This window comes from Pyrus communis, chromosome 4 (assembly GCF_963583255.1).
Source record: "Pyrus communis chromosome 4, drPyrComm1.1, whole genome shotgun sequence".
Lineage (NCBI taxonomy): Eukaryota > Viridiplantae > Streptophyta > Magnoliopsida > Rosales > Rosaceae > Pyrus > Pyrus communis.
In genome coordinates this window covers 16,777,370-16,849,458 of record NC_084806.1, presented here as the reverse complement: position 1 = coordinate 16,849,458, position 72,089 = coordinate 16,777,370, and the positions used below count along the sequence as shown (strand labels likewise).

The 72,089-nt window shown below is 37.4% G+C and overlaps 2 protein-coding genes and 2 pseudogenes across 2 annotated transcripts; 2 read left to right on the top strand and 2 right to left on the bottom strand.

The window, feature by feature from the left end:
• Positions 1-13,807: 13,807 nt before the first annotated feature.
• On the bottom strand, positions 13,808-48,438 carry LOC137732781 (hydroxyethylthiazole kinase-like; annotated as a pseudogene).
• A 2,541-nt stretch (positions 48,439-50,979) lies between these two features.
• LOC137732159 (beta-glucuronosyltransferase GlcAT14A) lies at positions 50,980-54,482 on the top strand. The gene is made up of 4 exons (XM_068471459.1): positions 50,980-51,759; positions 51,866-51,941; positions 52,060-52,175; positions 53,720-54,482. The coding sequence occupies exons 1-4, from the start codon at positions 51,099-51,101 to the stop codon at positions 54,232-54,234; spliced, it is 1,368 nt and encodes a 455-aa protein (XP_068327560.1). The 5' UTR covers positions 50,980-51,098; the 3' UTR covers positions 54,235-54,482.
• Positions 54,483-54,637: 155 nt separating this feature from the next.
• On the bottom strand, positions 54,638-59,326 carry LOC137732160 (protein PAM71-homolog, chloroplastic-like). Its single transcript, XM_068471460.1, has 10 exons — positions 58,990-59,326; positions 58,134-58,287; positions 57,856-58,039; positions 57,334-57,381; positions 56,527-56,623; positions 55,828-55,991; positions 55,677-55,742; positions 55,373-55,423; positions 55,175-55,279; positions 54,638-55,077 (listed from the first exon to the last, which is right to left on the bottom strand). The coding sequence occupies exons 1-10, from the start codon at positions 59,105-59,107 to the stop codon at positions 55,012-55,014; spliced, it is 1,053 nt and encodes a 350-aa protein (XP_068327561.1). The 5' UTR covers positions 59,108-59,326; the 3' UTR covers positions 54,638-55,011.
• Positions 59,327-60,233: 907 nt separating this feature from the next.
• On the top strand, positions 60,234-61,430 carry LOC137732780 (uncharacterized; annotated as a pseudogene).
• The last annotated feature ends 10,659 nt before the right edge of the window (positions 61,431-72,089 follow it).

Sequence of the window (72,089 nt, the reverse complement as noted above, 5' to 3'; positions counted from 1 at the left end):
TTTTAACCAACTGAGTATCCAAAAAATACAAATTCATCACTTCTAGCTTGCAACTTATTAGCAATATAAGGTCTTAAGTAAGGATAGACAGTGGTACCAAAAACCTTCATATTTGCTAAAGAAGGAGACTATCCAAACAACCTAGCATAAGGAGATGACATTTGCAAATTTTGGCATGACATTCTATTGATCAGAAACATAGCATGACTACAAGCATGGTACCAAATTTGTTGAGGTAAAGAAGCAGCACTGAGCAAAGTCACAATGGTCTCAATAATAAGCTTATTCTTCCTTTTTGATAACCTATTTTGTTAGGGTGTATATGGACATGAAACAAGGTGCAAAATACCATGTAAATCCAAAAATTTCTTACATAAACCACTCATATATTCACATCCCCTATATCTAATTATAAAGACTTAATGGTTGTCTTAAATTAATTCTCAGTAAGAGCATGACATTTAAGAAACACATCATATACGTCATATTTATCACAAGTGGGAAAGTCCAAGTAAACCTTATGCATTCATCAACAAAGATTACATAGTATTTGTAACCTTCAACAAAGATAGTGGGTAAAGGTCCCCATACATCAATATGCATTTTTTTAAATGGAATAGTTGACTTAGTACTATTAGAAATAAATGGAAGTCTAAACATTTTGCCCCTAATACATGTTGAGCATATCTGTGGATGTACATCTAAACAAGCAAAAATAGTAGAATACTTAAGCATTTTGGATTGAACCTCATTAGTTGGATGACCAAACCTATGATGCCAAATAGAAGTCTTCACAAGCTGTGACACGCCTGACGCTAAGAGTAGCTCCAGCGTATGCTGGAGCCCGAGGGACAGGTGAGTGAATAGGGCCAGAGAGCCCGAGCAATTAAGTCCAGCGTGTGCTGGCAAGGGAGCCCGAGTAGGCTCGAGTGAAAGGCCGGTGGAGAGTTGGTAGCCCGAGAGCCCGGAGTGGGTTTGATGCAAGGCTGACATCGCCCTGGCGTCAGCCACGTTTTTTCTTCTGTTTTGCCTTGGTGTCCGTTGGATCTCAACCCACAAACTTGTCGGAGTTTGCTCTGAGGACATGACCAAAAACTGGGCATTGTTTCAGAGAAATTGCAGGGGATTAAACCTCTGGTTTTGAACTAGAAAAACACCACAAATCTTGTCCCAAGCAACATTAAGACATAATGAAACAAGATTTGCATAGAGAACCTCACATATGTTCGAGTTTCAGATCTTGAAGCTCTCGGCTTCAATGGTGGTTTACACCGTGATGATCTGATGACGCATGAAACGGTATAGCAAAGATCCTTTAGTCCCAGAGATTAAGGTTTCATGGTTTTGGAGTCTGATTTGTTTAATTTTCGAAGAGGAAATTGGGTGAAAGCTCTCAAAGCTCTAGAGAGAGAGAGGAACTTCAGAGAAAAATGGAGATAAGTGAGAAATAAGAGTGGAAATAGAGAGAGTGACGTGAGGGAATGGAGAGGTGCATGGGAAATTCCAAACAATTGCAAAAAATCTTATTATTTTATTTACCTGTTGTCGGGGCTATTCAAGTGTAGGGGTGGAGATGCAAAAGGCAATTACTGTTCATTAAAGGCAATTACTGTTCACTAGGTGGATTAAATAGTGGATAGCCTGGGGGGGCCTTTCCCACAGTGGAACTATTCTAATATCCTCCAAATACCAGGGTAGGCATGTGCTGGCCAACACCTGAAGATGACGAAGCCATATTAGAATGCATGAGAACTAGAAAGAAATAACTAACATGAATAAAACTTGTAAATTTAATTATAATGAATATGCAATTGTGGAACGTGTTTATAGCATACAACTAATCCGAGACACTAAATAGGAATAATATAAAATTGAATGAACAAAGAGATGGGTCTTACACCGAGAGGATTCAAAGATGCCAATGCAGGAGTGCCTTGATGCCAGGATTGTACGCCTCGATTCTAAGTCCTGAAAGGGCGCAAAACAAAACATGAGTGGACCAAGTTGATATATAAGTAATACTGAAACAATTATTCATCAACGTATTAACCCCCAAAGTTTATGAAAAATCAATAGTATAATATGTAATAGGTTTTCCGAAAACTCTAGCATGCCATAAAACCTTCGTAAAACGTATATAATAAATAGCATGCTAAATAGTGGTATCAGTATCGCTTGAAGGCATATACAACTCTTCATTCGCCCGAAGCCCTTCATTCGATCCGTAGGCCCCTACATCACCCGACCGAAGCCATATATAGATATCATTCAACCCATAGGCATTACCTGACCGAAGCCATATATAGATAACATTTGCTCGTAGGCATATAGTGACCACTAGATAAGCACAAAACTCATTAAACATAATCTTTCCAAAATATATCTCATCGGAGCTCAATAGCTTAAATAACATATCATAAATCATGTTCATAAATATCTCAATGAAAGAAAATCCAGTAAAGCATGAAATATCAATAAGCGTAAATCCAATTTACTTATAAACGTTTCATAAAACATAACCATTAAATCAAGCTTTTTGTGTATGCATTTCTAGCAATTAAAACATGCATTTTGGAAGGGATCCACTTACAGATACCTTGCCGTCGAAGAGTCGTGCAAACTAGAGAGGACGGAAATGCCATAAACAATTGCACCTAAGCACATAAGGGTCCAATTAATAAAATTCTATCATAACAATTGAATTTCAGGAAGCGGACGGCATAAACGGATTTAGGACATCGAAAAACATAGGGGGGATCTCGGGTAACCCCATTCGCCGCCGTACGTGCCATTTTAGGTCGCTAGTGCCGCCATTACAATACCTCCGATGAAGGCGAATGTCTGGCCAAGACATACGTTCATGCACGCCCATGCGCAGGCCCACTTGCAGACCCACGCGCGGCCTAGGTTCTGGGTTCTGGGTTGGGTCGAGGGTTTTAGGCTGCAAGGTTGGGCCTAAGATTATTGGGTCGGGCTTGGGATTCAAATATGGGTTTAGGCCAAAACTTGGGTTGGGTTTGGGTTAACATTGCCCAACGAGTTGGGCCGACCTAGGTATATGGATTCGATTTGGCCCAAATCTAGGCCGGGTTGGCCGATCTCATCGGAGAAGAAGGCCGGAGCTCTCCCAGCTCCGTTCAACCTTAAAACCTAACTAAAACCTATCATGTAACATACTAAAATGAAGCCCAAGGAACAAGGAAGAGATTCGTACCAATTTCAAGACGTGTGGTGGCTAGAGTTGGCCGAAAAATCGCCTAGTAGCCACGGGTACTCGTCGGAATCTGGGTTTAGCTCATCCAAGGTGTTTCTTAATTGCTTGACGTCCAAAACACACCAACATGGTCAGAAATGAACTACAGGGATGAAAAGAGAAGTATTTGGAGTGTTTTGAGGCTTACCCAAGTCGAAAAAGTTACAAAATCATTCGAAGTAACGTCGGGGAAGTTGTTTTCATCGGAGTTTCGAGTTAGAGCCTCTAAGCTTGATTATCATACGTAATAGAGCTCGGGTTCGAGCTCGTGCGGTCTAAAGGGTGAATGTGGTGGTTTTTCAGGTGGGGTTTTCCCTTATGGCACCTTTCAGTGCTTACCGAGAGAGAAATGAGAGAAGTGAGAGTGGGAGTCCACAGGAGAGAAAGAAGAGGGAAGAAAGAGAGAGAAAGTGGAGTTGGGCCCGGGGACAAAATCAGATGGTAGGCCCCCCTTAAGCTCACCAATTAAGACCTAATAGTAACATTTCAAACAAATATCCCACAACCAAAGTAAGATTATCAATTTACCCTTTCGATTTGCCAAAAACCAAACGGGTTGTCACAATCTACCCCTGTTAAGAAAATTTGGTCCCGAAATTTGTAATAACTTGCTATACAAAAATACCCTAAGATAGGAAGAAGAATATACATATATGTAAAGAAGAAATCAAGTAAGAGTGGTTGCATGAAAGAGAATATGCCACACCATCGCAAGGGGGTTGCCAAATCCTATTTCATGCCTCCAAGCTCTTACTTTCTTCCCCCATCAGGGTAAAAGTAGAAACATTCTTTATAAAGATATAATGTCGAAATATATAATAACATAAGGTCAAATGTATGAACGTATAATATGATAACTTCAAAATATATATGAACTAACATAGAGGTCAAAAAACTCATACTGAATTTAACAATGAAAGCGGAAATGACTCGACCAAACATTTATAACGTCAAAATACAATATATATACATATATGTATATATAACTAATATAAGGTAAAACAAAATAGTTGTACTAAAAATCAAAATAAAAAATGGAAGTGGTTCTCGCCCAAGTATTCGCAACGTCACGTACTCCGAGAACATATGTGTCTTTGGGTTGAGCCCCATCAATAACTAAACAAGTAACAACCATCGTAGATGGGTTTACCTACTCACTTGCTTAACGAACCCAACGAATATGCCATCGATATTATAATCAGCCGCCTGCGATATCAACAACACATTGTTGTCTCAATAAGCAAGTCGTAATTTCCTAAGGGTGTAACATACCAATTTGTCCAATCCCATGTCAACAACAACACAAGCACACATTTTCTCAAATCGTAAATCAAACATCTGAAAACCAATTCAGAAAACTTTACTGTCTAACCAGTGCAGCCAATAAAATCTAACATACCAAGTATCAAATAGTGTCATACACAAGCTGAAAATAAAACTATCATCGTAACTACTCCAAAAAAGATCGATGCAAGATCTAATCATTCAGAAACCACAAATCAAAAGAACTCAACACGTCTTTCAAGATCTAGATAGTTCGTTCAAGACTGTCCAACAGTCTACAAATAAAAATGCGATACAGGACAAACACTTAGTACTCAAGACCTTCACGAAACCTTCACAAAACTTAGAAGTGAAACGTGCATCACGATGAGGTACAAAAGTGATGATACACTGAGAACCAGAACCATATGATTCACAATGCCTAAGCAAACTGATTAATTGAAAATTTCTCTCGGATTTAGCAAACAGTTATACCGAGAAGGCTAAGTGAACACCCACGAATTTAAGGGTCAAAACAAGTCCAACAAATATAAAGTATATGATAACTTGAGTGAATGCGTAGCTATGATGCAAGAATACATGTAAGTACTTAACTTGATTCTGTGGTGGCAAGTCGAGATTGTTGAGTATGGACTCGACTCGAATGGTAATCAAAAGTAATTTGATAGACGGGAACTCAAACTTTTTCCCCATTCCAACTTTCACAACATCATGTTACAACGATAACTCATGGACGATAATCTCAGGGATATTTAATCACTGGTGGTAATGATTCGCTCGATAAGATGTTAATGGGTGATTGAACGACTGATGGTTCCGGCTAAAACTTTTAGATCTGAGTGGTTTTCCTGAATAGTCTCTCTGTTTTGGAAATGATACGAAGTGTTTTAGGGTAAACACGAACCCAAAGTTGACTAGAATGTTTTCCAGTACCAGGAGATGAAACTGAGATCACGGTCAAAATCAATGGTAATCATGACGTCGATCTAACGAAGTCTAGAATGAAGAATATTGCCAAACGGTCGAAATATAGTCCTCTCGAACTGGTAGATAATACGACGAGTAAGTTGATCAACAAATACCGAAACGTTATCATAGTCTCCACGTCTACAAGATGGTTTGTATTGGAAATCCGTGGTGACATACGTTCGCTTCCATTCGCATCCCCAGTGGGTCCCCGACAACCCAAAAAGGATAACCATGGAAATTTCTTCGCACCTCCAAACAGGAATAGAAGAAGATTGAGATAAGCCTAATGGCTTCTATCTCACCACTTTCACTTATCAGTAAATTAGATATTCCCTCACATATTCAGTGATAAACCATTCATACAGTGCCAATAATAAAATAGATAAAAATAGTGGTACAATTTAATACTGCCAGCGTGCATGGCATACGCTGAAATGTGAGCCGACAATACTCACCATGGACTAAAGTAAAACTAATTCTTCGAAGAGAAAACGATAATGGGATGTGAATAGCTCGGATGAAGGTAAGCTGTCAATGGGATTTATGCTTAAGAGCATCAGCTCTGCATCAAGAATAGGATGGTTCACATCATGTGGTTCTAATCGTCAAGAGGCACACGCGTTACTCAATCATGCTGCATCAACGTGCAGCCAAACATTTAATAATACATCACCGCATAATTCAAAAGGTGTAAGAACTACGATCGGATGAGACAATACTCCGTTGTCAAAAACTTCGTTCACCGTTAGCATTGCAATAAGGTTGAATGGTTTCTTAGCCAAAAAGGAAGTAGGTCTAAGCTCAAAGAATAGTTAAGAATTGCAGATAAGATTTGACAAGACCAAAGACATTTCGTATTTCACAACATCTTGTGAGGATTTTCAATTTCCAACGGTCATAACCCCTTTTGGAAATTGATGAGAATATCGTCTGCTAACAAAGAACTCTTAAGAAAAGTATCTACTCTAAATATTAAAAAAAAAAAAAACAACATTCAAAGAAGTTGATGTACAGCTGACAATCAATGTTTAATGAACCTGACTTCGTGGTTGGAGTAAGCAAGAAGATTATCAATAGAACAATCACCAAGAATTGTTCTAAAGATCCACATGAATTTCCTCAGCGGGAGCAAGTCCGAGAGCATGGATTCGATCCCACCAAACTATCATTTACTAAACTTCGAAACAACTAGCGTTTACTCGCTTTCTCCAACACGAATTTCAAATCTTTCAAATAATTTCCATAAAGATATGACTCTACTCGCCTTTCCTAGGGAATGCATGTCCCAGAGTGACATCACCAATTCAGGTCTTCTAGTTGGTCTTAACCAACTCATACCATTAACAACTTTCTGTTTCCAAACACTCATATGAAGATCCAACTCTGCCCGCAATTCCTAAGGAATGCATGTTGAAAAGTGGCATCGCCTCTTCGGATCTGCAACTGGTCTTAACCAAACTTCCCCTTATTAAGATTTCTAATTTACATCACTTCCATGTAAAGCCAACTTTGCCCGCAATTCCTAGGGAACTCATGTTGTAAAGTATCGGTCTGATGTCGAAAGTAGTCCAACAATCCATCACGTCACCGCTGAGGCACAATCCCGACACGAAATTTCTTATTCTTTAATAAGATGTGATTGTTCATCCAAAATGAGAGTTGCACAACCGTAGCAAATGACAACAAATCTCGGAAGTTGTGATATCCAAATGATGTCATAACCGACACACCACTACATTAACAAAAGATCTTAACTATGCTCTAAACCAACCGCGCTCTGATACCAAATTGAAATGCCCGACCCTGATATCCTCCAAATACCAGGATAGACCCGTGCTTGCCGACATTCGAAGATGACGAAGTCATATTAGAATGCATGAAAACTAGAAAGAAATAACTAACATGAATAACACTTGTAAGTTTAATTATAATTAATGTATTTATGGAATGTGTCTAGAGCATACAATTAATCCAAGACACTAAATAGGAATAATATAAAATTGAATGAACAAAGAAATGGGTTCTACACCAAGAGGACTCGATGATGCCGATGTAGGAATACCTTAACGCCAGGATTGTACACCTCGGTTCTAAGTCCTGAGGGTGCATGATGCGAGAATTATACGCGCATAAATTAAACCCTCTTTTTGTCAATTGTAGTATAAGTATAAGTAGGGATCGTTCTTAACCGGGGATTAGGAGGGATTGTTAACCACTTGGATTTGACTCAAAAACGTAAAATAACAATATGAAACACTATACTAGACTCAAAGAATGCAAAACTAAACTTTAAAACACTAAGACAAACCAAAAGACTCAAAACAACACAAACACACTCAAATCTGCCTAAAAACCACTTTCTGGGCAGATTTGAGCACAAACACAAATTTGGACGAAATTAAGTAATAACTTGACTCAAGAACGTAAAAACACAATATAAAACACTAAACTAACTCAAAGAATGTAAAACTAAACACTTAAAACACTAAAACAAACCAAAAGACTCAAACAGCACCCAAAACACTCAAAACTGCCTTAAAAACACTTTCTGGGCAGTTTTGAGCACTTTGGTGAATTTGGATGAATTTGTGTAACAAATTGAATCAAAACACTTATAAACACAAACTAAGACACTTTCTAACTAAATTGGAAACTAAAGTAAAGGGGGATTGAGGTTTTGACGAAAAATGAAATAACAAAACAAGTTAATAAACTAGGCAGATTGTAAAACGAATTCCTTGAAAACAAGATAATGGATGGATTAGTTAGAGGTCCATTCTCCACACATGACACATTTATATATGAATCGATTCTCCAATTGCTTTTCATTAACTATGATGCTCAACACCCCAAGTTAACCGTGATGCACTAATTAACTCTCAAATTTTCCTTATGTTATTGAATTGGATGATGCATGCGACAATTCAAATCATTCTCCAATGGTTCTCAACATGAATGCATAGAAGAGATACAATGAGAGATCATTATGCTCTATGAAAATTATAAGTGTTGACGAGGCAATTGTAACTATGAATGCATGATACTCTTGCCAAGAATTCAATTAACGCGGTTGTGACTAGCAACCTTCACTACTCATGTTTATAAACTTGTGACGATTAGGTGAAACTCGTTTATAAACTAGCATCGAGTTTATGCATGAAGACTAAGTATGCATCCCTAATCAACATACAAAAACAAGTTTTTAATAAAGATGATAATTGAATTGCAATCACAACTTAACAAATCACAATTGGAAGAAATCAATTCATATTTCAAACATGTTCATGGCTTCAAACTTTCCCCTAACTAATTAGGGGTTTAGCCACTCATGATTACAACAAACATAGAGAGTAATAACAAAGTAAACATTGAAATCAAGGAAAGGAAGTACACCTAAAAATTCCAACAACTCAAACTTGAATTGTATGAACGTTTAGGCCTCTTCTCCTCCTCTTTGTTGTTGCGGCACAAGGGGTTTTGGTGAGTTTTGGGGGTTATGGATGATGTAGAATGATGTGTTTAGGGTAGGGATGGATGTAGGGGACGGCAAGGAGTGTTTTTGGGCAGAAAATATGAAGAATGGTGAAGTATGGCTGTGTTAGAGAGAGGGAATGAATTTCTGGCGTGAATGGTTGTGTATGAGAGATGGTGAAAATGGAAGGGGCGGTGTTTGGATTAGTAGGGAATGGTGCCTCAAGGCCACGGCACCAAGGGCAGTTTGTGATGTCTACATTCTGAAATGGAAGAGTTTGTGTTGTGGTATGTACAATGGAATGGAAGTGTGTGTTATGCATGGCATGATTGGGATTAGGAAAGGTTTAAATGTCCTAAAACTAAAGGGAACAAGGTTCCAACACTTTGGTCTTCAATTAGGTCTTCAATTTCGTCCAACACTTTGGCTCCAAGCATAAGCTATCCATCCTTAGCCCAAAAGTGCTCCAAAAGTCTCCAAAATGCATCTTTTTGCTCCTTTAGCCCTTTGGACCTACAAACACACGAAAATAGCTTAAAGTACTAAAATAACTAAAGAAACATACCGTAAATGCACGAGAACAAGCCATTTAAGTCGCATGAATATGCTCCTATCAGTGCACAAAACAAAACATGAGTAGACCAAGTTGATAAATAAGTAATACTGAAACAGTTATTCATCAACGTACTAACACCCAAAATTTATGAAAACTCAATAGTATAATATGTGATAGGTTTTTCGAAAACCCTAACATGCAATAAAACCTTCGTAAAACATATATCATAAATAGTGTGCTAAATAATGGTATTAGTATCGCTTGAAGGCATATAGAACTCTTTATTCACCTGAAGGCCTTCATTTAACCCTTAGGCCCCTACATCACCCGACCGAAGCCATAAAATATGCTTTTCATGTACCCATTTCGAGCAATTAAAACATGCATTTTGGAAGGGGTCCACTCATAGATACTTCGCCGTCAAAGAGCCATGCAAACGAGAGAGGACGAAAATGCCATAAACAATTGCACCTAAGTACATAAAAGGTCCAATTAATAAAACTCTATCATAACAATTGAATTTCGGGAAACGAACGTCATAAACGGATTCAGGATGTCAAAAAACATAAGGAGGGACCTCAGGTACCCCGACGACCACGCACCACCATGTGCCATTTTGGGTCACCAAAAAAGTCGTCGATGCCGCCGTGGATGGCGACGGAGCACAATACCTCTAGTAGAAGGGCATATGCTCCACGCGCCGGCCAAGACATGCTTTCACGCGCACCCACGTGTAGGCCCACGTGCAGACCCACTCGTGGCTTGGGTTCTGGGTTCTAGGTTTTAGGTTCTAGGTTGGGTCGAAGGTTTGGGCCACAAGGTTGGGCCTGAGATTATTGGGTCGGGCTTAGGATTCAAGTATGGGTTGGGCCAAAGCTTAGGTTGGGTTTGGGTTAACATGGCCCAACAAGTTGGGCCGGCCTAGGTATGTGGATCGGGTTTGGCCCAAATCCAGGCCGGGTTGCCCGATCTCGTCGAAGAAGAAAGTCGAAGCTCTCTTAGCTTCGTTCAACCTCAAAACCTAACTAAAAGCTATCATGTAATATACCAAAATGAAGCCCAAGGAACAAGGAAGAGATTCGTACTATTTTCAAGACTTATGGTGGTCGAAATTGGTCAGAAAATGGCCTGGAAGCCATGGGTACTCGTCGAAATCTTGGTTTAGCTCATCCGAGGTGTTTCTTCATAGTCTGACGTCCAAAACACACCAACATGGTCAGAAATGAACTACATGGATGAAAAAAGAAGTATTTGGAGTGTTTTGAGGCTTACCCAAGTCGAAAAAGTTACAAATCATTTGGAGTTACGTCGGGGAAGTTGTTCTCATCAGTGCTTCGAGTTAGAGCCTTTAGGCTCAGTTTTCCTACATAACAGAGCAAGGGTTTGAGCTTGTGGGGTCTAAAGGATGAATGTGGTGGCTTTTCAGGTGGGGTTTTCCCCTATCGCACCATTCGGTGCTTGCCGAGAAAGAAGGGAGAGAAGTGAGAGTAAGAGTCCACGAGAGAGAGAAGAGGGAAGAAAGGGAGAGAGAAAGCGGAGTTTGGCCCAAGAACAAAGTCAGAGGATGGGCCCCTTTTGGGCACACTAATTAAGACCTAATAGTACCATTTCAAACAAATATCCCACAACCAAAGTAAGATTACCAATTTACCCTTTTGATTCGCCAAAAACAAGGACGGGTTGTCACAAGCTAACCCAAGAAAACATATGGTGAAGTGTCCAAAAGCTGAGAATACTTGAAAAATTGTTGCTGAGGGATATAATACAAGCCACTACTACTACTTGTTCCTCTCAAGATGATTTTCTTTATTGCCTTGTCCTGCACTTAAAAACCAAACTCATCAAGAATAATATAACAATCGTTATCTTTACAAAGTCTATAAACAAATAATAAACTTGCAACCAATTGAGGAACATGTAAAACCATTTGCAAAGTTAATAGTTTTGAAGGAGTTAAAATGGAACCCAAACCAGTGTTAGCAATATGAAGCCCTTCACCATTGCGCAATATGATTCTTTCATTTCTTTCAAAAAGAGCCACCAGAGTCAAATTATCCAGATCAGCTATCATATGGGGTGTAGCACTTGTGTCCAGTACCCAGTTTGGTTGTGAAGAATAAGTAAAGCTTGGCTGAGTTTGTGCAATATGATCAATGAAAGAAGATAGTGGTTGTGCACCTTGATAGCCATAATTACTCATATGGTAATAGTTAAGAGCAATATGCCCTTTCTTCCCATAGATTTGACATTCTGGAACTGTAGGAGCATTGCTAGAGCTTGTAGAATACCTAGAGTAACAATTTAGTGCAGTATGACCACGTTTGTTACAAATTTGACAACCAGGAATTAGAGTAGGCTTGAACCATTGTTGCCATTCCAATTCTACCAATTAGATCCTCCATTTGAACCAAAATTAGAACCTTTATTGCTACCAAAATTGCCAGAATACATGGTTGAATTCCCAGAAAATCTATCATTATTACCACCATTATACCTTGGTCTATTATTAAATCTTCCATTGTTGCTACCATAGTTTTGAGAACTCCTCTAATTTTGAAAATTACCATTTCCCTGTTGATGAAATTGAGGCAATTGAGCTTGAGAAACTATCCCACCAATTGGTCTTAAACCATTATTCGAAGATTCAACACTATTTTCACTTACATAACCATAACCACCATTGAAATATTGAGAAGACCCTTAAGAATGTTGAGCAGCATTAGTAGATTCACCCTAGCAATACATTGCTGACATTGGAAAAGTTAATGTAGATTGAGATTCTTAAACATTTCTTTCAGCAGCCAACAATTGTGCTCAATATTCCTTTAAGGAAATTGGAGTTTCACGAGTTACAATCACAATTTGAATCATATTAAACTCAGCAGATAAGCAAGCCAAAGCAACTACAATTAGATCAATCTTAAATACGACTTCACCAACTGCAACTAATTGATCTTTAAGAGCCTTGAGTTTGAGCATATACTTCTCTACACTATCAGCACCTTTCTTGATAGTATGAAGCTCTGGCTTCAAATGATTAATTTGAGCCTTAAACACAGTAGCATATCTATCTTGTAGATTTGTCTAGGCTTCATGAGCAGTTTTGCAACCAACAACATACTCTACTGCTTCATCTCCAAATGTAGCAAGTAATAAGCTAATAAGAGCTCTATCTTATTTAAACAATTCCTTATAAGCTGTAGTGATCTTAGTAGTAATCCTAGTATCCTCATTAAACATAAACTTTGGTGGACATGCAGAGGAACCATCAAAATGATCAAATAGATCATAACCTTCAAGAATTGATCGAAATTGAAAAAACCACTTCACAAAATTCATCTTGTAGTCTCATAGTTAACATTGCCAATAAACTGTCCATCTTGATAGAATTCATCGCCACGCTTCAAAGAACATTCAACAATATATCTGAAAAACTACAAAAAAACCTTACTTCTACAGAGTTTCTTGCTAAAAAATTTGTTGAAAAAACCTAGCTTCGTGCCAACAATTAGCAACAACAGGCTCTGTGCCAACCATTAATAGCAATAGGCTTCGTGCCAAAACATTCAGAACAATCCACAAACCTTATCACAGAAGCTCATATTGCAATACTTCAACAAATGATCACCACAGAGATAAACTGCATACAAACTGTAAATAACAAGGAGCTTCATGCTCAAATTGCTCAGATCTATGAAAATCACAAACATTTATTCAGAGGTTTCGTGCCCTAGAAATTCACTAAATCAATTCTTCACAAAACACCGACTTCAACAGCTCAAACAAAGAATTCTAGAAATTTCACAAAGATATGATACATGTAGAAGTAACAATCAAAGAAATCGAAACCTGATTTGACGAAAAACACAGAATCGATTCTTCGACAAAAATTAAAATTCCCGCTAAACAACTATTAGATCCACCGCTCAAAGAAAACTTCCAATGCCTGATGAGCAAACCAGGATCCTCCTCTTAGATTCACCGAACCTAAGCTCTGGAAACCATGATAGCTAAAGAGAAATCATGATCTCAAGAACTCACAAATTCAACAAAGAAAGGTAGAAAACGAAGAACAAGAGAGAGAATGAGAATCTTAGAGAGAGAAAGAATCTTAGAGAGCAAGTTTTATTTCACTGTAATGAATGCTTACAAATGCAAGTGGTTATCCAACTATATATAGACTTAGAATTACAACTATTATATTTAGAAAACTTAACAACTAAGCTAACCAAATGCTGAGGTGTATATTCTATTAATAACATCACCGCATTTTTCATGACAAGTTGGCGATTTTAACATGAGAAAGCACACGCACTTCATCAAGCCCATAAAGTGAATCTATCAAGTGCATCCGCAACGAAGCTGCACCATTTGCCAGCTTCATTCCCACCTTGCCAACAATCCTAAATATCAATAATGTAGAAGCAGTAGCTTCCAAAACATGCAAGCAACAAAGGCAACAATGAGGGTAGTGACTGAACATCCGGTTGTTGTGATCTTTGTCAACATGGCAACCCCATTGTGAGGACCAACAACTCTCTTCCCATTCGTAACAATGTCAATAGCTCCAGAAACCGCAATTATAGCATCACTAGATTGACTAATGACTTTGCTAATTCCACTGCATCTGTTGATTCATGGGACCTATCTGCATTCTAAAAAAATAAATTTGAAAAATGGTATTCACAAAGGCTTAGTATTCAATACAAAATGATCCATGATTATTTTCGTAAGTAAAAATGTAACAACACGACCTTAATTTTACATTTTTTTTAAAAGAGTGAATTTGACAAAAATGCCCCTAGAGACGAGATTGTTGATTTTCGTTGACCATCATTTCGTGATGTGTATGAGCTATTACTTTACCGTATTCTTGAATTACTCGACGGTACGAATGCATAGGGGCAAGCAGAATCAAATTCAGAGTTACGACGAAGATTTTACAGAAATACGAACGTGAGGGTAGTTTAGTAATTTTGTATTTTGGTCCTTGATTATTTTAATATTTTTTAGTGGGATATTTTAATTATTTTGTGGCCTGTGGGCCCACACCCACACCAAACTCTCCATTATTCTCTTGCAAAGTGTCCCTTCTCTCACTCCATCATTTCTCTCAGCACTCTTTCTCTTTCTCTTTCAGACTCACATTCTCACTCTACTCTTTCATCCCCCATCTTCTCTGCATCACTAACACCACCACCCTACCTCACCAACTTCGACGAGCTACACCACCCAACCCAGGCTAACACCACCATTTGACCTTCCCCGTCTAGATCCTAGGCCAAGGCCAAGGCCATGACATCTCGACAGTGGCTAGACCACTATTCATTATCATCCTTGATGGGTTCTCGATGAACTCTTAAGAAATTTGTTCAAGGTAACTGTGAAACAGACATGGGTGGTCCAAAATCACAGTTTCGTGTTGATTTTTGCCTCATTACGTTTGACACAAAGAATCTCCTTGGAAAGTTATTTTTCAGTTTTTGACGAAAAACACTGCGAGTTAAAGGATTTTTTTTTTGCTAACACTGGCCACGGCTCAATCCCTCTTAGGTATATTCTTATTTCGTGCATCCTTAGCTTCATTTTGGCTTTTGAATCATTGTAAAGGGTTGAGTTTTGGACCCCAAACGGACCTCGGGAAGCTTCCCGGCCAAATCCTATGAGATACGACCTTCTTCTTTGTTGGGTCTGAAGAGTGCAACCTGTGAGCCCAAACCGAATGCAAAAACCAACCTAAGTCCAAGACTCGTTAAACCTAACCCAGATCCATTTAAGAATTTGGAGGGAATATTTCGTTAACCTTCATGTTAACTTTAACAGAATATTCTGTCTGAGAATGGAATTTTCCATTAAAGTTAATTGTTGATCGTTAGTTGACTTTTTTGAAATTTTCTCAGAAACCATCCTAGGCTAATTTCGATGCCCCGGGTCCATTTTTGACATCCATTTAGTGAAATTATGAAGTTTTAACGTAGTTGACTAGCTCAATGTCTCAATTGACTTTTTGGTTGACCGTTGACTTTCCTGTTGACTTTTTACAAAATTTGCCTGCGACCTTTCTTAGCATATTTGGACACTTCGATTCCAAATCCGCACTCCATTCTCCAAAATTTAATTATTTTAGTTGAATTTTACTAATGGGTCCCAAAATTATGCTTAGGTGCGATTACTATTGAAGACTCCAGCTTTCCTAGTTTGAATGGATGTGACCTCGCAAGTATCTGTGAGTGGGTCTTTGTTTTTATATAGTATATTTATTTATTTAGTTTCGATACATATAATAACGAATTTTCTATGTGATGCCGTAATTAAATTAACATTTATAAGAAATGTCGTAATGATGAGAATTAGGAAATCGTTATCAATCCTACGGGATGCCTTAATTAGATTTACGGCTATGAATAGTATTATGTTGACTAGAATTATCAAATCGCTGTGGCATGATCATAATTACGTTATCTACTTATCGTGTGCTACACTAGTGTTTGTACTCACGAGGCTAGGGCCAGGCTTTACTTGTATGTTCACATTGCACCGTACGCTCACTTTGGATCCATTGCAAGAGCCAGTCCTGTCCTAGATTGCTATAGGCAATTAAGACTCATATGTGATGCGCCTAGCGTCAATCTTCACGTGATTGTAGTACTAGAGCGTATATTATGATTACACCCAGTCATGTTCATGTCAGAATTTCTCTGCATTAACTCGTATGTCAGCATATGTCAATGAGCACTCGATATAATATGTTTGTTATGCGGGGTTATGTGATTACCGGACGTTATGTGCTTATTTACGAAATATTGTGACATATTGCATTCTTGAGATATTGCTGGCTATGGTAAGTATTTTCATATTTACGTAGTATGTTATATTTGGAAACTATACTTGTTTTACGATGAGTGGTTGTACGTTTTCAAAAAGGTTTTTACAAAGCTTTATTTTTAGGCCCACTCACCCTTATTTTTCACCCCTTCAAGTTTTAGTGGCAAGTTCGTGTCAACGAAGATTCTTGGCAAATGTTGGAATAGGAGATAACCTTTGATGGGTTCATTCCCGCTCACATGCTCTGACATCACGTGTGAAATGGGTTTATTCCCGTTCACATGCGCACTCTTGCATTTAGGCACTTTTATGTTTAAATTTACTCACATTTTCCATATCACTACACTTTATGGCTTCATTATCTTCCTAGTGTTGGCTAGCATAGCTTGATTCGGAGCCCAGGTGGACATTGCGGGTCAGGGAATGTGATAGGAGCATATTCATGCGACTTAAATGGCTTGTTCTCGTACTTTTACGTTATGTTTCTTTAGTTATTTTAGTCCTTTATGCTTCTTTTGTGTGTTTTCAGGTTCTAAGGGCTTAAGGAGCAAAGAAGTGCATTTAGGGGCCTTTTGGAGCACTATTGGGCTAAGGATGGATAGCTTAGGCTTGGAGCCAAAATGTTGGATGAAATTGAAGGCCTTGTATGCACTTGAGGACACAAAACAATGGCCCTAACCCAATTACACAACCTTGCCATGGGCTTAACCATATAACACCATTCCCTTGTCATGCAAACCACCCTATTTTAGGCCCATTTTATGTACTTAAACCCTAGCCCTTTAAACTTGCAGCCCTATTATGATTTATTCACTTCCATATTCTTCTTTAATCCACATGCATTCATCATAATTCACAACACAATTTCAGCCACATGCAACCAAACCATTCTTGCCGTGCATCCCTTAGCAATTCCAGCATTCCACCAACTTTTCCTAGCTGTTTTTCACATGCATCCCATCACTCTTTAATCATCTACACCTTGCAGCCATAATCATCTACACCATGCAGCCACATGCACCCATAATTACACCAAACACATTCTTGTCGTGCATCCCTTGCATTTCCAGCATTCCCATTTGCATTTTCAGCTTTCCACCAACCAATCTAGTTGTCATTCCACATGCATTCCCTTCTTTAATCATTCCTAGCTGCCATTCACATGCTCTCCCATCCATTCTCTACCTATAAATAAGCATCCATTGCAGCCACAAAACATTCATTCCATTCACCACAACACAACACACAACACAAACACCATTCTTTGCTGTGTATATAAGTTCCATTTTCTGGGCAGTTTTCTCCTCCATTGCAGCCACTCCAACCACTCCCCATCCCTCCAAAACACTTCACACCATCACACAACCTTTCCTTAGACCTTGTGCTACAACAAAGAGGAAGAGAAGAGGGCCTAAACGTTCATACAATTCAAGTTTGAGTTGTTGGAATGTTTAGGTGTTTCTTTGATTTCAATGTTTAATTTCAATTCTCTTTGTATTGTACGTATGAGGAACTAAACCCCCTTTAGCTAGGGGGTGATTCGAAATACATGTTTATGCTTGCAATATGAATTGATTACCTTTGGTTGGAATTTCATAAGTTGTGAATTCAATTTGTTTAACCGTTTGATTGATAACTTATTTATGTATGTTTATTGAGAGTTTACGCTTAATTTTCATGCATGAATACGACGCTAGAATATAAGTGAGTTTCACCTAATAGTTATGAACTTATATTCACAAGTAGTGGAGGTTGCTTATAAACAATCGCGTTAAATGAATTCTTGGCACTAGTTTCATGATGTTCATAGTAACGAAGGCCTCGTCAACACTTATAGTTTTCATGAAGCTTAATGATCTTTGATCGTATCTTTATTGTGCTTTTCACGTAAAAGACTTTCGGAGAATGTCGTGAATTGCGTTGCGCAAATCCATCCAATTCATTAACTTAAGGAGAACTTGACGGTTAATTTAAGCGGACCTAATTAACTTGGAGCGTTGAGTTTCATAATTTATCAAAAGACCAACTGAAAATCATCTTGTATGCAAGTGTAACATGTGTGGAGAAGAACCCCTTAGCTATTCCATCATCCATTGATTCATCACAGTTTGTTTTACAATCTGCAACTATTGGAGTGTTTGGAGTTCTTTCTTCTCTTGTTTCTGTTTTCATGTTTAATTTAACTTGTTGTTCAATTATGTTAAACATGTGGAACTAATTTCTTTTTAGTTAGAGGCGAATTTGAAGCCATGGACATATGTTGGTTGTGATTTGATTTACTCCAGTTATGAATTCATGAACTTTAGATGTGGTTTACTTTTCTGTTTTGATTAAGAACTTGTTTATGTATGTGGGTTGAGGGTCGACACTTAATTTGCATGCCTAAAAATGATGCTAGGATATAAGGGAATTTCACCTAATCGTTATGAACTTATATTCATGAGTAGTAAAAATCGCTAGTCACGATTGTGTTTAGTAAACCCTAGGCTGGATTAACATGCGTATTCCATAGTTATGAATGCCTAGTCAATGTTTATGATTTCCGTTGAACTTAATGATCTTTGTTGAATGTCTCTATCATGCGTATTCCATAGTTAGGGACTTTGATTAGGAATAATTTGGTTGTAATGCGTATCCCATTCAATCCAATGAATCTAGGGAAATCTGAAAGTTAATTTAAGCGGACCTAATTAACTTGGAGCTTTGTCATTCATCGTTTGTTGAAGTCATAACTGGGAATCAAATTATATGCATATGTTCATGTGTGGATAAGGAACCCTCTAACTAGTTTCTCATCATTCTATTTCATCAAAATCGGTTTTAGAATCTGTTTTGTTTCCAAGTTTTTGTTTTAATTTTAAATTCGTCAAAACCAATCCCCCATTTCTTTTAAAGTGTTAGATTAGTTAGAAATTCAGTTAGTTTGTGTTTTTAAAGCATTTTGAGTCTTTGGTTTGTCTTAGTGTTTTAAAGTTTAGTTTTGCATTCTTTGAGTCTAGTATAGTGTTTTATATTGTGTTTTTACGTTTTTGAGTCAAATCCAAGTGATTAACAATCCCTCCTAATCCCCGGTTCAGAACGATCCCTACTTATATCTATACTACAATTGTCAAAAAGAGGGTTTAATTTGTGTGCGTATAATTCTCGCATCAGAATGTCAATTTGTTGAGTAAATTGTAGCAATGGTCCCTTAACTTTAATCAAATGGGTTAAAGTTGAGGGACCATTGCTCCAATTAGGTTAAAGTTAAATGACCATTTCTCCAATTGGATTAAAGTTGAGAGACTAATGGTAATGGATTTTTAGTTGAGGGACCATAGGTACACGTTTTGATGAGTTGAGGGACTATTACTCCAATTACGTTAAAATTAAAAGACCATTACTACAGCTATCTGCGTCCCTGTCTACATCCTAAAAAAATAAATTTGAAATATGGTATTCACAAAGGCTTAGTATTGAATACAAAATGATCCATGATTATTTTAGTAGGTAAAAAAGAACACAACTTTATATTTCATCCCACAAAAGCCAAAACATTGGCTTCACTTCAAATAAAATACCTAATTTTTGGCTAACATGGGAGTAGCCAAATTGACTACACCAGTGAGTTGTGTGACTCAAGTTCGAATATCTTTGCGTAATTTAGATTAGTTTAGAATATCAGTCTAAATAAAATAAAAAAACCCCACCCAAACAAAAATCAAAATTACTTTTATCTCATTGTTCTAAAATAATCTTTGACGAAACAATGCATAACACTAAATGGTGCAGAATGATTCATGAAAGATTGTAAACCAGAAGACGCTTAAGTCGTTTTGTTAAAAATATTGATAAGTTATGTCCGTTATGTAATACAGCTGAAGAAGATCAATGTCATCTCTTTTGTAATTGTGTTTTTGCTACTAAAGTTTGGAGCTCAACTTTTGGTATTTTTAATAATGGTAACATTAGTACTAATGATAACTTTTTTGATTGGTTAGAATCCTTAAGTTCTAATGACAAAGACTGCCTTTCTAATCTTAGTAAAGTAATTCTGAACTACTGGTAAATCTGGACGAAAAGAAATAACTTTGTGTTCAGAAGTGTGCCCCTGGTCCCAGCGTGTTGTATTTCTATCGCCAGAAGTGTTGCTTCGGCTTTTCTCAAGGCTAATGGGAAGTGTGACCCCAAGGAGGCTTTACTTATCTCTTCCTTTATTAAATGGCATCCTCCTGACCAGCATGATGTGGTTAAACTCAATTTTGAAGGTTCGGTTTCGAACAACTGTGCTGCTGCTGCCTTTGTGCTCCGTAATAGTAATTCACAGGTGATTGGGGCTTAATCTTGATGGCGCTACTATCTTGGTAGCAAAAGCGATGGGTTTGCGAGAAGGGCTCTAGTGTGCTAGGTGATAGGAGCATATTCATGCGACTTAAATGGCTTGTTCTCGTGCATTTACGTTATGTTTCTTTAGTTATTTTAGTACTTTAAGCTATTTTCGTGTGTTTGTAGGTCCAAAGGGCTAAAGGAGCAAAAAGATGCATTTTGGAGACTTTTGGAGCACTTTTGGGCTAAGGATGGATAGCTTATGCTTGGAGCCAAAGTGTTGGACGAAATTGAAGACCTAATTGAAGACCAAAGTGTTGGAACCTTGTTCCCTTTAGTTTTAGGACATTTAAACCTTTCCTAATCCCATTCATCAACACATGCATCCACATGCATTCACCCTTTAAACCATTAAATCCACATGCTTTCCTATTCAATTAAATCAGCCACATGCATTCATCATCATAACCTAGCTGTCATTCCACTTCATTGCACATGCATCTTCAAATAAATCAGCCATTCCACATGCATATTCAACCTAGCTGTCATTGCACATGCATTCACTCTTTAATTCACATGCATTTACTCTTTAATTCACATGCAAAACATCCCATTCCATCTCCCATTTCAGATTGCATTCCATAATCATTCACTCACCTTTAATCACATGCATAAATCAGCACATGCATCTTCCATTCCCATCAGATTTCCATCATATTCACATGCATTCCATCCTTTAAAACATTGCACATGCACTCCCTTTAATTAATTAAGCCACATGCACTCCCATCCATTTCATCATTGCAGCCAACACATGCTTTCACATGCATTTTCAGATTGTCCCCTTGCACATGCAGCCACATATTCATTGCACATGCAATTCCAACCCACATGCATCCTTTAATCATTCAAACATGCAGCCACATTCCCTCCTAGCTGTCATGTTCCCCCCATTTCACCTATAAATAAGCATCCATTGCATTCATTCTGATTCACTCTTCCATATTCCAGAAATTCGTCAAAACCTCTCCACACCCTTGCAGCAGCCACCAAAACACTTTTCTCCTCCATTGCAGCCACTCCAACCACTCCCCAAACCATTCACACCATCAAATTATCCTTAGACCTTGTGCTACAACGAAGAGGAAGATAAGAGGGCCTAAACGTTCATACAATTCAAGTTTGAGTTGTTGGAATGTTTAGGTGTTTCTTTGATTTCAAATGTTTAATTTCAATACTCTTTGTTTTGTACGAATGAGGAATGGAAGAGAAGAGGGCCTAAACGTTCATACAATTCAAGTTTGAGTTGTTGGAATGTTTAGGTGTTTCTTTGATTCCAATGTTTAAATTCAACTAAACCCCCCTTGGCTAGGGGGGAATTCGAAATATATGTTTATGCTTGCATTTTGATTTGATTACTTCTAATTGCGTTTCATAAGTTGTGGATTCAATTCGTTTAACTGTTTGATTGATAACTTATTTATGTATGTTTATTGAGAGTGCACACTTAATTTTCATGCATGAATATGACGCTAGAATATAAGTGAGTTTCACCTAATAGTTACGAACTTATATTCACAAGTAGTGGAGGTTGCTTATAAACAATCGCGTTAAACGAATTCTTGGCATAAGTTTCATGCATATTCCATAGTAACGAATGCCTCGTCAACACTTATAATTTTCATAGAGCGTAATGATTCTTGCTTGTATCTCTATTATGCAATCATGTAGGGGACTTGTGGGGAATGTTTTGAATTGTTGTATGCGCTAACCCATCCAATGCAATAACGTTAGGAAAATTTGAAGGTTAATTAGTGCATCACGGTTAACTTGGGGTGTTGAGAATTCATGGTTTATTGAAATGCAATTGGAAATCATTTTATTATGCAAGTATAACATGTATGGAAATGAACCCCTTAGCTAGGTTCCCATCCATTCAATTTCATCACATTCATCTTTACATTCTGTTTTAGAATCTGTGCATTTAGTTTAATTTCATCAAAAACCAAATCCCCCTTTACTTTATTGTCCAATTTAGTTAGAAAGTATCTTAGTTTGTGTTTCTAAGTGTTTTGATTCAATTTGTTACACAAATTCGTCCAAATTCACCAAAGTGCTCAAAACTGCCCAGAAAGTGATTTTAAGGCAGTTTTGAGTGTTTTGGGTGATGTTTGAGTCTTTTGGTTTGTTTTAGTGTTTTAAGTGTTTAGTTTTACATTCTTTGAGTCTAGTTTAGTGTTTTAAACTTTATTTTACGTTTTTGAGTCAAAATCCAAGTGATTAACAATCCCTCCTAATCCCCGGTCCAGAACGATCCCTACTTATACTTATACTACAATTGACAAAAAGAGGGTTTAATTTGTGTGCGTATAAATCTCGCATCAAATTTTGGCGCCGTTGCCGGGGATTAGCAACTTTGCTAATCCTTTGGATTGTTATTTTCGTTTTCTTATTAGTTTTAGTTTTAGTTTCTGTTATGTATTTCAGTTTTAGTTTTTTATTTGTATTTTGTTTGTCGATTTTAAGTACTAGAGAAGCACAACATGGCACTAGATAATGCTTCTCTTTTGTCACAGCTCATGGAAAGGTCCCAAATGCAAAGCGTTGGTACATTTTCAAGGAATGATGGGTTTTCCAATACTTACAATTCGGATTGGAGTGATCATTCAAACTCTATGTGGTGGGAACCTCAACATGTTCAACAAGAAGGATATTGGCAGCCATATGAGGAGTTCTATTCAAGACCTATGCAGCCACCACAACCTCATATTCAATATGCCCAACCAAACTCAAGTTCGTCAATAGATTATAATCAAAAGCTTAATGAATTAATTTGTTTGGTGCAGGGCTCACAAAATCAAGACAATGAGGCTCAACAAGGAGGATATTGGCCGCCATATGAGGAGTTCTATTCAACGCCTATGCAGCCACCACAACCTGCCCAAAGCGATGTAGGTAATTCAAGTGATAATGATAAGATTTTTCAATTACTTACTACTTTGACGCAGGGAGTCCAACTTCAAAACAAAGAGAGGGAAAATCAAGACAAAAGGTTGGACTACTTGGAAAAGCAAATTGGGCAGATAGCGGAGTTTGTAGAACAAATTTGCGACCAAGGCGAACTCCCTAGTTCAACCATTGCAAATCCGAAGGGAGAATTTGAAACCACCAAGGCTATCATGTTGAAAAGTGACAAGGAGGTTGGAACGGACCCTCAACCATCAAAATCAAATCACAAGGAAGAGGAATACACCCAACCCACGGCAAGAGTGGAAACACCTTTGCCGGAGGCACCTATTGCTCCTACGCCATCTAATTCAAGTAAGGTTGTTCCAAATTTAATTAGTTCTAACCCCATTCCACCTAATATCCCTATTCCTTGCAGGTTCATGAATTCCAAGGAAGAAGAAAGTGAGAAAGACATCTTGGAAGCACTTCCAAAAGTGCAAAGTAGGGAATATCATGAATTCATCAAAGAGGACGTTCTTGAGGCAAACAACCCCAAAGAAGTTGAATTTTATGACACAAGACAAGGACCAATCCTCACATCAAATCTGTCCAAGGGCAAAGTTCCTGAAATGTTCAAAGAAGATGTGTTTATCCTTGAGTTCATGTCGGAGCACATAAGTAAGCCACCTCCTCCAATTTCAATTTTCTTTTATACTAACATGTTGTTAATGATTCAGGCATCCAATCTTGAATTTAAACCATTACCGGATCATTTCAAGTATCACCGCCCATTCAAAGATAAATTTCATGCCGATTGATACAGAAAACAAAAAAAAAAAAGAAAAAAAAGAAAAAAAAAAAAAGAAAAAATAAATAAAATAAAGCAGATGTAGCCTTCACAGAGGTTGTTTGCTTGAGGCCCTACTACGTGGCTTTACTCTTGAAGCGGAAGGCGTAGGAACAGAAGGCATCGGAGCTAGAGCATTCCAGGCCTCAATACTTGGCCAAACGCTGGATGACCCAGGAAAAAGGTGCCTCTGGAGATAAGCCGAAAACCTCTGACGGTCGCTTTGAATCCGACCTTCAGACTCTTGCAGCTCATCAAGCTTCCTCTTCATGCCCGTCGAATAGTTGTTTGCAAGCACGTGCAAACTTCTATTCTCATACTTCAGCTGCTGGACCTCCTGCTTGAGACTTTCCACCTCTGCCATCAATGATTCCACCTGACGGGAGCGGGCAAGCAGGCGTTGGACCATGTTGGACACAGAACTCGCACACTGAACACTAAGTGCGAGGGACTCTTGAACGGCCAACTCATCGGACCGTCCTGACAGCAGCCTACTATCTTTTGGAGTGAGGAGGTTCCTAGCTACTATTGTAGCTGTTGTGGCGTCCTGCATCACGGAGTCTTCACCTGTGAGAGGACCGTTAGAAGATAAGAAAGAAGGGCGCCATACGTTACCTTGACGCGGCGCAACCGGATCGCTGCTGAGACTCAAATCTAAGCTAAGGTTCGATGAGTTAGTCATTTTTCAAGGGTGTTCAGAGAAAAGGGGTGGATGGAGTTAATTCTCAAAGGGCCGGAGTCGATTTTCAAGAATGGGAAATCTTCAGAGTGTGTTTGTTGTGGTGATCGATAGCTCTATAAAAAGCCAAGGCGACGCGCCCACCGATTCAAAAAGCCGGAATTTCCGGCGTAATTTAGGCGACGTTTTCTCGGCTTTTCAGAAGACGCGTTCAACTTTGTCAAAAGATTTCTTCTTTTTAGACAACACGTGGAGGCCATCATCGCAACTACACATCTTTAGCCGACAAGCGCGTGCAGCTTTCTCTGCTTTTCAGAAAACGCGTGCAGCTTTGTCAAAAGAGCCGCATCCGCACTACTACGTGTCGTTCAGAAAGCGAAGGGGCGTCGTTCAGAGATCGAAGAGGCGTCTGCTCAGAAATCGAAGAGGCGTTTTCAAAGATCGAAGAGGCGCCACTATTTCAAAAAGCCGGATTTGCGGGATCAAAACGTTTGTCGACAAGGGTAAAAGAACAATACCACCACTTGATATTATCTCTATATATGTCGACCTTCGTCTTTTATGGCAAGGCAAACCTGAAGAAAAATGCCCAACTCTCCCTCACCTCTGAGGGCGCACTCCCAGCAAAGCCTTTCGAAATACTCAATTCTTTCTTCTTCCCCAAAGATGATACCAGATGCCTGGAGTACATATGACCCAGGAGGAAACAGCGGATTGAAGCATGTGCTGATTCATTCACCGCTTCTTCAAAGCAAAGGTATCTCATATCATCAAGGTCAAAAGCAAAAGTATCTCATATCATGCTCTTTCCCTGTCCTTTTCTTTGTCCTTGTTCTTACTCGCATGGCAAAGTGAAAGAAGCAATCAGCCGGCACTTGGAGTCAGTCTTCCGATCTGGTTCCGACTGCCTGGAATTTATTCCTGGTTGCTTACCTAGCGTTGCTCTCGAGTAGTCATCTTCAACGGTTGATACACTTCCAGAGAAGGGACCACTCCTGCAAAGATTGAACAAAGAAACAGATAACAGGAGGAAGCTCAGACCTTCGGGGGAGACCCTAAAGGGAATCCTGCTGCCCAGTTCAAGAGTAGCACAAAGGAAAATCAACGATGGGCGGAAACTAGTTCAAGAGTAAGCCTGTGGAATCACAAAGATCAAAGCCTCAATGCAATCACCAAGGAGAAGAGGGAATTTACACTCCATAACCAGATTTGAGTCCCTAAACTCTTCTCTTTGTTAATTACATTCTGCCATGTTTAGTATGTTTAGTTGCTTTTTGTTTGTTTACTTATGTTTTGTGTGAATCTATGCTTAAAACATTGAGGACAATGTTTGATTTAAGTGTGGGGGGGTAACTAAGTATATTTGATGCAAATTCGTGGGATTTTATCACCCATAACTTCAAATGTTGTTCCTTGCTGTTTTAAGGTGTTTTTAAGTTGTTTTAGAGTGTTTTAGTATGTTTTTTTTTTATATAACTCCGAAAATCACATAAAAATTTGAAAAACATGTTTTGAAAAGCCTAAAAAGAGTGTTTTGAGTCGTTTTTGTGTGTTTGTGTCTTAGGGTACCTTCCAAAACAATGATAAGGATTTGGTTTGTAATTGCATGACTGTTAAAGAGAATTATAAACATGGATGAAAGTTTGATTTACTCTTGGTATATGCTTGGTTATGGTTATAATGTATGACTTCACATGCAATCATAAAAGAAAAATTCGTTTTTGTAACATGCTTGAAGGAAGGAACTCAAACAAACGCTACAACCCTGTGAGACTCGAGCCATTACCTTCGTTGGAGAGTTATTTTCTGTGATTCTTTGTTTTCTAAAGTTGTTGCATGATCTCATTATTCCTTGCTTGGTTACTACTTAGAATGCAATTGTATCATGATAGAACTAAATGCTAGAACTTATATCCGTTTCATTCAAAGCATGACATTGAATTGCATAACATATATCAAGATGAAGTTGTGTAGTTGCCACCATAACCAAATAGCCTTACTTCCCATATTTCGTATTTGTTATTAGTTTTAACCCCGTTGAGCCTCGTTTAGCCTATTTTCTTTGCTAACCACATCACCCCTTACCTAGCCTAGATTAGGACCATCCGTACCCTTGTTCTTGAAGCATAGTAAGCATGACGGATAATGAATTCCTTTTGATTAATATGTTGCAGAAAATAAGTGTGGGGGAAGGGATTTTTGTGTGTATGTATGTGCCTAAGTCTTAAAGGAGGCACGGGAAAAAGAAAAAACAAATGTGAGAAAAAGAAGAAGAAAAGAAAGAAAAAAAAAAAAAGTGAAAATAAGTGAGAATGGACTCACAAGTGTGATTGTTGAAGAAAGGGCCCAAAAAGTTTGAATATGGCCCTAAGTTTTGTGACTTCCCCTTGGGTGTTCAAAGTTGACTTCTGCGTTCTAAAGGGAATTCTAAGTGCCTAATTCAATACTTTGCTCACTATTGCTTTAAGAATGTTTGTTTATCCTTCACCTTTCATTGTTAGTCAATACCCTAGCCCTATTACAACCCTTTGACTTCTATCTTGATTGTTATGTGTTTCAATTTGTGGAGTTTGAACTTGGTATGAGCTTATGGTGTCACTGGTTCTCGATTCTAAGTAGTAGCATTCCATTCATGAGATCATACCTAAAGATGCTTATTAACTCCAGAAATTGCTCTCTTTATGATACATATATGTGAGTGTTCGTTTTCATGTTTACATCAATCTTCTCACATATAACTAGTTTAGGGTGTGGAGTTAGAAAATCTGTGTGAAAATTGAGTGCATATCTTGTAAAGATTTGAGGGAATTCTCTAAGGCATGTTACTACATTCAAATCATGGTTTTAAATGCTTAATTGTGAACTAGTATGTGGTGACTATGAGTAAGAATGTACTTAAGTGTAAAGATGGCTAAAATCTGTGGGAATAATGATTTTTAACTTGTCATGTGCATTGGAAATCCCTGAGACGATTGTTGGAAGCTGTAGGTTGTGTTTTGTTCGTTTTGTCTACTTTCGTGTTCTTTTGTTGTTTTGTTTTGCTCGAGGACTAGCAAAAGATAAGTGTGGGGGTATTTGATAGGAGCATATTCATGCGACTTAAATGGCTTGTTCTCGTGCATTTACGTTATGTTTCTTTAGTTATTTTAGTACTTTAAGCTATTTTCGTGTGTTTGTAGGTCCAAAGGGCTAAAGGAGCAAAAAGATGCATTTTGGAGACTTTTGGAGCACTTTTGGGCTAAGGATGGATAGCTTATGCTTGGAGCCAAAGTGTTGGACGAAATTGAAGACCTAATTGAAGACCAAAGTGTTGGAACCTTGTTCCCTTTAGTTTTAGGACATTTAAACCTTTCCTAATCCCATTCATCAACACATGCATCCACATGCATTCACCCTTTAAACCATTAAATCCACATGCTTTCCTATTCAATTAAATCAGCCACATGCATTCATCATCATAACCTAGCTGTCATTCCACTTCATTGCACATGCATCTTCAAATAAATCAGCCATTCCACATGCATATTCAACCTAGCTGTCATTGCACATGCATTCACTCTTTAATTCACATGCATTTACTCTTTAATTCACATGCAAAACATCCCATTCCATCTCCCATTTCAGATTGCATTCCATAATCATTCACTCACCTTTAATCACATGCATAAATCAGCACATGCATCTTCCATTCCCATCAGATTTCCATCATATTCACATGCATTCCATCCTTTAAAACATTGCACATGCACTCCCTTTAATTAATTAAGCCACATGCACTCCCATCCATTTCATCATTGCAGCCAACACATGCTTTCACATGCATTTTCAGATTGTCCCCTTGCACATGCAGCCACATATTCATTGCACATGCAATTCCAACCCACATGCATCCTTTAATCATTCAAACATGCAGCCACATTCCCTCCTAGCTGTCATGTTCCCCCCATTTCACCTATAAATAAGCATCCATTGCATTCATTCTGATTCACTCTTCCATATTCCAGAAATTCGTCAAAACCTCTCCACACCCTTGCAGCAGCCACCAAAACACTTTTCTCCTCCATTGCAGCCACTCCAACCACTCCCCAAACCATTCACACCATCAAATTATCCTTAGACCTTGTGCTACAACGAAGAGGAAGATAAGAGGGCCTAAACGTTCATACAATTCAAGTTTGAGTTGTTGGAATGTTTAGGTGTTTCTTTGATTTCAAATGTTTAATTTCAATACTCTTTGTTTTGTACGAATGAGGAATGGAAGAGAAGAGGGCCTAAACGTTCATACAATTCAAGTTTGAGTTGTTGGAATGTTTAGGTGTTTCTTTGATTCCAATGTTTAAATTCAACTAAACCCCCCTTGGCTAGGGGGGAATTCGAAATATATGTTTATGCTTGCATTTTGATTTGATTACTTCTAATTGCGTTTCATAAGTTGTGGATTCAATTCGTTTAACTGTTTGATTGATAACTTATTTATGTATGTTTATTGAGAGTGCACACTTAATTTTCATGCATGAATATGACGCTAGAATATAAGTGAGTTTCACCTAATAGTTACGAACTTATATTCACAAGTAGTGGAGGTTGCTTATAAACAATCGCGTTAAACGAATTCTTGGCATAAGTTTCATGCATATTCCATAGTAACGAATGCCTCGTCAACACTTATAATTTTCATAGAGCGTAATGATTCTTGCTTGTATCTCTATTATGCAATCATGTAGGGGACTTGTGGGGAATGTTTTGAATTGTTGTATGCGCTAACCCATCCAATGCAATAACGTTAGGAAAATTTGAAGGTTAATTAGTGCATCACGGTTAACTTGGGGTGTTGAGAATTCATGGTTTATTGAAATGCAATTGGAAATCATTTTATTATGCAAGTATAACATGTATGGAAATGAACCCCTTAGCTAGGTTCCCATCCATTCAATTTCATCACATTCATCTTTACATTCTGTTTTAGAATCTGTGCATTTAGTTTAATTTCATCAAAAACCAAATCCCCCTTTACTTTATTGTCCAATTTAGTTAGAAAGTATCTTAGTTTGTGTTTCTAAGTGTTTTGATTCAATTTGTTACACAAATTCGTCCAAATTCACCAAAGTGCTCAAAACTGCCCAGAAAGTGATTTTAAGGCAGTTTTGAGTGTTTTGGGTGATGTTTGAGTCTTTTGGTTTGTTTTAGTGTTTTAAGTGTTTAGTTTTACATTCTTTGAGTCTAGTTTAGTGTTTTAAACTTTATTTTACGTTTTTGAGTCAAAATCCAAGTGATTAACAATCCCTCCTAATCCCCGGTCCAGAACGATCCCTACTTATACTTATACTACAATTGACAAAAAGAGGGTTTAATTTGTGTGCGTATAAATCTCGCATCACTAGGCGCAAGGGTTTCACTAAAGTGATGGTGGAAGGGGACTCTAAGCTCATCATTGAAGCTATGTAAGGTCATTAGGGAATTCCTTGGAGAGTCAGCTCTATCATCAATGATATTCATATCCTAGCTCGGTCTTTTAGTCAAGTTGATTAGAAGCGCATTTTCAGGGAGGCAAACTTTGTTGTGGATGCTTTAGCTCACCTTGGTCTCTCCCTCTCGAATCCTCATTATTAGGATTTCTGTTTACCTGATGCTACTCTTCCTACCTTTAATTTTGATTGTATTGGAAACGGTTGTACTAGAGGTTTCGTGCTTTAATGATTTTCTTTGCATAAAAAAAAAAAAAAGGAAATGATTAACTAATATTAAAAATAGAACATCCAAGAGTTGTGCAACTTCATCAATGAAAAATTTGTTATCAATCATAGAACAATTACCTTGGTGGGACCCATGGAAGCATTGGCAAGGGAAAAGGATCCTCGTCGGATTCTTTTTCTAGGGATCCTAGGGATCCCATGATTGTGACCATTCATCGTACATTATGCGATCAGTTTTTGTTAGGTATTATTTATATTTAATTTTAAATTTTGAAATGATTTCTTACTGCACGATGTACGATGAACAGTCACAATCACAGAATCCTTAAAATTCCCAAAAAAGGGATCTAGTCGCAAGGGCGATAATCTCATACCCATTTCCCCTAATAACAGTAGGCTTAACCTCCACAAGCCTTCAACTTGAAACAAAAGGCACCACTAGGTCGAGAACCTAAGGCTTGCTGGACTTGGGCGCTTGTTGAGCGACGACCTTCGTAGCCGGCAACCAGTCGGCGGAGAGGGTGCCAAGGTTGACGCAAAGCACGTGGACCAACTGAGTGAAGTAGGGAAGTTCTTCAATGCAGGCATGGTGGGTGATGCACTCGCGGACAAGAGAATGTTGGCCATCAGATCCATGCACTCTCGGAAAAGAGAGTATTGGCCATCAAATCCATTGACACGAAGTTGGTGATGCACTAGATAAGCGGTTATTGGAGCCGAACTAAGGATAGTAGGGCCCACGCTTTTTGAGCCCACGTGATCACCTCTGTTTCTTCTTCTACCTTGGTGTTAAACTTGCAGCTAACGTCACCCTTTCAGCACATGGCCTAAGGGTTAGGCTAGTCAGTTTTAGCCTAGGTCCCTCATAGCCCAGTGGATTAGAATAGGGTGGAGGAGTTTTGGGGGGAGGGAGGAGATTTAATCCACTCTCCCCTAGGTGATCTGAGAGGTTTAGGAGTGCTCTTTTAATTTTTTTTCTTGAAGTAACTTTTTTAAAAGATAAAAATTATGTAGACTATCCTAATTTAATTTTATGAACATTTTCATCTAAAAATATTTAGATTCTGACAAATACTAAAAAAATCATTAACCAACATGAAAGTTGTTAAACACTGAAAAAAATATGAAACACGTAAAAGATTTTTTTTTAATTACTTTAGCCATTAGATTTAAATTTAGACCATTAATTTTTTGTTTTTTCCGTTGAAATTCATCAAATTAGATCTTAACCGTTAAATTCAATGAATTTGTAAATATCAAACTAAATAAACTATACATATACGATGGGCTAACCCCACTAATCCGGGGCTAAATCTGGCTTTGTTTTAGGTTGTAGGTTTTAGGTCCAATTTTAAGCTTGGGTTGGGTTAGATTTTGGGGTGAAATAGAAGGGGAAAAATAGGTTATGAGTCAGGGTTGGTGATGGCCTAATGACCATCTCCAACCCTTGGCCTAAAACCTAAAATTTTTAGCCCAGAAAATTTAGGTTTTAACCCAGAAACAGTTTTTCTGCTCCAACCCTTCTGACCTAAAATTTTAGCCCCAGATTATTAAAGAATGAATTTAGACTAATTTTTTTTTCTTAAAGTAACTTTTTTAAAATAAAAAATTATGTAGACTATCCTAATTTAATTTTACGAACATTTTACCCTAAAAATATTTGGATTCTGACAAATACTGAAAAATTACTAACTGACACCATGAAACTCGTTAAACACTATGAAAAAATATGAAACAAATGAAAGATTTCTTTTTTTAATTACTTTAGCCGTTAGATTTAAATTTGGACCGTTAATTTTTTTTTATTTTTTATTTTTTTTACCGTTGAATTTCATCAAATCAGATCTTAACTGTTGGATTCAATATATTTATAAATATAAAACTAAATAAAATATACATATATAGTGGGCTAGCCCCATTAATCCTGGGCTAAATTTGGCTTCCATTTGAGTTTTAGGTTTTAGGCCACATTTTAGCATTGGGTTGGGCTGAGTTTTGGGAGGGAATAGAAGTGGAAATTTGAGTTTTAGCCCAGGGTTGGAAAAGGTCTAATGAGAAAGAAAAGGGAAATTTGAAAAGCTGGTCAAAATTTTGACCTAGAATTCTAGCCACCATTATTACTTTTTATAGTTCTATCTAAAACCTGACATAAAAATACTATAATGTCATTTCTTAACAAAAATAATTATAAAATTATATCTTCTCTATAGTGCAATGTTTATTTTTAATAAAAATACTTTCACGCGTAGATTTTTGGCATTAGAAGCTTCACCGTTTTTTAAATTTGGCCCTGCCTACCACTTAGAACTCCTATCCGCTTAGAAAAGAGAGCTAACAGAAATGACTGGTGTTCTTTAATTTTACCTGTAACTGAAAGCAATTGAACGAAACCAAAATCTAATTTATGGTCGCCAATCTCATTTCTTAGAATCAAGCATCGACACTCAGTAGAAAGCAACTCTCCAGCCCCACCCTACCTTATTCTTATGTACGTCTTCTCAAAGCTTCCACTATCTTCTCTCTTGATTTTCTCACCATCCAAACACAATGTTAACATCTCTCTACAAAACACAGTTGCCTTTCCTCTCAGAAAACCCAGAAACACAACGATATTTTTGGATCTGATTGAATGGGAATTGGTCGGTTACAGATAGGAGTTTTGGTTGGTTGGTTGGTCAGGCCGAATTCTAAGAACGGTAGAGCTTCTAACGCCAAAAATCTACACTTTAAGGTATTTTATACGAGAAAAGACTGATAATGTAGAAGATGTAGAGTATTTTTGGTTAAGAAAAGGGCATTGTAGTATTTTCATGTCAAGTTTTAGTTAGAACTATGAAAAGTCACAATGGTTTGTGAAAATTCTATCCATAATCCAAATTTTGGTAGTTTTTTAAATTTCCACTCTAATTTTTTAATTACATTTTGGCCCTCTATGTTTGGTGTGATTTTTAAAATATGCCATGTAGTTTCAATATTTTTCACATTACACCAATCTTGGAATCTTTTCAAATAAGAAAACACCAACTATGAAGTAAGGAGGGCACAGGCAAGTCGAGCGCAAAATTGGAGGATCAGATCGAATCTGTTTGAAAATTAAATAGGGCGGGCCAGGTTGGGCTAGGTCATATAAATTTAAGGGTTGATCTCAGTTTACTACCTGAAGTTTCTTATTTTTCAACATTTCATACATCAAGTTTTTTTTTTATTCCTAGTCTGGTACCTAAAGTCATAATTCTGGGATACATACTTTAAGTTTTCTGTTAAAACAGCCGTTAACTTGTGAAGTGGCTCCTCTGTGGATAGTAACAAGGCGCCACGTGTCAATCTACCCCCTTCCCCGACTCTCACAAAACGGTGAACCTTATTGGCTTGAGGTCGCCCTTTGGATGGATTTTATAGAGTTTTTATTAGGCATTAGGAAATAAGGGCCATCCCCCTAAGATTTCTAATGATTTCACCCAAATTTCACTTGGAGTGTATGAAACTCCATTAACCTCCATAGATTTATAACTCTTTCTTCAAATATCAATTGAATACAAGCCCCTTAATAAAACACTTAAATATGTGCTACATGAATGTATTCATACATAAATATGTGTAGAAGCAAATCGTAAATACGTCTGAAAAATATGGGCTGCATTTTTGCTTACCACCCTCATGTGATGGTAATGCTCACCATCCTATTTATTACAATTGGATGAGTTTAAATTTTGATATTTGTGTCTATTCTCTACACATATCTCAAAATTTAAATTTATCTAACGGTAATAAATAGGGTGGTGATCATCACTATCACTTGAGAGTGCTACAAACAATGTATTCAAACATATAATAGGTTTTGTTCAAATATAAGCTATATATATATATACTTACTTTAAATTGTATGCTATATACATTTTATCAAATACTCATATTCAATGTACGTATAATTAAATATTTATAACATAACTACAACATAAGACCAAAATAAATGTCGAAAGTTATCAACAATATTAGGGTAAAGTACAAAAAACTACCTTAACTATTGGAATCACGACAGTTTCATACCTCATCTTTTAAAATTGACAATGTCATACCGCATCTTACGAATTTGTGACAATGTCATACATCCGTCAATTTTTTTGTTAGTTTTTCTGTTAAATGCTGACGTGACAAGAGATGATGACCACTTTCTATTAAAAAAATTAATAAAATATTATTAAAAACTAAAAAAAATATTTAATATTTTTTAAATATTAAAATAATAAATAAAAGTAAAATTAAAAAAAAAAGGGTAAAGTACAAAAAACTACCTTAACTATTGGGGTCACGACAGTTTCATACCTCATCTTTTAAAATTGACAATGTCATACTGCATCTTACGAATTTGTGACAATGTCATACCTCCGTCAATTTTTCTGTTAAATGCTAACGTGGCTTAATTCGGGACCTACTTTCTATTAAAATATTATTAAAAACTCAAAAAACAATTATTTAATATTTTTTAAATATTAAAATAATAATAAAAAGCAGAAGAAAAAAAAAAACCCTCATTTCGTCCCTCCCCTCCCCCCTCCTCCCTCCTCCCTCCTCTCCCCATCTTCATCTTCTTCCCCCACCTGCAAATCCCAAGAAAAAAAAAAAAAAATCCAATTTGTCTTCCCCCCACACCCACACCCACACGCACACTCTTCTCCCTCCTGCAACCCAGGGAAAAAAAAAAAAAAAAAAAACCCAGATCCCGTCGGCGGGAAGATGGGTGAGCAGAGAATGTGGAGGATGGGTGCGGAAGAGGATGTGGAGAATGGATGAAAGTGATGGATTTGGGGTTTGATGGGTTTTCAAAATTTTTTTTTTTTCTTTTCCTTCTTTTTTTTCCTCTTCTTCTTCTTCTTCTTCTTCTTCTTCCGCAGGGGAGTTGATGGTTTAAAAAACAAAAAAAATTTCCTTCCTCCTTTTTTTCCTCTTCTTCTTCTTCTTCCTCCTTCTCCCTCTCCTTGTCCTTCTTCTTCTTCCGCAGGGGGTGTTGATGGGTTTTCAATTTTTTTTTTATTTTTTCTTCCTCTTCTTCTTCTTCCTCCTCCTTTTCTTCCTCTTCTTCTTCTTCCTCTTCTTCTTCTTCCTCCTTCTCCTTCTCCCTTCTTCTTCTTCCGCACCGACAGGGGGAATTTTATTTTATTTTTTTCCTTCCTCCTTTTTTTCCTCTTCTTCTTCCTCCTCCTCCTCCTCCTCCTCCTCCTTCTCCTTCTTGTTCTTCCGCAGGGGGGTTGTTGGGTTTTCAAAATATTTTTATTTTCTTTTATTTTTTTGGGTTTGCAGGTTGGGGGAAGAAAATGAAGATGGGGAGAAGAGAAAGGAGGGGGGAGGGGGAGGGGAGGGATGAACTGATGGTTTTTTTTTTTTTTTCCTCTGCTTTTTATTATTATTTTAATATTTAAAAAATATTAAATAATTGTTTTTTAGTTTTTAATAATTTTTTAATAGAAAGTATGTCCCGAATCAAGCCATGAGCACTTAACAGAAAAACTAACAGAAAAATTGACGGAGGTATGACATTGTCACAAATTCGTAAGATGCGATATGACATTGTCAATTTTAAAAGATGAGGTATGACATTGTCAATTTTAAAAGATGAGGTATGAAATTGTCGTGACCCCAATAGTTGAGGTAGTTTTTTGTACTTTACCCTTTTTTTTTTAATTTTACTTTTATTTATCATTTTAATATTTAAAAAATATTAAATATTTTTTTAGTTTTTAATAATATTTTATTAATTTTTTAATAGAAAGTGGTCCCCATATCTTGACTGATTCGTTTGGCTAGTCAATTTACAATACATTAGATCATAATTGCCAGATATTCCGTTTGGTATTAATTTCAAGGGCTATCTTTAGAATACCCTATCACGGATGACCATTTATCCAATTAGGCCTTAAAGGAATTTAGTGTTGTTTTTAGTTCAATAAGGAACCCAAAACAAAAGGCTCAAAATGTTAACTTGAAGCTTTATGGAAACACACTGAACTGCTTCTTTATTTGGTTTTGAGTTTGCAATAATCAACCACTAAGTTAAAACATAATGAGTTGCTCAAATTTATTTATATTTGATTCATTCAAAATACACAAATGAACATGCATGCCAATTTGTATTATGCGTCTTGTTTATGTAAGCAACTACATTATTGCATATCCAGTGCTGAATAGTAGATGTTGTCCTATTCCTTCTCAAGTCTATCTTATTAAGCTTAGAGCAACTCCACCCCTAAAAATGCGCTAGCATCCAGCCCATTTAATCCACTCAAATGAATAGTGATTGACCCCAATGAACAGTAATTGGCCAAATGCATCTTCACCCTTAAAAAATGCACTGGTACCCAGCCCATTAAAATATTATTAATTTTTTTAGAAAATATTAAAAAAAAATTAGTTTTAATTTCGGATAGGATTTTTAACCAATCTTGTTACGCCACGTGTCATTATCCGAAAGTACTATTTTCTGGATAAATTTCCGAAAAAATTTTCAACTAATCCTGATGCGCCACATGTCACTATCTGTTTACAATATTTTAACTAAGATTTCGATAAGATTTTCAATCAATCCCGCACGCCACGTGTCATTATCTGTTTACAATAATTTAGCTAAGATTTCAATAAAATTTTCAACCAATCACGTAGTGCCACGTGGCATTATGCAAAATCCCATCCTTTCTTTTTTTGTCCATATAAACCCTACATCCATCCTAATTCATACACCAATCTCAATCCTTTAGCTCATAATCCTTCTTCATCGTTTTTAAATCTTGAGTTCTTACAATGTCTTCTTCAAGGAGATTGTATGAAATCGATAAGCAACAGAAAAAATTGTTGGCAGAACAGAACAAATTGTTCAATCTCGAGGAAGATGGAGATAAGGCTTTCGCAATGAAAGAGGATGAGGATGATGAACATAGAAGGCAGAAAGCCTCATATTCCCTTCGTGTCATGGAAGCTGTGGTTTAGATATCCAAACCCAGACGTGCCGCAAACTTGGATAGAAAGAGGGAAAGACGAGGTAAAGATCTCTTGGAAGATTATTTTATCCGCAACAGTTTGTTCCCTGATCATCTTTTTAGACGTCGTTTTAGAATGCAACAAGTATGTTCGAGAAAATCATGATTGTTATTTGCAACCATGATCCATACTTTGTGCAAAAAAATGATGTTTTTCATGTTCTACGTCTTCTTCCAGAGCAAAAAATTATTGCTATCTTGCGGATGCTTGCATATGGAGCATCTGCAGATCAAGTGGGATGAGATAGCGAGGATGGGAAAATCAACTGTTCTGGAGTCCCTGATGAGGTTTTGCTCCGCAATCGAAACCCTCTACATCAATAAGTACCTCTAAAAACCCACGACAATGGACTTGCAAAGGCTTTTGAAGAAGGGTGAGATGTGAGGCTTTCCTGGCATGATTGGAAGCATCAACTGTATGCACTCGACCTGGAAAAATTGTCCAAGTGCGTGGCAATGAGCTTATGGCGACAGAAAATGAGCCAAAAGTATCATTTTGGAAGCGATGGCTTCATTTGATACATGGATTTGGCATGCTTATTTTGGTGTTTTGGGAGCTCACAATGACCTCAATGTCCTTAGCCAATCTCCATTGTTCAACGAGGAGCTGCAAGGAAGAGCACCAAGAGTCACATATTTGGTCAATGGCCATAAATACGAAGGAGCATACTACCTAGCAGACGACATTTACCCAAGGTGGACAACATTTGTCAAAACAGTACCACATCCACAAAGTGAAAAAGAAAAACACTTCGAAAAATGTCAAGAGGTGTGTGGGAAAGATGTGGAGTGTTATTTTGGCATCTTGCAAGCTCGTTGGGCGATTGTCAGGGCTACTACCAAAATGTTTGATGTCGAGGCTCTTCGATCCATCATGATGACATGTATCATTCTCCACAACATGATTGTGAAAGATGAGTATGATTATGATGTCATCGATGAATACTAGCCGGACACGATGAACAACTCCAGAACACGTATATATTGTGCTTATGACCGCACCGAAGATCCCGTACAACATGAGCCATTGGAATGGGATGGACGTTACACATAATTTATCATTGATCAGTACACTTCAATGCAACGACCATACATGCACTTAAGCCATCAAAGTGACTTGATTGAGCACTAGTGGGGATTGCAACAAGGTGAAGAAACTTAAAAGGAGTTTGTGGTGGAAGAATAATCTTTTCTTTTTTCCATTGGGGTAGGGAAAGTAAACCTTACCTTAAAGTTCTAACTAACAAGGATGTTAACACAAATTATTTGTGGTTCAATCAAGCAGATGTTCATCGTGAAGAAATATACCAAGGGAACATCAACAGGAACTAGAAATCAGACCAATGGCGATGAACTAAACACTAGTTCTATCACATTAATTTTTCTAACATATTACTACAAGAAAAATCATTACAATTGAAATGCAAATGCTATTTTTGTCTCAATCCCACTCTTCCCTTTCCCATTGCACCATGAAGCAAAATAATTTCACTCCTATGAATTATGATTTCATATGTTCAATGCAATTTTTCTTCTCTGTCAGGATTTCTACATATAAGCGTTTCCCTTCCCATTAACTAGAAAGAGCTGTCTACAGAAGCAGACTACAAACGACGGGCTTCCAATGTCTCCCTATAACATTTAAGTAGCATTTGAAAAGGATATTCATAGAAACACCAGCTGAACCACATTTGGTTTGGATTAAAATGCACCCTATTCAACACCAACAACAAATCTAAAATTCGACCCCAACAGCAAACCCTAAAAATTGAAAATTCTAATTAAAACACAAAATTACATAATCAATTGCATAATTAGAGATAAAACAATAACTAGATTCAATCAATTGAAAGAAAATTGCAACAAAAATAGGAGGAGGGGAAGAACAGAGGGAGGGCGGAACTTGGGAAGAAGAAGACAAATGAGAAGATGAACTGGGATTCAAACGAAAAAGAAGAAGACAAACCTGGGTTCAGATGAGAGAGCAAGCACGCAAGAGGCAAAGAAACCATCTGGAAAGGAAAAGACTACTTCTGGAGAGGAAAGAGAGAGCGACCAAATTGTCCTGTGGTTTTGGAGAGTATAAGGAAGCAGGTATTCACTCTATAAAATAAGTGGGCCCGGATTATTTAATTAATACATCGAACATCGTGTTCTGTATTATTAGTACCATCTGATGCCTTATATGGTGTGCCAAATGACGCCATAAAGTACGAGAAATAAATACGAAATTATACAAAGTCTAAGGAGCTAGGATATGTGGTGCTAGGATATTCGTTGCTAGGATCTGTGTAGCTAGAACCCCCTCAACTTGATCCCTCGTCTCTCGCACGCCTCATTCGCACCACGTCTCTTTTTTTCAATGTCCAAAAATATTTAGAATTCGGAGACATTCCTACTAGAAGCTTGTTCATAGTATCACAATTTACTTGAGCCATCATTTCTTCTCTAAAAGCTCCATTTCTCAATTAAGTATTTCTCTTTGTCTCTTATTAGCCGCATCACGTCTTTCAGTAGCTGCTAAGATTGCTTGCATAGTCGTAGCTTTTGATATTGATGTGGGTGGAATACATATAAATAAATAAAAATATTGTCACATGATCCGCTAACCTTCTCCCACTACTCAAATTAGTGGAAGCATGAGAAAGAGCATTTTTCCAACAAGTAAGCAAGTTGCTGAGTTTTTTCCAACGACCTTGACTACTTCTTGTGTCTTTTCCAAGCCTATCGCAAAACATTGTAGTAATTCTACTCCACAGTTCTCACAACTACATCTCATTACCCATAATTGGGTCATGAGTAATTTGAACCCAGCATTGACACAGTGTAACATCTTCAATGAGCTTCCACGTAGCCATTTTTTTCACAGAAAAGTATATGAAACATTTGGTTGAAAGTGTTGAAAATATTGAAATGTGGTGTAAGGTGGAAGATGATGGTTAGGTATTTATAGGAAAAATTAATAATTTTTTTTTTAATTTTTTTGTAGTTTTAGTAATTTTTTATTAATTTTTATTAAGTTAATTAATCTGGACCATTAGATTTGAAAAAGATTGAAATCTAACAGCCCAGATTTGGACATGTGGCCAACGGTCATAATTCTGACCGTTTCCTTCTTCTCTTTTTTTTAATTGTTTTTTGGACGAAAATCGTGGACCGTTGATTTAGGAATTAGACGGTCGAGAACGCTCCACGTCACTAGCCATTGGTTTTGAATTTCAAATTTTTTTTTACCGTTGGACAGAAAACTAGCCCGTTGGAAATCTAACGGTCCAAAAAGAGCCACATGGCTTCTCCTGCTCCCGTTTATAACGCCTGCGGCAAGCCCCGCCACCTTTTTTCTGTCAGAAACGCTCGCCCAAGCGCTCGTGTTTCTCACACGCCTGACACATAAAAAATCAGTAGTGCCATGTGACGTCATGCTGACGCTAGCATGACGTCACATAGGCTGGGACATTGCTCAGCACGTTTTGGACCGACGTACAATCTGGCTTGGGCTACGTGCCAACCTATTTGGATCAATTGGAAGGTTTTTTTAGGGAAGCCAGCCTATTTTTTAGGCTTTATGCCAGCCTACCCCAATGGGGTGAAGTTACTCGACCTGACGCCGACGAAACTCGAAGCCACGTCTGGCACGGATTTTGAAAATTCTAATTTTTTTTTTCCTTCATAATAACTAATTCACAATATATGCAAAATAATATATTCTAAAGGGAATTGTTATTAGCACTCCTAAAATCTCATTTGACACTCCAAACTTTCTATAATTAGAAAGAAAAATACATTTGTGAGGAGTGTAGGAGTGTCCGGTAAAGAATACAAAGACAATATAAGCAAAATCTTAATATGGAACGCATAAAAGTTGGGTTCCTACATCATGGTGAAGGCTTATGCAATGACGACTGAAAAAATATCGACAATTAAGACCACATTTTAGAAGAACTTGGATGCGTAATGATAATTGTGAATTAGTATGTAGCACCGTGTTGTGTCCAATTTTCTAAAAGCAGAGAGAAGGTGCAACAAGAGAGAATGGACATAAATAAGGCGTATGGATATTATAGGATATATTGCCCTATTTCAGTGCCTTTATTATAGTAAACAACGAGGAAAGAGAAACTTGTTCCTCAATAAAATACAAGTCTAATAGAAAAGAATCACTAGAAATGAGTAATCTTAAAATTCACAATAATTCTTGATTAAAATTCGCCCAATGCGAATCTTTGGTCGTTGATAAACACGATGAGGGAATGATACTCATTTTCTTACAAATGACATTCCTTTTAAGTAAACATGTCATTGATGTAATCCAATAAAATTTCCCCTTTTTTTGTACAAAACAAAACAAAACAAATTTCATTCCTTTTAAGTAAACATGTCATAAATATGTGCTCCATACAATGTACTCAAGCATATGCTATATACGTTTGATTAAAACATAAGCTATATACTCTTCAAATTGTATGTTATAACATCATATCAAATACTCATATTCAATACACCTAAAATTAAATATTTATAACATAACAATGGCTATCAACAATATTATTATGGAAGGGTTTTTTTAGCAAACAAAAATGTTTTTTTTTTTTTTGGTGATAACAACATAATTTCCTTTTATTCAAATAAAAAATATGTATACCAAGTTCTATGAACCACATTGATTTAGACTATATAAAACTTATCACATTAAAGAACATTTTGCAACCCAAGTGTCCTCCCACTAGACCTGGCATTCGTGTCATGTTTCTCGTGTTTGTATCGTTTTCGTGTCATACCTGATAACTTAACGGGTCGTGTCGTGTAATACCCGTTAAAGTAATTAGGTAATATGACCCGACCCGAAATCAACCCGTTAATATTTTCAGGTAATATGACCTGACCCATTACCCGTTAAGAAAAATATATTTTAAATCAATAAAAATGAAAATGAAAAACATAATTTAACCCAAAAAAATGTAAAACATAATACTAAATTAGTATATACATACTAAATTTCGGAGTTGACCCCTTAAATGAAACTTGTAAAGCTTTTCATTACGAGTGATTACATTTTTCACACTTCTACAATAATTTTTATTAATTTTATTAATTTTTCACTCAAATAAATAACATTATTCATGAGATTTGGAGGGTTTTAAAAATCTAAATGACCATGTAACCTTGCCAATGGAACTCAAAGCTTACATGTTATTCCTTTTACAAAATCCTCAATTTTCATAGATCATCATGACATAAGATTTTGTGGTATCCACTTCTGTAAATATTTTAAATTGACGATCAAATTAGTTCATTGTATTCATATAGGATCAAGGAGTGTAGTTGTAAAAAATCATCAAAATTAGAGTTAAAATAACCGCTAAATCGTGATTTTTCGTTTATAACCGTCGAAAAGTTTTGTCTTGTTACTTGATCTCTGAATGTTTGTTTTTTGCAATTTTTGGTGTATGCGATCTTGAAGCGTATATAAACAAGTTTGACGGTTGAATCATTGAAATTAGTTTCATAGGATGCGTATCCCATCAAAACGATACATTAACTAACACTTAAGTTTATTTATACTTTGATTAAGTATAACATAAGATTTTGTGGTATCCACTAGCGTAAATATTTTAAATTGAAGATCGAATTCATTCATTGTATTCATATAAGGTCAAGGAGTGTACCTGTAAAAAATCATCAAAATCGGAGTTAAAATAACCGTTAAATCATGATTTTTCATTTATAACCGTCGAAAAATTTTGTCTCGTTACTTTATCTTGAATGTTTGTTTTTTGCAATTTTTAGCGTATGTGATCTCGAAGCATATATAAACAAGTTTGACGGTTGGATCGTTGAAATTAGTTTTGTAGGATGTGTATTCCATCAAAACAATAGATTCACTAACACTTAAGAGTTTACTTTCATCAAGTATAATATAAGATTTTGTGGTATCCACTAGTGTAAATATTTTAAATTGAAAATCGAATTCATTCATTGTATTCATACAGGGTCAAGGAGTGTAGCTATAAAAAATTATCAAAATCGGAGTTAAAATAACCGTTAAATCGTGATTTTTCGTTTATAACCGTCGAAAAGTTTTGTCTCGTTACTTGATCTTTGAATGTTTGTTTTTTTCAATTTTTAGCGTATGCGATCTTGAAGCATATATAAATAAGTTTGACGGTTGGATCGTTTTTCGTAGGTGCGTATCCCATCAAAACGATAGATTCACTAACACTTGAGAGTTTATTTATACTTTCATCAAATATAACATAAGATTTTGTGGTATCCACTAGTGTAAATATTTTAAATTTAAGATCGAATTCATTCATTGTATTCATATAGGGTCAAGGAGTGTAGCTGTAAAAAATCATCAAAATCGGAGTTAAAATAAACGTTAAATCGTGATTTTTCGTTTATAACCGTCGAAAAGTTTTGTCTCATTACTTGATATCTGAGTGTTTGTTTTTTGCAATTTTTGGCGTATGTGATCTCGAAGCATATATAAAAAAGTTTGACGGTTGGATCATTGAAATTAGTTTCGTAGGATGCGTATCCCATCAAAACGATAGATTCACTAACACTTAAGAGTTTATTTATACCTTCATCAAATATAACATAAGATTATGTGGTATCCACTAGTGTAAATATTTTAAATTGAAGATCGAATTCATTCATTGTATTCATATAGGGTGAAGGAGTGTAGCTGTAAAAAATCATCAAAATCAGAGTTAAAATAACCGTTAAATCGTGATTTTTCGTTTATAACCGTCAAAAAGTTTTGTCTTGTTAATTGATCTCTGAATGTTTTTTTTTTTTGCAAATTTTGGTTTATGCGATCTCAAAGCGTATATAAATAAGTTTGACGGTTGGATCATTGAATTTAGATTCATAGGATGCGTATCCCATCAAAACGATACATTAACTAACACTTAGAGTTTCTTTGGGTTAAATATTAGGCGGGAAATGGATGGATATAGTCTGCAAAATTTCCCAAACATTAGGCGGGAAATGGATGAAACTCTTGAAATATTAGGTGGGAAATTAATTATTATAATTTTTTTATGTGTTTGGTATTTTTAAATTACTTGATATTTTTATTTTTAATGTGTTTTATGATTTTTAATCTCAATCTTTGCCTATAATATACTATAAAAATAAATAAATAAATAAAACTTAAATTTTAAAATTTATATAGGATAATAGTAGAATAATAATTAATAAACAATATATACATATTCATTATATCTATTGCATTTTATAGTAAGTTTTTTTAAGTAAGTTTTTTTTTAGTAGTTTAAAAAATTAAAATCATCAAAATAGCATTTTTCTTATCGTGTCGAAACAGGTTATCCGCGTGTCACTCTCGTGTAAACCTGTTAAGGACCCGTTATTAACGGGTTATTATCATGTGACCCGATAATGACCCGATTAGTTATCGTGTTGACCCGAAACCCGTTATTTTCGTGTCGTTTACGTGTCATGTTAACGGGTCGTGTAAGAAATTGTCAGGTCTACCTCCCACCAAGAAACTCTCCAGCCTCCAGGGGTTTCGAAAATTTTCACTATGGCTTTCTACATTAGAAATGCATTTCTGCTGACGGTGTTGGTGTTGTTCCTAAGTATTACGTGCGAAGCAGGGATTTTGCCGCATAAAAGAAGTATCAATAGCACCAATGATGTGGGCGCAGAGTTGGTGATGCACTGTAAATCCAAGAACGATGATCTTGGTGCCCAAGCAATTCCTGATAAAGGCAGCTACGCATTTCCTTTTAGACCTAATATTTTGGGGACTACACAATTCTGGTGCAGTTTCGCATGGGGGTCTGAATTTCATTATTTCGACATATACATACATAAAAGAGACGATTGGTTGTGTAATTACTGTCTGTGGATTATAAAGCCAACTGGTCCGTGCATGTGGAACTACGATACCAATGCGTGGGACATTTGCAGCAAGTGGAACGAGAGTATTAGGTTGAAATTATATTAATATGCTAATAAATTTTAATTAATCACTTTGTCATGATGTGAATTTGAAACTTTAAGTGTCTTTAATTTGTGATATGCATATGGAATAAATAGGAGCTTGATGAATTGGTTGCTTTTATTTCTGAAATTAACTTTTTTTAGTTTACTAAATTCTTGATTAGATTTTAATGATGTGAAATATTTGTCTAGTGTCACGTGGTTCATACGTAGCATTAGCAAGGACACTGGCAGAGGTGTGCGTGGTATAGGAGTTGCCGAGCCAAAGCTGCACCCCCGCGCCGCTTTTGAACGTTGTTTTGGGTTTAGGAACCAACTCCAAGCCCAAGTACTTTAATCGAACAAAATCATCCAAGTGCAAGCCATCGAAAGAAAACCGCAAATTACAAGTAGTCATTTCTTAACGCAATCTTTACTCCCCACTGCCTTGCGGTTATCAATTAATATCCAAACAAATATGTCTGTTTTGCTCCCCACTTCTTAGATTGTGATGATGGGAAGTTGGACAGTTTCCAACTGCTGACCTATAAATTTCTCATCAGTTAGAGTTTCAACACTCTTAGTTGGAGTTGGCTTATTTCTTTTTGTTTCTTGAATTTTTCCTTTCCATTCTTCCTTCAAGTTTTTGTCTCGCACTGTTTTTTTCCTTACCACTTCTTAAATATTTTGATTTGTTTGCTTGATCCGAAAAGTTACAATGCCTATGTGATGTGCAAACTGATTAATTATGAGCTAACAACGTTCTTCTTGTGAATGCAAGTGTGCCAACTTGCAATCGAGCTCAGTCAGGCGAGTCAAATAGATGGTCGTCTTATTAAATGTTATACGCTTAAACGGTAAGTCCAAGGAATATGTAATTAAGAGAATATGATCTAAAGAAGTTAGATTCATAAGACATTTCTCTTTCATACACATATCTTAAACGTTTCAGATTATAGAATTACCAATTGGGCATTAACGACTCGGATAGATCAGTACATGCTATATCTTCTCTCACAAGATAGGAATTGGTCTCGAGTAATTAATGTGATGACACCAAGACAAATATGTAGGTGCCCAATAAAGAGTGAGTCCACTAAACTTGATCAATAAGGAGTTCTCATACTCATGTCACATGAGAACTCATGGTTGAGATAATGCAAAGTAGTCATTTGACTTGAGACATCGTAGTTGTCTTGTAGTTATGTCCTTAGTCTTTGACAGTGTTAAAGGCATTCCATTTGAGGGTGTCCACGATATCATTGGGGCTAAGCTACTTAATCATGTCAGCATGTGAATGTACAACAAGGGATCTTTAACCTTCAAATCGTTGAGGGAGAATACTCTAGATATGATTAAGAATCTTTGATCAGAGTATGAATGAGATTTAGGAAGTCATTCCAAAAGACATTCATTGTAATCATATATAGAGAAAAGAATCGCATTGTATAGTAGACATGAATAAACTATCAACCAAACAATGTGATCAAGAGTATTGAAATAGAGAATGATTTGTGGAAGCCCTGAAGATTTATAATCACTAAAACAAGAATTGAAAGTAAATTTCAATTCACAATTGATTAGTAAGAGTTCTAATCGCCCACTGCCTTGCTGAAAGAAACCTAAGGAATCGCACACCATGTAAAGTAATGATTGAAGAATACAACGGAGTTGAGTAAAGAAAATTAAATAGTGAAATTGTTTATGGCTAAGAATAATTAAAAGTTAATTAATAAAAGACGAAACATTCATATTGGGCCTTAAGTTAGTTTCGGGCTTCATAACCCAAATGGGTTTTGATCCACAAGACCATTAAGTTTAAGTTGTATTACAACTAAAACAAAATGGACAATTAATCCACTAAAAAAGGGAAGCCGGCCATGGAGGGTAAGTTAGTTTAATTTCAAGTTTGCCACTCAATTGTTAAGTAGTATAAAAGTGAAGTTATAAGGCTTAACCTGATTAGGGTTTCTTTGAGGAAAGATGAGAGAACATCTATCTCTTTTCTCTCTAGAGAGGCTAGCCACATAGGGGGAGGATTCTAGCAACTTCTTCTTCCTATGTCACACACGACAACTTTTCGAATTTGGATACTCATGCCATGATTTTCTAGACAAATTAATCACTAAACAGTCTTATTTGAATAACTGACAATTCCCCAATTGAGATACAAAAGAGTGAGAACTTAAAGGGAGTCACCTCTAATACAACCAGGTGCTAAACAATCAAATAAAAGAGCCCTACTTGCGACAGAAGGACAAGATTTATCCCAGATGTGAAGGTTGCCATACTGGAAGCCAATACTCGTAACTGCATCAGCTACAAAATTTGCTTCACAAAAGATATGAGTCTAAGAGATGCAATCGAAATAGTCGGCAATACATTGGACATCTTCAATAATAAAGCTAAGGCGCCAAGGTATATGCATTTACCAGCCACATCCTGCACCACCAGTTTCAAATCTCCTACCATCGAGATCTTCTTTAGCCCTCTGCTTTTGGTAATCCAAAGAGCGTCTCTAAAAGTCAAGCATTCAACAACGTTGATAGAGGTCGACCCCAAACATCTAGCACCAGCAACCACAGACACACCACAATCATTTATGAGAACAAATCCGGCCGCCGCCATAGATTCTTTGACAGACCCATCAAAGTTTAATTTACAGAAGCAATCACTGGGAGGCATCCATCTAATGTTTCTTTTACTCTTATTATTTACAGTACTTACTTTCTTATTAGCACTTAAATAGTCTTTACCCAAACTAAGAGCTAAAAACCTAACTCTAGTCGGGTAAGGTTTAGCATTGTTAAAAACAACTTGATTTCTTATTTTCTAAATTTGCCAGCAAGTCAATAAAGCAACACTAAGCTTGGATAATTCCTCATTACTTTTAGGCCAAATCGGATTAATAGTCCCCGCAACGATAGAGTATTCGGAGGATTACTCATGTGGTAAAAAAAATTAGGATTTAACCCTTGTTATGAAAATTATTAGCAAAATTAACCCAAAAAACAAACTTCTGTTAAACTCAGTTAAGTATAAGGATAAAAATGTCCAACCGCACTCTTTATTTCTGCTAGCCTTCTCTTCCTCTCTCTGCGTTTGTGTAATTATACATCCACGGTGCAATGCAAGGCCACGATCAGATCAACACGTGTCTCCTCGCGAGCTGATCGTCGAGGTCTTCCGGCGGCTTGACTCCAAGCCCAGCCGTGATGCCTGCTCCCTCGTCTGCAAACGCTAGCTCGCCCTCGAGCGCCTCAGCAGCACCGCCCTCTGCATCGGCACCACCTGGAGCCCAGACCTCATCATCGGCCTCCTCGCCGCCAATTCTGCAATGCTTGAAGTCTGCAATTCTTGGGTTAATGCTGATTCAACCCATTTTGCGTGTTTACTTTTGCTCATTTGAAGATCAAAGAGTCAAGTGCTTGCCGTTCGTTTTATCCGAGTCATAATTGCCTGAACATGTAAGAATTTTAATGCTTGAAGTCTGCAATTCTTCGTTTGAATACTTAATTGGAAATTATTGGTACATTCCTAAATGGGTTTCTTTTGGGGTAATGTCTTGCAGTCTTGCTTTCATTAAAGGTGTAATTTTTTTTCCTAAGCATTCGAATAATGTTATTCCTACATTTTTAAGATTACAGAGACAGAAAGAAAATGGCTAACAGAGAATAAATGTGTGAGAGCCTGGAGAGTGAGCCGAGAGGAGGTAGAGAGAAGAAGGCTAAAAAGAAATAGTGGTTGGACACTTTTATCCCTACATTTAACTGAGGTTTAACAGAAATCTCACATTTGGGTTAAATATGTTAATAACTTTCATCACAAAGGTTTAAATTCTAATTTTTTTACCACAGAGGTAATTTTCCGAACATCTTATCACTATGAGGACCATGAATTCAATTTGGCCTTACTTTTATAAACCGATATTGGTGAGGGTGTGGGTAAGGGGTGGGGTAGTATAAGGTCGAAACGGGGTGTGTAGGGGTGGGGTGGAAAAAAAAAAAAAAATAAATAAATAAATATTAGGGTGAACATTTACATCACCATAGTAATATTGTTGAAATTAACGTTTTTTGTAATTTTCTAATTGTAGCACTGAGAGTAAAATATATTATGCTCATATAGCTTTAACTCAAATTATAGCATGCACATAACTATATTACAAGGATGAATAACTCTTTTTAGTGTATCAAATACCTTATGGTTTCAGTTTGGTATAGAGATTGGTCTGTAATGGATAAGTTACTATTTTTAATATATGTTGAAATAAAAAAAATGAAAATTACGGCAAACTTAGAGTTAAAAGATTGAGTACTCAATAAGAAATGTTATCTATAATAATTCTCTCTATAATTAGAGAATTAGAAAGGAGAAGTTTCCGTAATAATTCTCTTTAAAATTGGAGGATTGCAAAGGAGAAGTTTGCTTCATTCTCATCTATTTTCAGAATACTTAAATGTAGGAGAGAGGGTTCTATCCGGCGATTGGACTACTGCCAAGAGAGGAGGGTGAAACCAGAGAGTGAAGTTCGGTGAGCTTATGTGGTTTTTGTGTCTATTTGTTACATTGTGGAAGTGGTCTGGATTTCGGACCCAACTAACCAATGGAATCATCTATACCAAACAGGGTCTTGAATATGATGTCACATTGTAAATTGAATAACAATTAATTACGGGTGTAAAATGTAATTAATCCAGAATTAAGGGGATGTATTCAATTGAGAATTTGAGACATTTTAATAGATTTATAAATTCATGGATTTTTATAGAGTTTAATTGATTTGTAGAGATTTCATATAAAATTTTAATTCAATTCCCTCAAAATCTCATAGGGAGAGATAAGATTTGTAGATACTTAAAATACACTACGAAATCTCTCAAATTCCCTTTAATTCATCAAGTTTATCAAATTCTTAAAAATCAATTTCTAATTGGATGCACATAGAATGTTATAAACTTCTTTAAAATCCCAATTAAATACACCTAGATTTATAAGGATTTTAATAAACTATCTTAAAATTCTAATTGAATACATCTTAAATTTCATAGAATCACTTAAAATCTTAATTGAATACCTATAAATTTATTAAAAGAATTAAAATCCCTTAAAATTTCAATTGAATACATCTTCTAAAATTAGGTGCGGTTGTGAATTTGAAAGGGACAAAAAAAGGGAGGAAAATAAAGAAAGAAGACACAGAAGAGGGTATTAGGTAGGCAGAGAGAATCGAATCAAAACCTCACTGTCATCAGATCGTCCATCCGCCACTCTCACAGTACCCAGCAATGCAAAACTCCACCCATTCCCCATCGCCACCGCCACCAACACCCACACCAACACCGTCTCCATTTCTCTCCTCCATACCCGCCGCCGCCGCCGCCGCCACCGCCCCCATTCTCTCAATCAAAGACCCCAAAGCCCTCCTCTCAATCATCCTAGTCTCTTCCCTTTTCGCCCTCCTCCTCTTCCTCTCCTCCTCCTCCTCATCATCATTATCCTCCTCCGCCGCCCCCATCCATTCTCGACCCGACCCATTTCTCTTCCCCAACCAGCAAGCCCACCGCATCATTTACCACGACAACAACTCCTCAGATCCCACGCCCCCCTCCATCGCCTACCTCTTGTCTGGGTCAAAAGGCGACTTGGGTCGGATCCTGAGGCTCCTCTACGCCGCTTACCACCCCAGGAACCAGTACCTCCTCCACCTCGACCGGTCCGCTTCCGATTCCGAGCGGGAAAAGTTGGCTCTGAGAGTCCAATCACTGCCCATTTTCAGAGCTGCCCAGAATGTCCATGTCATTGGTAAGGCTGATTTTGTGTACCCAACTGGGTCTTCTGCTATCTCTTTTACCCTCCATGGCGCCTCGATACTTCTGCGTCTGTCGCCAAATTGGGATTGGTTTATCAGCCTCAGTGTTCGTGATTACCCACTAATCACACAGGATGGTACGACGCTTTCAATCCTTGGCATTTTAATTAACATTTCAGATTTTTGTTTTTAAATTTTTTTTTTTTGTATGATTTTTTATATGGGGTTTTCTTGGTCCTGTAGATCTTCTTCACATTATGTCGTTCTTGCCTAAAGATCTCAACTTTGTGAACCATTCAAGTTATATCGGCTGGAGAGAGTACAATCATTTGCCGTTTCTAGTTTATTGATTTCGAGTTCTATGTTATTGTTACTCTTAACTTTTTTGGTGGATGCTGTAAGTGAAATGTAAGGTTTCTATTTGTTTTTTGCTACAGGTCTAGGAGATTGAGACCGATAATTGTTGATCCGGGGCTTTATCTTTCGGAGAAAACTGACATGTTCTATGCTACACAGAAAAGGGTGTTGCCTAACGCTTACCGGTTGTTCTCTGGTACATTTTTTTTATACTTTTTGTTGACTAATTTTTCCTTAAATTCTTTCCGGTATTTCATTTATCAGAGCAGAAATTGTAAGGTTAAAGGCGTGATTGCCTGTAAGTTAGTTTGAGCTATAATTGCATGCAGTGTGCGTTGTCTAGGACCCGAACAAATTTCAATGGTCTATCTAGGTTAGGCTTGCAAAAAGTTGACTAAAATTTATTCATCTACTGCACTTCCATTAGTAAGTGTTATAATTTTAAAGTGGTGGGAGCTTGTAGAATTGTATGATTAGGCTAGATCAACAGTGGCTAGATCAGCAGTCCCACTGCTGGGTTCTCATGTATCCTTATGTAGTTAAACAAGGATTACCATGTCAGTTAATGTTGGTTGACTTAATAACTAATAGTTTTAGAACAATAACAATGTCGTTTTTTTGGAGGATGGGGCTTTTCAAGTGGTTATTGGATTGAAGCAATCATTCCCTTGAGCCTAAAGGGTTCATCGGTTCTGCTTGCATTTCTAGAGATGAAGACAAAGCCAAAAGGAAACAGCCTTCCAGTTTGTTTTATCACTGTCATTGGTGTCAAGAATGTTGAGGGAATACGTTGTGGACCTATGGTTTTGGTGGTTTAGGAGAAAAACAAATCTTGGTAATAAAAGAACCAAATTCTGGAACATCAATCTAGTGGTCGATCCTTTGGTTTGGCGGTGGAGGACCTAAAGATGAATAGAGAGGACCTCGTATGCTGTATATGAAACCCTGCAATTTCCACTCCAACAAAGTGGGTTTGAGTTCCCAAACAACTTTGTGTTTTAACTTTGAGTTCAGAACTGATTACTGGTTACCGACTAACATAGCGTTGGTTTGCCATCCATAGCATCAACTGCAGAAATGTATAAGGAAGAATCCAGTTGTGCCCTTTAGTTATCAAACATCGAGTTAGTGATTCTCTTTTCCTTCCCCATTGAATGCTATACTACTCGTCTCCAATCAGAGACACCAGGTCTCTTATCTCTTTCTCACACACACATCTCTACATTTATTTGTGTAAAAAAGAAAAGCAAGTTTGCAACATAGAAAGAGCTATGCATGAATCCTGATGATGTAATATGCAAGATTCATAAATTTACTTTCGAGTTTTGACACAAAACGATGGTCTTTATAAGTTAATATCATCTTTATACCTGGGTTAAACTTGGATAGATTCAAGAGTAATTGACTATACAGCAATGAATACAGTTTCCATTTATTCACGTATAACTCTGATAGGATTTGGGACTGAGACCATGGAACAACTGATATGTACCAGTTATTACTCGCGCGATGCCCTTAAGGTATCCCGAAAGCACAATACTTGGGAGATACACTGTAATGATAATTCATTCGTAACTGTTTGATTACCACTGTCATGTAAAGTATTTTATCTCTTTTCTGTATTAGATGGGGATCATTTTGGAAACTGAGGAGTAGCACTTTATGATAGGAGTAATAGCACTGTATTATAGGACAAATAATAAATTGTCAACATAACTCGTTTGATAATTTTTTCTGCAGGTTCTTCTTTTACGATTCTGAGTCGCAATTTCATTGAATTTTGTGTTGTCGGTATTGATAACCTGCCAAGGACTTTGTTGATGTACTTCTCAAACACACCTGCTGCTCTTTCGAATTACTTCCCTACCATTCTTTGCAACTCCCAGCAGTTCAATAAGACTATCATAAACCATAACTTAGTATATGCTAATTCTGAGACACCCCCAAGAGAGAAGCCCCAGCCAATCAGTTCCGCTGATTATGATGCTATGATTCAGCATGGAGCTGCCTTTGCCACTGGACTCCGGGTAGATGATCCGATTCTTGACCGGGTGGATAGAGAAATTTTAAAACGCAGGCGAGGAAAAGTTGTTCCTGGCGGCTGGTGTTTAGGTGGGTTTGCAAACGACACATGTTCAGTCTGGGGGGATGCTGATATTTTGAGGCCTAGTCCACAAGCAAGAAGACTTGAGCAACTTCTAGTCGGATTGCTCTCAAATGGCACATTCCTGTCTCATCAATGTATATACGAGTGACCTGCATCATCGGTCCCACGAGAGATCGAGAGAAACGGATAGCGTAAGTTGCCCGCCCCTTCAGCATTTGGAAATTTTGGAAGAAGAGTAACTGCTACGGGCTGATTCTTTTAGCGGCGCTAGGCTCAGTTAAATCGTGATTATTGTAAAATGTATTACAAATCATTGTGCTATGAGTTATGTCCCTGTTGTACAAGTGACGTTTGCCTCCATTCTCTCAAAGTAAAGTAGTTTGTGTTTCTTTTTAACTCTCAAGATTACGTTCTTTGCTGGAAGTCAATTGCTTCTTGGAAAAGCACATGGAATTGCTTCTTGAAGGAGTCTCCGTTAGGTACCTCTCCAGAAAGCAATAAAAAGTGTTTTTGGTATCCTTAACTCTGTCACTAAACACGACTAGAAGACATTAACAGCATCCAGAACACCGCTAACATTGCGAGTAAAGAGTGTTTACGACCGTTAATTTTGTCGTTCAATTTCTAATGATGGCGTTCACAGGAATTGGAGGAACATTATAGAACAAAGAATCCAGAGCAGCCACTGAGGAGATGCCGAACATCTAGCCACTGACCTCTGCCAAACTTCTAAACATTTCACTACAAAACCTTTCGGATACGAATTAAGTTACCTGCAAGGATATAAGCCATGCGAATACTCCACTAACACATCCGCAGTTCTTCTGTATCCCTCCAATCACTGTTCCACGGCCGTCTCATGTGCATCGATGTTTTCTCTTGATGCACGGATGTCTCTCTCTCTCTCTCTCGCTTGCGAGAATTTTCAGAAAACTCCGAAAAATGTGGCTACTGCAAAAACTAGAAACAACGCACCTCCCATGTAGCCAACCTGATTGGAAGATACGGTGAGTTTGCAGCCTTTTAACACAGCATCAAACGACAAAGTTTTCAATCTTATTAACATCACGGAGAGTTGTGGATCTTACCAATTTTTCGGAAATGTAGTTGGCAAGAAATGCCCCTCCTAGAACAGCAATAGATGTCGCAAGTACGTGTCCAGCAATGGCTCCACTTGCCACGCCCCATGGAGACTGTATTTAAGAAGTGTTAGAGGAAACTATCACCAAGATTAGTAGACCACGGAAGAAAGATTTTCATGCGACTGAAATTGAACAAGGTTTCACCTGCGCAGCACCTAGAGCGATCGTGGCGAGCATTGAGCGATCTCCCCATTCCTAGAAGTAAAAACAATGTAGTCAGGTTTGAAATCTGTTCTGATGACACAGTGGCAATAATAAGCTTCATCCCTTTTAGTGCAAATGAAGGCACTGACATTTGCATTGATATGCGGTTGATGGTAAAAAAAACACGACAATGTAGGAGAAAAAAGATTTCCATGATGTCTGGCATTTCTGGGAAAATTGGTAGCTAAGCAGACATTAGATATGCATGTAAAGATGTTGCTGCAAATAAGTGAAATATGCTTACGGCAACGAATACAAGGGTGAACGATTTCCAAACAATTTCAAGTGGATTAGTGAGCCGCTTTGACACCTGAGAAAGTACAAAACAATAAGGTGCATAAGAACAGAATCTTCTAAAATGGATCTGGAAAAATATACGACAGCACAGAGTCTACCTTCTCTTTGACAAGCTCCTCGGCCTCGGTATATTCACCGAGCTCAGGGCTGCTCTTATCACCACTCTTCACATCCCTTGATGGAAGGTCCCATGCATCTTTTATTGATTTGAGACCGAAGAATAGTAGAAGAGTTACTGCTGCATATTCTCCAATTGGCAAGGCTGTTGACATGACCACAAAACAACAAAAACATGAGGAGATTTAAGATAAAATGTGGTTATAGATAATTTCATCAGGCCATTGCAGAATGTATCTCAAAATTCATCGAGATTTAAGCACCGGTATTGACATGCGCAAAAAACAGCCAACTATGGGAGCAGTTTGTAATGGAAATTTACAAGTAACTATCTCATATCATACAGTAACATCCAATCACGTACAACTCCAACTCCATTTACTTGCATTACTACTCATTAATGAATTTACAAATGAAACACTACGTCGAAAGAGGTGAGAAGTTTATCTCAAAATTCAAATTCTTCAAACAAAACTTATAGGCACCCATGACGGTTTGACATTGGCTTTGATGCACCGTATTCAGAAATTAGGTTTCTCTGATTTGGTGGTTTTCTGGTAGAATTTAGGATGGGAAATAGGATGGATAGAGATCAAACGAATATTTCAACCTGTTTCCTGAACATGCAATAAATTATGAAAATATGTCCTGGACGAAAAATACTAAGAATTACAACTTACTTGTCTGGAATTGAGCAGGGACCGAGTTAAATATTCGCCCAATAATGACAGACAGGACTGTCATAAGTGAAAGAGCACCAGTTGACCCCAACAGAACCTGTTCAATTTAAGCAAGCAACCCAAGTATATTCTTCAATTAAAACTGAAGATAAATATAGCACGTGCAATATAACCAACACCATTTAACTAAGTTGTTCCCACAATGGTGCTTCGATTGTTTTGTATTAAGGGCGGGTGAAGATGATAGACAGAGATTCAATTAAACAATGGAACTCGAAACTCATGTCCAAGATATCAACAGGTGATTACAAATCACAAAATGAACAGAATCTTGCGATAAGTTTTCAAGATTTTTTTAATCTCTTAACAGTCTATAGTAAAAATTGTAAAAAATAAAAAATCACATTGTCCAAGTTCCAACCAATTCTCTAACACAACATTCCTCCCATGAATGTTTTGGAAATTCAGGAATTAGGAACTTCAGTTGATAATTAGGAACCTATTATGATATGCCAAACATAATTTAGTGTTTTAGTTACGTTATGTCCTTCTCTGTAGTAAATTAGGGGAAGAATAATCAGAAAATGATAGATCTTCTGTTGGATGAGAGACCATTTTCCCCATATAGAAAGTGAGGGTTTATCCATATATTAGTATAATTTTATCAGTTACTAGGCGTGAAAATTCATCAAAGCAAAATATACATGCATGTATCCATGTCTGTAAATAGAGGCAAAATATGTAACGAAAGAACAAATCAAACTTAATAGATAAAAAGTAAAACTTTAGAGAAAGAAAAAGTCATACCAGTACTTTATCATATTGCATGGCTAGGAGTGCAGCAATGAAGAATGTCTGGTCAATAGACAGAGTATAACTTTAGGTCCAGTTTCGTCTAGTAGCATACATATGATTTGAAAAAATTACGGAGAGTTTCATGTCTTGAAAACTAGCTTTATGACATTGATTTCAGGTTCTACAGTTTAATTGTATAACCCATCATAGTATATCTAATCGAAGTTAACACAATACAAAGTTATTGACAATCAACTAGTTAAAATTTAAAGAGACTTCCTCAAAATAACAAAATAGAAACTATTATTTTCTTAACCCCATTACCCAACTCAACCGGAAATTTCCAGCTCAGTAGGTTTAGTTACATGGATCTTTTGCCCCGTAGCACATTACTAAGGGTCGCCATTCTGCTCTACTTAGTAACATATCTTGGAAACGCAGACGCTTATTTACATGTAAAATACACGGCATCCTTGCCACTTTTTGACATAAATATGGACATAAAACAGAAGCAGAGGGGAAAAAATTAGTTACCTTGTCACCAATTTCAGAAACAAATATTAAAGAAAATGCAGCCGTAAAGCCTGATTTTGCAATTGCTGCTAAAAGTGCTGAAGGTCCTCCTTTCACAAAGGCAATCAGAGCAAAAACTAAGGCGCACCCTAGTAGCACAAGACCCACAGAGAGAGGATAAGGGATTTGAACTGGATGCTTCTCACTGCCAAATCATGAAATATTAGTATCATTCAGGTGACGGTAGCAGTTTAACATCCAATAATTCAAAGTAATCTAATACATGGACTATAACTCACATTTCAGATGAACTGTCACTGGGTGCATCACTGGGAAATATTTTCTTGTTCTTGTTTTCCTCACTGTCTTCATAGCCTCCAGATCCGATACTAACATTAGATGCTTGAACTCGTACGTTTCTGCCAGCACACCTTGATATCACTCTACGTCTCACTATAAATATGTTAGCCAGTGTATTGCTTAGAACATGCTATAAACACGCAAAAGATTCGAGTTCATGGATCAAATAAAAAAGGTAGACAGTATAGCCTTCACAAGAGACTAAAGATCACCACCTCGGAAAGTAGACAGCGTGATATATTCAAGCAAAACAACGATGTATTCCTTAAACCATTTCGAACCAGTCATAATTTGTTACTGGGTAGGCTGTAGGTACCCCAAACAACTATTGCCATGAAAATGCGGCTTGCAAATAACCGTTGGGAATGAGTCACATATTTCGTTTTATCCTAACAGAAGCAGTTCATGTCCTCAGTCGACTACCACAGTACCAGTGTACCACCACTACCAAAGTAACTGCCTCCCTGCACCGAACTCTCACACTCAAACAATACTGAAAACGGATAAACTTACTATGATTCTCCCAACCCAGGATCAATTCACAAGGTCAACAACCCACCCAGATAGCCATTGAATCTTGCAGTTGCCTATAACTTATCAAAACCATGACACCCCAACTTCGAACCAACACAACTAGCAATTAGCCAAATTCTATGCAAAGCAATGTAAATTCGTAAAACCAATTAACCAATATGCAATAACTTTAGCTTCAATTACAGTGAGAGTAAAGATTAAAACTTGAAAAATTGACGTAGTTATAGCAAGAGAGCAACAAAAAGAAAGATAAGAACTTACACGATGGTTTTCTGGAAGGAGTGCGACAGCTTGGAAGAGCGTCCGTAAAAGCTGACAAGGGAAGCTTCTTGCTTGGATTGAATGGCAATGGTGTATGAAGAATCCCCAGTCCTTGCATTCTTTCTTCTTTTGCTGTAAGACTTTGTTATTACAGTTTTTTCATCTCCTTTCCTTCTCTGCAAGTGCAGATTAAACCCAAAAGAAAGACTGGTTTTTTATAAGTTGAGTTTTGGGATTTGGTAGGATTGAGCTGGGGAACCGTTACCCAGTTGAGCAAGTTATCGTTTCAGAGTTTCCAAAATGTTCCAACTGCAGTTCTGAGGGTGGGGATTTTGTAGCCTGCCACGTGTCTGTTGTGGGAGAGATAAAATGGAAGGGATGCAACTTTGTAATGTGAATTCCACGCGACGATAGAGAAAGATTATATCTCTTCCTATTCTTATCCTCTTTCCTCTTTTTCTTTCACATATTGTTTTTTTGTTTTATTGTCTCTATCAAAAAATCAATATAAGATGTTTATTAAGGGTACAAGTGTAATACAGTTAGTAATATAATTAGTAAGGTTGTTATGATTTCTCTTATAAAAACAGTATGTGTAATATTCATTTAGTCAATTAATACAAATTTTATTTCCCTCTCTAAATCCTCTCTCTAAAATCTTTGTATTCATCTTTCTTCCCTTCATCTTTTTTCTTGATTTTCTTTTCAATTCCCAAACATTTCAATGTAGTTAAGATGGTATCAGAGCCACCAGACTCCCGCCATGGATTCTGGTGGTTCCGTTTTCATTAGATTTCATCGTTTTCTAGTTTGATTTTCTATTCAGTTTTTCAATAGAAATTCTGTCAAGTTATTCGGTGTTTCCTCGATTGTCCTATAATTTTTTGGTTGATTTTCGTCAGGGCTATGAACAGAGATTGTCGATGATATCTAGATCATCAATGGAATCCTTTCATCTCAATCGGCGACTACTACTACCATTAGGTTCCAAGAAGAGCATTGTCTTTGCAGAGTTCTCCACTAATCTCGAAGAAGTTGTATTTGTCCTTCGAATGCTACAGTGCCCAATTTTCTCTCAACAACGTCAAGATCACATCAGGGTTCTTCATCTTTGTGCGTAATCTGTAATTTCAGAGATGAATTGTTTTTGGGTCTTTCATCTGTCTTGTTCAGGGTTTCATAATCAAGTTGTGAATTGGATGCAATTTTCAAGTGCATTCTTGCACGTTTATGTATTTGTCGAAATGCCCAGCTCAAAAATCTCATATGAAGGTTAAGTTTTTCAGTAAGGTGATATATTTGGAATTTGGGTATGATTTCATTCTGAATTCTTAGTTCAATTTCACTTTCTTGAGGATCTGTCCATATGCTTGGTTCATTATGTATTCTGCAAAATATGGAATTGTTCTTTTTGGTTAATTTTTGAAGTAGTGTACTCTAAAATTTTCCATTTTGCTTGGGCAGTGAAAGTTGTGGCACGAAGCCATTAGTAATTGAAATCTGTGTGCTTTCTCTGTCGCTTCTTCCGATTTTCTGGATTCGTGATTGGGTTAGTGATGCCATGTGATGTGCACACTGTTGGGTAAGGGGTTCTTGCATATCACCTGTTCGATCTTATGCGTCAATGAAATTTAAAGTTAGAACAATGTAACTACAGATCTTGGATGCCTAGTGTTCAAGGTTTTACTTACCTTTCTCAATCATTCTTTTATTAATGAAGATTGGTGGATGAGTCACATTCTCTAGGTACATAGTGGTAGACGTGGAGTTCATTGCTGGCTTTGTGATGGGAAAACAAGAAGGCTCACAAATGAAGACAGTCAGAAATAAGGTTTCTTTTCCCGGTCTTGCTTTCCATATGTTCCTTGCGAGATCTTATACTGGAGTTCTTACAGAGTTCTTTACAAAATTGCTTTTGAGTCTAAAGATATTTTCAATTGAGGAAAGGTATGAAAAGATCTGAGATATGATTCCCAATCCTGATCAATCTATTACTTCTAAGCTTCTTGGAAGGTGTAAGAGAGAGATAAACCTTTGGTTCAAAAGAAGACATTAATGTTGTTAGATGGGAGCAGCTACAAACTATGTTGCAATCAGGAAAACTTAAGCTGCAAGGACTGCATAGGTGCATTGAAGAGATTGTGTTCTCTTTTACCTACCCTAGGCTTGACATGGAGGTTTTGAAACACATGAACCATTTGTTAAGGGCACATTTCTGTGTACACCTAAAAACAGGTCGTGTTTGTGTTCCAATTGATCCAAATCATTATGAGGACTTCTATCCTACTGCAGTACCAACCCTTTCCACTCTCTTAGAACAACTCAACATTGGCGGTTTGAAAGTAGAAGGTGATAATGAATGGGACAGAACGTCACTCGGGAAATGAATCAGGTTTTTCAGATCGTCGTTTCTTGCCTCAGCCTATAATTTCAAAGTCTAACCAACTCAGTTGTTAGCATGAATCTACAGTAAGTTCGGTTATACGATGAAGTTTGAAGAAGTTGTAAACGGTAAATCCCACGAAGGGTAATTCCGTGATGTGAATAGGTAAATCCCATGAAGGGTAGAAGAAGTTGTAAATGGTAAATCCCACGAATGATAATTTCGTGATGTGAATAAGTAAATCCCATGAAGGGTAGAAGAAGTTGTTAATGGTAAATCCCACGAAGGGTAATCCTGTGTTTGAGTAGGTAAATCCCACGAAGGGTAATCCTACATAGATGTTGATTTTCAGTTGTTGAAATTGTGAAGGCCAATGTCATTGTTAAGAGTAGTTGGTTTTTTGGTAAAATCCACAGAGGGCGATCCCTTGGTACTATAGTTAAGGCCAATGCCACACTATAGTTTGTTAATTTTCTATTTGAAAGGCCGATGCCAATGTTAAATGAAGTTGTTGACGATAAATCCCATATAGGGTAATCCTGCAAAAAATTGTTATAACTGGCATGAGGGTGTGTTACAACTTTATAAGAGACTATTCTTTGATTAAAGCTCTTGCACAAGGCAGAGGAGTATTAAACTTTTGGATGTGCTTCCTATTGAGCTTGCAGATTGAGTTTGTTGTAGTGAGTCAGTGAATATATTTGGGGCAGATTGATGTTCAATGCTGCTCTGCAGCTTATATCTGTCATAAAAGGTTCTTGTTGATATAACACTTGTGTCTTTGCTCTGCAGCTATAATAAACTCTTTATTCAGAAAAGGTTCGAGATAATTCTCATATTTGCAGAATCAAGGTTGCAGTTGGTTCAAGCTGTTCTGTTTTTCTAGTTTCATAGCAGTGATTACAGATGTTCTTCCAATGTCAAACTAGGTTTCCCTAGTTGAGATTGAGGGGGAGTATTAAGGGTTCAAGTGTAATACAGTTAGAAATACAGTTAGTAATATAGTTAGTCAGGTTGTTAGGATTTCTCTTATAAAAACAGTGTGTGTAATTTTCATTTAGTAAATTAATACAAATCTTATTTCCCTCTCTAAATTCTCTCTCTAAAATCTCTGTGTTCATCTTTCTTCTTGATTTTCTCTTCAATTCCCAAACATTTCAATGTAGTTAACAATGTTGACGTGGCTACACCGTAACCGTTCAAATAGGAGGGGAGGGAAGGGGAGAGAATCCTTCTCCCACAACTATAGATTGGTTGGAGTTTGTAGGGCCCCATGCTATTACAAAAGGTCAAGGGTTTGTTTTGTTATGGAAGGGATCCTCTCCGAATTGCTTCCTCCTAATGCACCAAATCAGGGGATATGTGCCGTTAAAATTTGATCCAACAGTTGAAGTTATTATAATTTTTAAAGTGAGCCCTTGTTTGTAGCTGTTGGACCAAATTTCAACGAAACGGATTTCCTGATTTGGTGGATTAGAAGGAATGGATCCTCTTTGGATCCCTTTCCTTTCGTTATCCCTAATTTGGTGTTTTTCTTTAATATAATGGTATATTTAAAACCAAAAGGAGGGGGAGCTCGGCTAAACCACCTAATGGGTAACTTAAGAGTATCTCCAATTAGGGCTTTATCCACCACGAGACTACCACATTTCAAGCCATTGTGAGAAATTTCATCCCCAATAAGCTGGAAAATGGGCGAGATCAACCACTTGGGCTAGCAACTTCCTTTATTGAGTGTCATAAAATTGGGCTACATCTAGCCCCAAAAACAGTGGATCTCATAAGAAAAAGCAACTCATGTAAGCAAAATTCTATCATTGTCACTCCACTTGCAAATACATTTATACTCTCCTTTAATTTTTTTTAATTCTTTTTTGGCTAATTAATGATTGTTTTAAATTCCAAAAAACTAAAATTTCAAATTGATTTAATGTTCATGGGCATTAGTGGGTGAAACTTTCAAATAAATTTTTTAAAAATTGTATGATACTAATTTACCAATTGGTGCTAGTTAAAGTGTTGTATAGTACATGAAAATCAAATTATTTTATAAGGCGAATGGGGGGGGGGGTGGTTTGTATCATTCAATGGACAGAATTTGAACTGTTTTAGGTTGAAAGGTTCTGTTTGGGCCCAAAATAATATTATTGGGCCGAGCTTAGGTTTATGTTTGGCCCAAAGTTTTTAAATGTACTATGGGCTGTCTAGTGGTCCTAAGCAATAAGGATCGAGTCCTATTGCAAGAAGGAGTGGTTTTGATAAGAGTGGATGGGTCGAAGTCCTAGTGCAATAAGGGTCCTAATGCAATGAGGATTCTTGGCCGGAAATGAATACGGCCTGAAAAAAGGGGTGAGTTCAAAGTCATAATAGAAGTAGGATTGGTCGAGATAAGGTTGGATCATAATAAGAAGTTCTAATTCGAATATGGTTTTAACTCGATCGTAAGGAGAATTGGTTGCTATAAATAGAGAGCAGAGTGCATCATTCAAGCCCCCTTCAATTTAACACACAAATTGCCCTTCGCAAACCTCTCATACATTTTGAGATTTTTTATTTTATTTTTCCGCCAACACACCTTCAGTTTGGATAAACAACACTGTGAAGGCAACCGGCGAACATCTTCGCATTGGATAAACAGCACTGTTGCCGTAGAATCAGCCGACCGAGGAGCACCTTTAGTTTGGATAAACAGCACTGCGTCGCGGCCGACTGGTTACCTATCCAAGTCTCGGTCGAGAAAGGTTTTCGAATCCTTGTTGGCAGAGGTTATCATATTAGCCTTCCCAGTGAAGTAAGGTGTTACAAGTTATTACATTCGGCACATTGAACGTCGAGTCATTTTATGATTGGATACTCACAAGTGAGTTTCAGAGTTCGGCATTCTGACGGCCGAACCACATTTACCATCAAGACATACATCTCTTTTGACTACCTATATCTGTATAATTTAAAGCTAGTTCGACGTGCTTATATTCTTACGAATATAATCACCGTAACCGAACTCGGCGTTGACGATTCGTGAACTTCTTAGAACTAGCAACCTTGCCTTCAGGCTCAAGAACCCGAAGGTCGAGACATGTTCCTTCCTCGGTTGCAGTTACAAGATCAAGAAATCAATAGCGCGCTTAACGGAACATCAACAAATTTTACTCTTCGGTCGAGCTCGGCCGATGAGTTGGCATACCCCGCATCAATCGAAGGACATAGTTAGCTCATTAGTTACTCGGCCTGCACGCCACGTAAGCTTGGTAGTTTTTAGGGTTAACATTTTGGCACGCCCAGTAGGACCCAGTGCTAAACCTTCGGAGTTCATAATCATTAAGACATGGTCAGTAAAAAAGAAAACAGTCATGGGAAAGTTAACAACCGACCTGCCGGTTCAGGGCCTCGGACAAGATTTATCACAGGCACAAAATCCTTTCATTACTGTGACACCTGAGGCTACAAGTACGAGGCACCGAGAAAATGAAGTTTGTCTCGACGGCCAGCCTCGCAACGTAGAAATTCCCAACAAAATCACATGCATTTTAATCGAATGAATAGTGGAAGACTGTGACGAAGATGGTGGGGAAGGTTCTGATCCCCCGACTAGGTCGTTTCTTCGAAGACAACTTGATGAGCAATCTCAGCAGGTCGAACAGTCGGTCGACCAAAAAATGAACAATTTTTGCTTGAAGTGATACGAAGAAATGGTGATACATACACTAGATTGCTTGAACTATTGGTCAGTAAAGCTTTCGAAGATAGACACATCGGTCAACCTCTACAGCTTCCATTTAAGAGTATTCCATTACAAGCCGAGACAGGATCCACTCGACTCCAACAGATTGACTTGGAAAAAAGGGGAGGATCGAGTAGTAGGTCGGACGAACCTGACTAGGGGGTGGAAACAACATCCTTCAATATGACCGAGGTCCAAAGGATGATTGATTCGACCTTAAAAAAAGGGCTGAAGTTCCCAAAATTCATCTATCCCTACCCGGCTTATGTGGAGAAGTTTGAATATCCTAAAGGCTTCAAGATCCTAGATTTCAGCCTTTTTGCTGGAGAATCGTCATTGTCTTTGTTAGAACATGCAGCTCGGTTCACTGCGCAATGTGGAGACGTTAACAGCGACTTCCATAAACTGTGACTATTCAACTTCTCACTCACAGGTTTGGCATTCGCTTGGTACATCAACCTCTCACCTAACTCCGTCCAGAGTTGGGAGAAACTAGTCGAAAAATTCCATGAACAATTCTATCGACCAGGGATGGAAATGTAAGTTTCATCATTAACTAGGATGGCTCAAGCATCAGACGAGTCACCAATGGAATACTTAACAAGGTTCAAGTCAGCCAGAAATTGGTGTCGTGTACCTTTCCCTGAAGTTGAATTCGTCATAATCGGTCTAAACAGCTTGGATGTGGACTACAAAAATAAATTCTTGGGGGCAAATATTCGAGATATATATGAACTGGCCCAGCACGTTGAGCAGTATGAATATTTAGCGATCAAAGCCAGTCAGCTACGCCTTCTTTGCTTTTATAGCCTCAACCTCCGACCGGCTAGCCTCATGAGCAATCTTTGCCGCCTTTAGGTAGTTATCGGCCCGTAGAGCTTGTTCAAAAGTGATAAAGTGCTGCTGGGTCTGTTCTAGAAGATCGGACATATAGACAACATTTTCGGTGCTCAATAAGTCGCCGTCTGCAAGGTCGTTCAGGCACTCTCCTATGGAGTTGAGGCCTTTACATTGGAGGACCTGAGAGGCAGAAAGGGATATGATTTCTTGCAGCTTGGCAAAAACATGGGATTAGGCCACGGTCTCCAAAGGCTCGACCGACGTGGTAGAAGAACCAACTGCTCCAGAAGTGTGCAAAAGTAGAACGTCAAGCTCGACCTCCCATAAAGGCTGCACAGGAAAAGGTTTTAAGTAGAAGGAAAAATTATAAAGAATATAGCAGAGGGAATTTGTTTTAAACCTGCCGAGATGAGACTTCGGCCATGTCCCCTGGTTCATTGCTCGAACCCAAAGAGCTCAATGGTCGAGCCCAGTGTTTAAGATTACTTCTCAATTCATGCGGCTGATGGAGGTTATCCATGTTTGACGGCCACTGAGATGGCCAGGAAATATAGATAACACACTTCGGTGCAAAGAATTGTCGGTGAAATGAATAGTCAAGCACCTGACATTTAATATTTTTCTCGGTTCAGATTTGTTATAGTAAAACTAACAAGAGAAAGGGATCGAGCCTTACAAAAGCCGAAGTGACGTCTTAAGGAGGAACGCCCACGATTGCGTGTTGCGGCGGATTTAAGGCATTAATGCGAAATAGACGTTTCGGCTGGTGCAAGTTTTCGAGGGTCATGATTAAGAGCTGCTAGGTTAATTAAAGGATTGCCAAGCGGCAAGATGTGCAGGGGAATTTGGATCGTGCGATCGTGCTTCATAAATGCACTCAATGGATGAGATGTTTGAGGCTTTTCATTATCCTTTAGTTATCTTGTAGAATTTAATTTCACTTCTTCAAGGTCGAAAGTCGGCTAAGGAATTCTAAGCTAAAGACCTCAGAAGCGAGGGGGCAATGTTTGGGCCCAAAATAATATTATTGGGCCGAGCGTAGGTTTATGTTCGGCCCAAAGTTTTTAAATGTACTATGGGCTGTCTGGTGGTCCTAAGCCGCTCAGTTAGGGCGGTCGATCCTATTTGCAAGAATGAGTGATTTGGATAAGAGTGGATGGGTCAAAGTCCTAGTGCGATAAAGGGTCCTAATGTAATAAGGATTCTTGGCCGGAAATGAATACAGCCTGAAAAAGGGGGTGAGTTCAAAGTCCTAATAGAAGTAGGATTGGTCGAGATAAGGTTGGATCATAATAAGAAGTCCTAATCTGAATATGGTTTTAACCCGATCGTAAGGAGAATTGGTTGCTATAAATAAATAGCAGAGTGCATCATTCAAGCCCTCTTTAATTCAACACACAAATTGCTTTGCGCAAACCTCTCAAACATCTTGAGATTTTTTATTTTATTTTTCCACCAACACACCTTCAGTTTGGATAAACAACACTGTGAAGGCAACTGGCGAACATCTTCAGTTTGGATAAACAGCATTGTTGCCGTAGAATCAGCCGACCGAGGAGCACATTCAGTTTGGATAAACAACACTGCATCGAGGCCAACTGGTTACCTATCCAAGTCTCGGTCGAGAAGGGTTTTTGAGTCCTTGTTGGCAGAGGTCATCTTGTTAACCTTCCCGGTGAAGTAAGGTGTTACAAGTTACTACATTCGGTGCATTGAACGCCGAGTGATTTTATGATTGGATACTCACAAGTGAGTTTCAGAGTTCGACATTCTGACGGCCGAACCATATTTACCATCAAGACATACATCTCTTTTGATTACTTGTGTCCGTATAATTTGGAGCCAATTCGACGTGCTTCTACTCTTACAAATATAATCACCATAACTGAACCCAGCGCCGACAATTCGTGAACTTTGCAGAACTAACAGCCTTGTCTTCAGGCTCAAGAATCCGAAGGCCGAGACGTGTTCCTTCCTTGCTCAACGCAACATCAATAAATTTTACTCCTCGGTCGAGCTCGGCTGACGAGTTGGCACGCCCTGCATCAACCGAATGATGTAGTTAGCTTATTAGTTACTCGACCTGCGCGCCACGCAGGCATGGTAGTTTTTAGGGTCAACAAGTTCATAAAAAAAAAAAAAAAAAATTAAGATAACAAGTCCAAAAATCCTCTTAGGAAAAGTTAACACAAAAGAAAATTATCACATAATCAAATTACTACATAAATAAATATATATAGCCCCATATACAACCCGAAAGAAATAGCCCCTCATTGGGAGAGATTCTTTTATAAAGCCCTAAAGATTCTTCGGAGCTCTAAAATTGGCTATATCCACCACTTATTCAGCCCTATATAGAGCCTCTTACTGAGGATGCTCTAATGGATGGTGCTAACCCATTATATTTAGGGCTAGCCCAGAAATTTTGGGGGCCCTGTGCAAGACTCCAAAGAAGGCCCTTAAAAAGTATAGAATTTTGATTGATATGTTTCTTTTACCACCAAATTGTAGTACTGAATGGCAACACAACTCTTGCTTTTAAATACCAAAAAACAAAATAAAATGAAACATAAAATAAATTAAAATAAAACACAAAAAAATAAATAAATAAAACACAACTCATGCTTTTAAAATACCCAAAAAATAAAAGAAAACACAAAATAAATGCCACTGGGCATATTTGTAGAACAGTGGCCAAAGTGGTCTCTGAGATTCTCATTTTGGTCCCTAAGGTTTAAATCAATAGAACTGATCCCTAAGTTTATCCACCGTCAATCATTTTGATATTTTCATGAAAATCTTCATTAAATAAGGAAAAAGTGACAAAATGCCCTTAATCTTTGTCAAAATTTTAGCTCATTGTTTATTAAATTAATAATATTTTTGTCATTTTAATCCTTATTTAATAGAGATTTTTACGGAATGAATAATATGATTGACGGTTGACAAACTCAGGAACAATTTCTATCAATTTCAAATTTCAAGTACCAAAGTGAGTTGTGCCAATCTTAGAGACAATTTTAACTAAAAAACCTTTATAAAACCAAAATATCCAACAAAATCATCAAATTATGCACTAGAGAAAAATAGTTCTTTTTTTTCTTTAGATCCAAAAATTAGAAATGAGGATTGTCAGAATAAGTTGACACAACTTGATTTGTTTTAACAAAGGAGAGTGATATCTACACACTTCTTTTTTACTTTTAACACGTCTTCTTAATTTTCTGTCGACGGATCGAATGAAGGATCAAAGGATAAAAATTAATAAGGGGTGTGTGAATATCACATCCCTTAACAAAAAATCATTAACTCTTTACCGAAACGTTGAATTTTTAGTGTTATTTCGTGTTTTGGTGGCATGTAATATTTGTCACTCAGTACTACAGTCTAGTGGTATTCATTTTCAGCTAGAAGTGAGATGTCTTATGTTCGAATATCGTGGATGACAAATTCGATGCCAAATTAAGCTGTCAATTATGCATTTGTGTGACTTAGCCAAATTTTCTCTCCATGTAAAAATATTAATGTACTAAAAAAAATTACTACATCCACAACATGTGCTTTGTGAAAGGAGTCAATCACAAATCTCTTTCATCAAGAGGATTAGCTGGCAACGCTAAAATTCAAATAAAAAAAATAGAAAAGAAAAGAATTGTATTTCCACGTGCTGCATGTTGATTGGACAAGATACGTGTCCTTTAAATGGGAGTGCGACTTCGTTGCAGTCGTCCATTCTAGGCGATATTTTGGCGGCCCGACCTCGACCCCACTCTTTCCTTTCGTGTAAATAAAGTTTTGTCCCCATATTACCCCTTGTGCCCTTCCCACCACTACTTATAGTTTATATTTTAGTAGATACCGTGGATCCTCAAATCACATTCGTTCATCGTATATCGTACAGTCAGAAACAGGATCGACCCAGGCCCAATGCAGGCAGGGGGATCGTTTGGGGCTAAAAAAAATTGGGGGCACCAAAATTATTAAGGTGGTATATTTATATATGTTTTTATAAGAGTATATATTTCTAAAATTTGGTTTAGTGACAAAGAAATTTAACTAGAACTAGTGGTTTTGTTGTTTAAAATTAGTGACGAGGTCTTAGGTTCAAAACACCATGTGTACTTATTAATATTCTAATTTTTACAAATTTCTTTTCATAATAGTATAAATTTATAAAATTTAGCTAAATGATCAAGAAGTTTAATTAGAAGCAATGGTTTTTTTTTGTCTAAAAATAACGAGAGGTCCTAAGTTCGAAATGCTATGTGCATGTTTATTTTTTTCAATTTTTACAAATTTTTGTTTGGTTGTTAATTTATTCAAGAAGTTTAATTAGTAGCCATGGGGGTTTTATTTTTAAACATCCGTTCCAATTCAAGTCTAATCTTCAACAAAGAGTAATGTATAGACTAAATTTTTAGACCAAATTTGCAAATAATATTACGTGTCATCAAAAGGTTTAATTTAGTGTTCATTCATTACTTATATATATCCTTAAAGACTCAAAAACATTATTATTTTTTTAGTCTTATATTGACGAGGTTTGTAAATAAGAAAAAATACCTCACGATTTATACAAAAACACTTTAAAAGCTCAGATGGAAAACAAAACTCATAATCTATCTACTTGTAAGCCCGAAGTTTTTTTGTTTCCTTCTCTCAATACAAAATAAATTAGTTATTCCATGTTTCTAAATTATTGAGTTTGAAGTGTTTTTCTAAATATAATTTTATCGATGTCTTATGTGTGTAAACAAATAATTTTTTTATATGAAGTGAGGGCACATTTTTTGGCGTCGCCTTGGGTCTCAAAAATCTCTAGATCGGCCCTGGTCAGAAATCATTGTAAATTTTTTATTTAAAATTGAATATAAACAGAACCTGACGAAAACTGGCCGCACAATATATGATGAACATATGTGATTGTAGGATCCCCGAAATCCTCACAAAAAGGATCCGGCAAGGATCCTCACTCATATTTTAGTACCATTGTTTCCCAACATAATTTTATACTTGGTTCATGAAATCTTTTATCTTCTTTTAGCATTATCACATCACATATTTATACCACATCAGTGTACTATCTTAAAATATCGCACATTCTAAATTCACTTAAGCGGTGTTGGGGGTGTGCTAAAGGTGAAATGGAACAGTGTGACATCCCGTCCCGGAAATATCGAAACGTATGTGTGAAATTACAAGTTTGCCCCTAGTGCGTTTTTGTCACGTTATTGGTTGTTTTGTGTGGTGTGGCAGGTGTTGGGCCACACACACACACTCACAGACACTGTCTCTCTGCCTTTCCCTGTCTCTCTCTCCCCCGAGCTCCATTCCTTCATCTTCCTTCTGAAAACGTACGGACAACACACAAAATCAACCAAACCTTAGCAGATCGAGGGAACCAACTATACCATTGAACTCGTGAGGTCGAGGCGAACACAGCCATACCATTTTCAGGTGAGAAATCCTTCGTTTTCACGTCGATTCGACAATGGCCGATTTGAGTACTATTCATGCAAAGGTTATTCATTGAGTTTTTGGGATTTCTAAGCTCGTAGGTAGCTTGGTGGTGTCCCAAGAAGCCTCAGAGTGCTTCGTTGGACGATTTTGGACGTCGGGATCACTGTGGTCGAAGTTGGCCGAGTTTTGAGTTTTGAGACAGGTATGATCGCGTGGTTTTTAGCTTTTAAAAGTTGTATAACGTGATTCTACTAGTCTAGGGCTTTAATTTGGTTCAAGAATCATGAAAAATGGTTGAGAAACGAACGAGAAAACAAGGTTTGAAGTTTTTCCAGTTTTCCGGCGCCGGCGACGGCACCGGAGACTGAACGGAGAAGGTGACGGAATATTCCGTCAGAGTTGACGGAATATTCCTGACGCCGTTGACGGAATATTCCTCACGGCGTCAGTGTGCGCCGCACGTGCCTGCGCGTGGCCGGCGCGTGGGGGCGCGTGCGGCGGAGGAAAATTTTTCTAAAAATATGGTTGTGATCCTGAGGTTGTGTAGAGCACGTTGGTATATTCATTTGTCCATTTTGAGCAATGTATGAGAAGTTATTACAAGAAGTTGGTTATGTGCTTTAAAGTTAACGTTTTTATAGCTATTTCGCATATAGGTGACACGTACCCCGAGGACGAGCGTGCACACGCGAGGCA

Coding starts and splice junctions, on each gene's coding strand:
- LOC137732160 (XM_068471460.1), bottom strand. CDS start 59,107: ATGCAAGGACTGGGGATTCTTCATACACCATTGCCATTCAATCCAAGC. Junction 55,992..56,526: donor CCCTGCTCAATTCCAGACAA/GTAAGTTGTAAT, acceptor TCATGTCAACAG/CCTTGCCAATTGGAGAATAT. Junction 55,424..55,676: donor TCACCCTTGTATTCGTTGCC/GTAAGCATATTT, acceptor TTTTACTTCTAG/GAATGGGGAGATCGCTCAAT.
- LOC137732159 (XM_068471459.1), top strand. CDS start 51,099: ATGCAAAACTCCACCCATTCCCCATCGCCACCGCCACCAACACCCACA. Junction 51,760..51,865: donor CCCACTAATCACACAGGATG/GTACGACGCTTT, acceptor TTGGTCCTGTAG/ATCTTCTTCACATTATGTCG. Junction 51,942..52,059: donor AGTTATATCGGCTGGAGAGA/GTACAATCATTT, acceptor TTTTTGCTACAG/GTCTAGGAGATTGAGACCGA.